Source organism: Haplochromis burtoni, unplaced genomic scaffold (genome assembly GCF_018398535.1).
Source record: "Haplochromis burtoni strain Fernald_Lab_line unplaced genomic scaffold, NCSU_Asbu1 Contig_722, whole genome shotgun sequence".
Classification (NCBI taxonomy): Eukaryota; Metazoa; Chordata; class Actinopteri; order Cichliformes; family Cichlidae; genus Haplochromis; species Haplochromis burtoni.
Window position 1 is genome coordinate 27734 of NW_024583083.1, and position 72089 is coordinate 99822.

At 38.8% G+C, this 72089-nt stretch overlaps 1 protein-coding gene across 2 annotated transcripts; it reads right to left on the bottom strand.

The window, feature by feature from the left end:
* Window positions 1-24855: 24855 nt before the first annotated feature.
* LOC102288877 (SLIT and NTRK-like protein 5) lies at window positions 24856-40435 on the bottom strand. 2 transcript variants are annotated; one of them, XM_005950161.3, is made up of 2 exons: window positions 39477-40435; window positions 24856-37566 (listed from the first exon to the last, which is right to left on the bottom strand). In XM_005950161.3, exon 2 carries the CDS (start codon window positions 37506-37508, stop codon window positions 34881-34883), a length of 2628 nt encoding a protein of 875 aa, XP_005950223.1. In that variant the 5' UTR covers window positions 37509-37566; window positions 39477-40435; the 3' UTR covers window positions 24856-34880. The 2 variants fall into 2 exon arrangements, with proteins under 2 accessions (XP_005950223.1, XP_005950224.1); XM_005950162.3 differs by lacking the exon at window positions 39477-40435 and adding an exon at window positions 38252-38891.
* Window positions 40436-72089: the final 31654 nt, after the last annotated feature.

The following is a 72089-nucleotide window of genomic DNA, read 5'->3' on the forward strand; positions in this document are numbered from 1 at the left end:
ACATGACAGAGGATTCTGGAGGCTTGCTTGGGGGCATAAACAAAAGCAATTCAAAAGAGGTTACTTCACATTTCCAGGTAACTTAGCAACTTAGAAACTAGTATTCATATTGTACATATACAGTACATATAGTGTAGTATGAAAGGATAGGAAGATGTTGCAATATTCATTCCATATGTATCCTTTCATGCTTCTAAACATCACAGCCTAGACAGTGCAGATCTGTTTATGGAGAAGCAAACAAGTGCTGCAAATGTCACATTGAACTTATACTTGCATGTGTAGAGAAAACCCATTTTTACAAATATAAGTCTGGCTACAGTAGTGGGTGTTAGTCTGAGGAGCAACATGACGGGGACAGAGGTGGATACAAATGGTCAGATACGTAGTCCGAAGGAGACAAGCAAGCACGGCACGCGTCTATTGGCAGCAGATCAAACGTGGGAGGACTGTAATCCCGCATAGAGTCACCAAGAAGAAAAAGCAGCAGAATCTCTTGACAGCAGAGGAAAAGCAAAAAAAACAAAAAAACAAAAAACAAAGAGAAGGATGGAGCACTGGCGGAAAACAAGCGCTGCCAGTAACTAGAGCTTCAAGGCTTATGCCTTCAGATAGAGGAAAAGAAAAAAAAAGTAGAAATCGGACTCAATACAGAGGGAATTATTTAAAGGATAATACAGATGGAAAGGGAAAAAAGGAAGCTGAGAGGGAGAAAAAGGGGCAGGGAATAGTGGAGAAGGGGAAAGATGTGAGCAAAAAGTGGGAGGAAAGAAAAGATGTTGATGAAGAGTGGCAGATAAAATGTAAAGAAAGAGGTTGCGGAGTAAAAAATGGAAAAATGTAGGGCAGTACAGGGAGGGCTGAATTGCTCCTCTCCCTTGCTAGATAATTAGCATGGTGTTGCCCTTAAACAAGGCACTCTGGTGCTGTGCACTATCCAACAGCTCAAGGCTGTGGTTGTGCTGGGCAGTACCCATGTGAGTGGATGCCTCCCCCTGCAGCAGCTTCCCCTCCAGGCTTTATGGCTGTAAATAACGATATACTCTTATAGCTGCAGTATGCAACTCCAGTGGCAATGGTGCTTTATCAATGTGTGTGTATGTGTCTGTGTTTATTTGGTGGATTTCAAGGTTTATTAAGGAGCTTTTATATGGGTGCAGCAAGCTGCTTTGTAACATCAAGGTTAGGCCAGAGACAACAATGTAAGCATGTTGCAGCAAACAAAGAAGTGGTGCATAAAAGCTGTACCAACAGGCAGAGTGGAAAGATGTATGCTTTTCAGCAACTGTGGACACATTTGTTAAGTGAGCTTATACTTGGATTTCAATAACAGATTTTGTTAGCTTTTAATTACAGCTTTTACTCAGATTCATTACCATAAATCTGTAGAATAACGATAAGATTACGTCTTGTGTAATTCCATTCAGAGCTGATAAATTACTATTGCTTTTTTTCTTCTTCTCAAGGCAAGAAAAAAAAGATCAACTCTCACACACGTTTAGATTTAGGGGTGTAGTAAAAGTCCATTCTGCCCCTACTATTATAAACTACATGAATGTACCCTCTAGGGCTAATTAAGGGGCCTTAAAGTAACTATATGCACCTTTGAGTGCCAGAAAGGTACATGGAAATCAAACCAGGCAGTACAAAGGCACATATTAAGTATACTTCCAGGTTTTCAGATGCACTGTTGTGTTCAATCAAATTCACAATAAAATTCAGTAAAATATTAATTTTCCTCTTGGATTTTTTCTAAAGGTTTTTTTTTTGACCATTTCCTTATTTAAATTCAATGAAAAGCTTTTAACACATTGTGACAAGTTTCAGTTGTGCATTAGCACAGCTGTTGCCTCACAGCAAGGAAGTCCAGAGTCTGAATTTTCTGATTCCTTATTGTAGCCTGCGGCTGATGAATTTTGCTCTAGTTTCCTCATAGAGTCCTGGCACATCCATGAATGATTGTGCAGCATTTTTCAAATTCTATTAACACTAAAACTTTATCTATGTTACATCTGCATATAACTCATCGGTGCATTTTCAGAGTTCGAATGATAAAATGGACTAATATATTTTAACATTTTAAAATCTAAACTCTGAAATGATTGCCAGAAAATTCCTTTTTTTAATTAATATTTTTAAAACTTCTAACAAGACTGAATTTTTTTTATCATATTTGCTGGGAGAAAAATCCCACTGATAACGTAGAAGTCTAAAACATTTACAAAAACTATTGTATCAAATATGATCAATGGGCGTCAGTTCTATTTTTCTTTCTTTAACATTCAGGTACAAAATTGTGAACAAATGTCCAAGAATGTAAGGTAGGCTACAAATCAAGGGTTTAGTATTTTGAAGGAATTACCCCCTTAAAAACTGTTCAGTACAATAAAGTACTTCATTTTTTGAGCACGTCTTTTTATTTTTTGGGTATACATCATATACTGCATCATTATTTAGCTGAAAGAAAATACTGTGTTATGCCACAGTCACACAGGCCTAAAGTCTGATTAAGATAAGACTGACCTCCTGACAACCATTAGTCGTTCAAGATAAAATTGTATTTCCTTTATTAGTTAAGTGGTTACTGTGAAATCAATTGTTAAAGTCCTACCCACACAGGCCGGGAGACCAATTGGCAACCACAGATTGCTAGTGAAAAATATGTGTTTCTTGACCAGTTGCTGAGTGGTTGCAAGGTCTTGTTTGCGGTCACTAGGTGAAAGTGGGGGTTATATGTTGCTGTACTAAGACCCTATCCCATATCAAAGATGAACACGGTTACTTTCAGTTTGCATCCCACTTTTTCAAATTTCACTTGGTTAGTTTGCAAGCGTTTGAAGTCAGAGATCAAAAGTAAGATTTTGCTTTACTTTCTTTGTGACCAATGGAAGGATTTGCAATTTTTTACTTATCACTACAGTCCTTCTAAGAAAAGAATTGTTAGGTTTCCTATTTGCTGTAAAACTAAGTGGTGGTGATACTGAAGTCATGTGTGCGTGGATTTATTTATAGCCAAATGTTAAGTGACGTCAACGTGAAAAGATTACCTTGCTGAACAAAACAAATGTATAACATTTAATTTTAGAAGAGAAAGTCCTGTTGGTTTTTGGTTAAGTGAACCACAGCAATGCTGAATTCCAGGTTGGCCTATAGAACACCTGCAGAACTCTAGACCACGTCAACTTCATTTGTATGTGCATTAACAAAGATGTCGTGTTCACTTTGGTGTTGGTGTTGAAAGGTAGGAAGGAGATGATGAGATGCATTCTTTAACATCAAATTCAATTTCAGTCTCTTTTGATGTCTGTTGAGTACTTTTTTTTTTTAATTCCCTCTCGGGCTGTGATTTATCATCAGGGAGCATATCATTTCTAAAATGAAATTTATTTTTGGATCAGCAGATCTATATCATGTCAGAGCGGATCAAAGGGAAATTTGGTCGGAATTCCTTCAAAATAGAATCTTTGGGTTGTGTAGCATCAGTAGTCTTATCTGATCAGGAAAGAGTTAAGTGTGTTTTTGAGTGAGTGGGTGGAAAGGGGATAGAGGCAGAACATAATGGCACTGAAAGGTTGTGTGGGCATAACGTGCTTGGCTGTGTGCGGGTAATGTGTTCCTTAGACAATCGTGATGAAAAGTACGTCTTTGCACAAGGTGCTTGATGGTGTTTGTTATAATTCTGAAAGGAACACATTAAATACGAGAGTGAAAAGATAAAATCAATCTCCTTGTCTTTGTACTGTGAGTAAACCTAAAGGAATCTATTGTGGTCCTTTCAAATTCCACATTTTTATTCTTCTTCCCTGTAGGAGTAGCTCTCCACAATTCACAGATCAAAATAATCCTTATTTTTTCTCATACTGAGCTTTTGTGCAATCTTCAGCACATCCACTGCCTGATACAATCTGTTTTAGCTTCCTTCTCCTGTGGTTTAAGGCAACTTTTTTTGATTGGCTGCTCCTCATAAGTGGGTGTGGCATCTTAGCCACACAGCACCATATTGGGGATATCCACTCTTACTGGCATTATAAAGGCCAATTAGTAGAAAGAAATAAGCCGAAAACTATGCACGTAGAGCAGTCTGAATCAGGATCTTTTTCCTCATTGTGTTAAATGTATCCAAGTTTAATACAACCTACCTTTATTCATTGTAGTAGTCACTGGCAATTGCTATTGTGTCACTCAGAGTCACAATTTCACATATATTTAATTGTAGCCTTCCACCCACATAAAGTAACCAATCCCTTATTGGCTTCTCACACACACGTCAACAATTCAAAAACCAACAAAAACCAACAAACACTCACTCTCTGAGCAGTATTTAATTTTCAGGGAATCGTATTGAATTTTGTATATATTCATTTGGTTTTACTGGTTCTTTTTAAACATACTTTAAGAAGTTTGTAGAGCAATAAAAATCAGGGCAGCATGACAGATTTTTACTTAGACTCTGACATACACAAACATTAAGTAGTAGTAGGTAATGGATGATGGGTATTGATTTGTAAATACTGGACACGAATAACTTGAGCTTGTTATATGATATTATGCAGATGGAATAGAGATAGAACACATTTTTGGCTCATCTTGAAAAGACGTAAAAGATCGGAGGTCAAATGTGACATATATGCGAATGCAAACTATAATGTGATATTTTAAATCCCCATATATCAGTGTTATATCAAATAAAGGCAGTAGAATGTTTAGCATAGTAGTTTTAAAGATATAAGACATTTCATGAAGCATGATCTAGTGATAGTTTGACCTTATTTGACTTGAATAAGAGGTCAGAGGACCAAAGTAACAGAATATTTAGAATCTATATATATATTATTTCTTAAGTGTGTTGTCAATACATGCAATGGCAGACACTCTGACCTTCAGAGTAATGTCTTGACTTTGAAAGAGAGGTCAGATGTCAAATGTGACATGTTATTTTAAGTCTTTAAACAGGACTTTCTATATGTTGACACCAAACTTGTAACAAGTTCTAAGGTTTTTTTGTCACTTTTAGACCAATAAATCATTAAGTTGGCCTTGAAGACCTTGGTGTGTGTGAGCCAGATTTTAATGGATTGTTATATGACCCCCACTACGCAGCTACAAAATGTTCAAAATCCATTCAAAACAGTTCGAGCCTTTGTGTTTACAGACTGACAAAATGGCACGCAGAACACCAAAAACCTGGGTGATAACTAATTGTAGAATGAGAATTTTAGAAACTTACAACTTACTTACTTTTAAAGGCAGTTACAGTGCCCCTTTTCAGCCAGTTCCCTCAACTGATTTGCTCCATCTTTCCATCTATATATAAGGGTTCTCAATGAAATTAGACTTAAGAGTTAAACTTGGCCATATCCTTCAAATTTAGTCCCAAATGATAGCTTTTGTCAGGCGGTATCTTCTAAGTTTCTGGTGCAATCAGTTGCCTCCTCTTGGAAACGTACAGCTTGGTTCAAAGATGATTGGCTTCCACGTTTGGAGAGATATTTTGAGATTACTTTGATCCAGACTTAGAGTAGAGAGCAACTTACCAAAAGGCGAACATTTTAAACAGATACTAAAAATAGGCAAAATTAGGTTAAAAATTCATAATATGTCCTTTTTAATGAATTAATGTAGTATTTTAGAAGTAGTTTCAGAGAGACACTTCAGTTATATTTTAATGCCACAGATGTACATGTATACATTTTTTCCACTCAGTCCAGATAGATGTGTTTCAATGATATATGTGACATTTCCCCAAGGAGACCGCTTTTAAAAGAGTAATCCATTTTTTTTCTCACAAACCACAGAGACCAAACACAATGAAAAGCACTCACTCATTGTCTTTCACCTTAATTAAGCCATCCATCACTGGCTGTCTGATGCAAGGGAATAGTCCTGGGCAGAGGCAAGAGGAGACAGTGACGGTAAACTCCCACCAAGCTCTCTAATATGGGCATCATTAAAAGTAAAGACCAAATCCTCAGCGATTCTGTTTTTCAGGCGAAATTCTTTGGCCGTGTTTGTTGTTTTGTGTGCTCGGAGGCGTTTGCGAGAATGACAAACAGTCCAGCAGGGATCTGAACCAACAAGCAGACAATCAAATGGAAAGGAAGGAGATAATGGAAGCTGGATTTGACTGCCGTGGTAGATGATTGTGGCATCACATGTTTGCACCAACCTGTTTTTTTCCCTGTCAGTCATCTGCTGTAGAAACTGCTCATATTTACAAGTATGTACTCTTACTATAGATATGCCTTCTTGTGGACAAAGTGGCACCATGTCAAGCGCGCAGATAATCAAACATATATGGACAGACATTTGTCAAAAGGGACAAGTATGTACACACACACACACACCACACAACACACACACACACACAACACACACACACACACAAAGCAGCACAGCACACACACACACACACACACACACACACACACAGAAAATGTCTAGTGAAACTCCCCAGAGATTTTATCTTGTTTTCCCATGAGAGTCACTCCTCACTGTCTGCCACTGATCTGATCAAAGTAAACCAGAATAAAATTTGCTGAATTTAGCCCTCAAATTTGTCAAATCACTATTTCCAACTGCCGCTTGTATCTCTCTTACCCCACTGAAACTTGTCACTCACTATCAGTGAGCGATGAACCCAGATAAAAACTCAGCAGGTGTGAGTGTAGAAGGAAACTGGCACTGAAGGTGAAGAATGTATGTCAGTATTAGGGGAGCTGTTTTTTATTTTCCTTAAAGACTCATTCTGTCAAGGTCTGAGTATTATATCCAACCCTCCCAACATGTGTCGCCTGTCACTCACTATCATTGTTGCAGCCATTGAAGATCACTGGTGACTTGAGTCATAATACATATTGAAAACGGGCTGTGTATGCAGGTCACAACAATGTTTGTTGAATGCTTTTTCAGTCTCTCTGTTGTGTTTTCTGCCATTTTGCATATTACTGCTGTGACCCAGTTTGGAAGTTGATTTAAAAGGAGGTCATATTAAGTTTATGTGAAATGTAAGGAGATTAAATTTAAAACAAATGCTTATGGGAGAAAGACAAGTTAGCATTTAGCATTTCACTAAAGGTGACACGTGGAGGTAAACACAGACGACACGAGAGCTCTCGATAAACACTGCTCGTTTATTACTCATCACCACAGAACTGAACACTTTCCCTCCAAAACACAGCAACAACACTTCCTGAGAACTGGGTGTGAGTGGAGCCCTCCAGTGGTCCACCACACATGCCCCCCCCGAACACCCAGTAGGGTCATCCCCTAGTCCAGAACCCTTGCTTTAATTAAACGTCCAGAACGGCTGAACCGGGGAGGTGGAGAGCTGGCGGAGGGGAAACGAGCCTGAGGGCCAGGCTGGCACGGGCGGTCAGGAAAAACTGAAGATAGCTCGGGCGCTCCCAGAGGAAGAAGCAGGGTTGTCCAGTCCAGTGGAAGGCGGGCGGCCACGGCGGGGGGCCTGAGCCGGCACCACCTGGTCATCCAGAAGCACATGTGCTGGTTTAAGTCTGTCAATAGAAACAGCCTCCTGCCGACCCCCAAAATCCAAAAGCGCATCTGTAACCAGAAGGTCGCCGGTTCGATCCCCGGGCTCTCTGTCCTGGTCGTTGTGTCCTTGGGCAAGACACTTTACCCTCACCACCTACTGGTGTTGGCCAGAGGGGCCGATGGCGCGATATGGCAGCCTCGCTTCTGTCAGTCTGCCCCAGGGCAGCTGTAGCTACAACTGTAGCTGCCTCCACCAGTGTGTGAATGTGAGAGTGAATGAATAGTGGCATTGTAAAGCGCTTTGGGTGCCTTGAAAAGCGCTATATAAATCCAATCCATTATTATTATTATTACAGTGGAGGATTTCATCTAACATCAGGATTAACCATGCCATAATCCTTGAACTTCTGTGCACAGTAGGTTTTTCAATAGCATCAACGCTGTTTTCTTTATTATCTAATGATTTGCATTTCCCTGATGAGCAGTGAGAAATATAAATTCTTTACTGGTTTCAAATGATCAGTAAAGTACAGAAATTTGCATATAGTACGTCTTGTCCCATGTTACTTAACTATGAGCAACTCATTGTTGCTCATAGTTAAGTTGGTTCATTGGTTCTGTTACTAGTTAGCTAACATAAACTCATTTAAGTCTATTGATCATAACCAACCAACCAACCAACCCAGTGACATAACGTTCAGTAGTGACACAAGATGGCACTAAACATGTTCTAAAAACTTTGACTTTAAGCATTTATTTCTGAAATCGTTCTTCACAGACAGTATTACATCTATGTCAGTTTTTGAGAGCAGGGCAGAGTGGTGTAAATTAGCCTTTGTATCCATAGTGTTTCATGTCCCCTTTAATCTAAGCTTTAATTGTACGACTATTAATATGTGTTATTAAGCCCCATAGCAATTAAGCCATAACGAGTTTTTTAACTGTAACAGATGTCTTATTATTTTTGAAATGCATTTAGAATATGTAGTGAGTGTGATCACAAAGGCTAGATTTGGTGAAGGAAGGAAAGATCTAACTGAAAAGATAATGAACGCCTGAAGCCCTTAGTTGCAATCTAGTTGACCTGTAGAAACTTATAAGGCCATACTACAATTCCACCATGGTGTTTGTTTGGCCTAACATCTTTGAATTTGCTGTAGCAAACAGTCCTGACTCTCTGCCTTGCTAGTTCTATAGTAGCCTAATATTTCCTGCAGAGTCGTGCCTTATTGGAGTGCAGTGCTATGAGCATGAAGCCATATGTGCACCTATGACCATATTAACCTATCCAAATGTTCAGCAGCCACTAGAGTGAGATTATACCACCCAGCCCTTTCACTTTTAAAACACAGCACTTATGGGATGATCTGAAACTGCAGACCCATATACGCACTGATCCAAAGACAGTAGGGAGGTAGGGAGGAAGCAGATGTAAAGGGTAAAGGTCAGTCGTTATTCAGGTGTTTTGGGGTTTTTTTATGCTGTAAGTAATGTTACTGGAGTGTCTTCATGCATATAGCAGCATGCCTTCCTCCTCTATCTTCCTGCTTGTCTCTCTGTCTTATATGCTCCCACACATGGAGATACACGTGGGTGTTCACAAGTGGAAAAAAAGCAGCAAACTTCACAAGTAATCACAATCACTGGGTATTTAGGGATTCTGAGCATTGATTTACCTAAATTACACAGTGCAATAAGAGATCTGCGTCTTTCCACAGGCCTCTGAGGGGGATTCAGCTAGGAGATGTATTTTTTACCATACTTAGGGCTTCAATCTGTTCAAGCAAACAATTATATGTTCAGCAATGAAAAACCTTATAAAGACTGTGTTATATTACGCTGTAATCTGTCACGCTGGGACACATGAACCTGCCATTCCAATCAATGACTCAGTGTTTTGATAAACTTTTGTTTTAGTGTACACTGTTTTGTGCACATTTATTATACAAGCAGCTGTTTCTGCTAGCTAAATCACTGGCATGGTAACTCAAAGCAGTCATTCAAAGCAGCCAGCATAGCAGTAGAGAAGAAAGAAAGTGTTCAAATTAAATTCAGCAATTTGGAAAAAGCTTTAAAGCTAAGCTGGAAAAAATGTACTAACTTGAAATGAAATTTCAGCTCTGGACCTGTCTCCATAGGAGACAGAAATCAGCTTTAGAAAGCTGATACTGGAAATATTCAGTTAGATTCAGGTGAAGGGGAATATTTGCAGAGAACAGGGAGGAATCAAGAAACACAATGCCAGTGCACTGGCATGTGAATTTCTATTATGTTCTAGGCCCAATCAGGCCCAATCAGATGCCACAAAGACTGCATAGAAAAGAGCCATGACTGTGCATTTGCATTCTGATCTCTTTTGGATAAAGTCTAGAAAAGTTCAGGGCCACCAAGCAGTTTGAAAAAAGCTTGTTAGCATATTGTTCGTGACCACAAAAGAGACTAAAATATCTCCTATAGTGAGATTTGACTTATAATTGATAGAAAAATTTAAATGACTAGTGATTTGCTTGACAGATTTCCACAGGAGGCAGTGAAGATTAGTCTGAAACACTGCTACATGGGGAGGTTACCTTGTTTCTCTTAGTGTGTTGAAAGTCACGTCTTTATTATCAAGTGTCCAAAGTATTTTGCAAAATATTCAAATCAGGGTTGATATATTCCCAAGCTTTTGCTGTGCATTTACCACTTCAGCAGTGCATCTCGCTGAAGCTACTACTTGCTTTCACCACCATTCAGGTTTGTTTGCTTGTAGAGCTGTAAGGCCAAAGTCGAGCCCAATAAAGTCGTGCCCAATAAATTACCTTAATACAGTGAATTCAGATGTCCTAAACTCTTGAAGGATTTGCATGAATTTACTCAACCAACGAGCACAGGATTGTCTCTAACAAAAAGGGCTATTCGACCAATGCTTCTAAGAAGATATTTGATAATCTTCGCTGGCTACATCACCAAGGGAATACAAGAGTGAGAATGAGTGAACACGTTCATTTCTGGAAGGCCATATCCACAGATAGAGCAAAAGGAGATTACTTTTTTAAAAACAGACGTAATTAGAAATAACCCTTATGGAGCAGGGCAAGTGTGGTAACTTGTTAAAATTAATGATGGGAACAGCACTAGCTGAATTGGTGGATTTTCTTGTTGTTATTTTCTGTTCACTATTAATATTAAATTGTGCAATTTGTTTTTTTTATGTTTCTCTTCTTTTGAAGCATACTTTGTAGTCCAGGTTCAGATGTACTAGTGCACTACAGTGGCATTTTGTGTCTGTATCGCTGCATTTCCTTGTGAGTTGCCATGCCATTTCAATAATCATGCTTGACTTGGTACAAATGGGAAAAGAATGTTAGAAGAGTCTCAAAGTATTTTGCCTGTAGCTACTTCCCTCAACAGGCTGTTCAGGAGTAATGGTGTGTTACGTAAAAGAGGTGACACATGATCCCGGGATATACCTGCAGAGGTAACATCAGGGAAAGTAACCATGGGGAATGTCGAATCCTTTGACACTGATGTCATCTCCGATGAAAGTCTACCAAATGACTTGGATTCTGTGGTTCTTTCTGTGTATTCCGATGCCGACTTAGTGGTGGACACAATGAATACTGAGTTGAATGATGCCTAGTGTGATTAAATTTGACTTAATCACATTTGCATATGTTAATGGAAGCACAGACTTATAGTATATTCTACTCAAGAGCACTCTAAGTCCTTAATCGACCAAAGAGATGACACTGATACGGTAACCTGGGGAGCATTTTATTATTGCACAACTGCAGAGCCTTTGATTTTGTGTTGTAATTTTTTGTAATTAGAGCTGATTGATAAAACATAATTGCATTGTAATAAAGCAGTGCATGCTACATCCATATGAATAAGCTACTCAGGTAAAATGGGGACCTGACTAATCTGAGTTTACACATCAAAGTCTGTTTAAAGTCCTTTTATAGTACTACTGCGTATGTGAACAAAGTTGTGTAAAGCCTTCTAAAGCTCCAGAGGGATGTCACTGGAAGACTACAAGTTTGAAAATGAAAATGAAAATCTAGGGGTATGGAGCTAGAAGAAAGATGCTATACCAGACCTCTCTACCAGCTCCTCATCACTGCTTGAGGGCCGGCCGCTCTAGGCTGTGTTAGCCGCTGATTGCATGGCATATTGGAATCTCCAACTGAACTGATGATCAGGAAGAGTGTCAGAATAGTGATTTTAGGTCTGCTGTATCAATTTTAAACTCTTTTGTCGGTCTATTGTCAGTGCTATGTTCAAGTGAAATGATTATGCTTTAGTTTCCATGTTTAAATTGGCAAAGTAGACTGGGGCTGAAGGTGATCTGGAAAACAATCCAAACAGTAAACTACAGGATATGTTGTAGCCACTTATTTACTGACTCACCAGTTTATCATTTATGAAGGTGGTTATATCACAATGCCATGATGCATCAGGCTGTGAAAACACTGCTTTCAGTCCCAACACATCACATGTGCATGTTTGTAGAGGTAACCTCTGTTGTCTCTTTAAAGCTACATTTTTCACTAAACCTAACCAATGAATTGACAGCAAAGCTAATCAAAGAGTAGGGCATTGTTGACTGATAAACTATTCTACCTTACTTTACCCTCCAAGTCCAGACTTATATGATTTGATTGCACCTGTGATTTTTAGTTTTCAAGTTTCAAATTGATTGAATTGGAATTGATCTACAAAAGTTTATAATCCCCACACTTAGTAATCCAGAAATTTGAAATCACAGTTGTGTTGTATGTAAAAGGACCTTTAGGCTGTGTACAGACCATAGCCTGTAAAAAGAATTCCATTGGTTTTGGCATTTTAAAACCCAAACATCAGCATTTCAGCCAGGTTAGGTACACTTTGGACTAGAGCAGGGGTGTCAAACTCAAATACACAGTGGGCCAAAATTCAAAACTGGAACAAGGTCGCAGGCTAACATTAATATTTATTGAAAAAAAAATCTTCCTCCAGATTTAAGAATGAATCTTTTCTTATGGACTCAAACAAGTTTTGCTGAAAAACTGAATATGGAACAAGCAAAGCTTAATACTAAACAATATATATATTAGCTGTGTAATACCAGTAGGCCAGCTCTAATAATAATTTGGTATGGCATCCAGAGTTTGACACCTATGGACTAGAGGGTGGAAGGTCCAAGTTACCAGCTAATGCTAGCAAGCTGCTTCTAAGAACTCTTCAGGTGCAAAGCATAGAGACACATCCCTTTTAATTAGTGTACAGGACACTAAACTAAAGGAACTTTATGAATTGTCTAAATAACACAAACAAAACTACATTATTTGTCAGAGAAAGTTAGCAGAGGTGAGAACTAGGTAATTGGCTGATTGACTAGAGCTGCTTGTGTCAAGACACCCATCGTTCAAAGCACCCACACCCCAAGCTGTAAAGATGTGCATTTTAAAATGTGATTCTGTGTGGATTGATTAACTTTCGGAATTGGCCTCAGGTAGCCATTGTAGGAACTGCAGTTTTGGCACTTTGACAGCAGCTTCGTTTTCCAACCCCAGATGCTGTCACTTTCACTAGATAATTTATTAGCTGCCATATTCCCTTATCATTCCCACCAAGATACCTATTTGTTAGAATCTTCTTTTGAAGGTAGGGTTATTTATTTTATCTTGTTTCTGTTTTTTCAAACACATAGTGAGTTCCCCATAGGTACATCACTGGCCACTGTGAAAATTCTGTGAATTTATCAAATCTGCTAAATGTGCGATATCAGCATCCACCTATTCTCCCTCAGTCCCCAGAGATTCCACTCATCGTTTCCCCCTGAGGATTTAATCTATGTTCTGTACTCTTTCTAGCACAAAAAGCATCAAAACATTTTAATTCTTATGAACGTGCGTCCCGATCCACCACTTTAAAGGTGCTATTTATTCCACAGGCCAGGTGTTCAGTTAAATAACCCCTCTTCAATAATAATTTAGGAAGTTGTGCATAAAGAGGATGGAGTGTGTATGATTTGGATCTTGTGCAACATGCTCTTAGGACGTGGCGGCAGCCATCTTAATGAGTTTGCAGCTTATCATCAGTCACAAGAGAAAGCAAATCAATCACTTCCCTTGCATAGCATTGGCTGGGTGGGAGGAGGCAAGGAGAGAGAGAAACTGAGGGAAGTAGAGATGTGACATGAGAGAAAGCTCGTCAGTCTTCGGGTGTTGTTTACCACAACAACCCTCTGCCAAGGATTTTCCTGAGGGACACTTGTTTTAATAAAAACAGGCCCCATATTAAATTCTAATCCATTAGTGTGGCTGGCGAGCTCTGGCTATGCTTTATCAAACTATTGGAATAGATGAATGTTCCTTCATTATCACGGCTGGACTTTCAATAAACAGCGTCCAGTCCACTCTCGTGCCAGGGTCACGTCGGAATTCACAGCGCACCTTTTCCGTGAATAATGCAGCTGTTTGTTATGAAAGCTCTTGCCAATTTATTGCTAAAAAGGTTGTGTCAAGGACGCTTTGACCATATGTGCCTTTATAGCTGTGAGGTTATTTGACATCCTGAATCAATCATGCCATTGTCTCTCCTCAATGACATTGCACTATGTTCAGCCTATTTTTTTTTTTTCAAAAGCAGGATATAAATATATTTAAGAATGATCAAAAAGCGCACGTCATGATGAATGTGACAGCCGCTGGCTCTCTTTTCATTAATTGCAGGTCAGAACCCCCATTTTAAGACACAGACTCTATAACTGCAGGCCTGGCTGCTCATTACTCACCAGATTTGTCAGCATGCATTTTCACATCAATATTAAGCATGATATTACGTTATACGAGACGTAAACAGAGGCAATGGCTGCAGTGCGGAAATGGCTGAAGAGCCTTCTTCTTTCCTCTGGGCAGCTGACCATCAGAAGTGTTTTTTTAAGAGTTAGCCCTCAGTGTGATGAACAGGGATGAAGAGCAGGACATCGATAACAGGAACTGGCGGTGGAGTGGATAATTAGCCTTAAAAAGGAACAAAGGATCAATACCTTCTTCCCTTTGCCAAGAGTTTGTTCATGGGGAAAACAGGTTCAGGCATCCAGTGCAGGACCATCATCTTGTAGGGGTGACACGAGGACAACAGGGAGATCTATCATGTCGACCGAAAGAATGGATATACAGTAATGGAAGCTCAGATTTTTTTTTTTCCGACCTCCTTTTTAAATTAAGCAGCCCTGCTGATGCAGCGACGCTCGAGCCCGCAGAAAAGTTACACTCGGAGTCATGTGGCACAAATGAAGGACAGCTGTGGTTAAAGCTTTCTATTCACTCTGCTATTATAACCATAAATCATACGGTGAATGCATAAAATTTAAAAACCACTTTTGATAAAATACACTGATGAGATGGAAAAAGCCACTGTTCCTTTACATTTTCCTTTATTAAATCTATATATCAAAAGCCAAAGATGTACTGGAGAGAATATTAATATACGGTTATTCATTGCTATCTTATCTCTCATTTTTTTTCTTTCTTTAGGAAATTATATTCAGCTGAAATCCTGATATAAACCTCTTTTGATTTGCTTTCTGTGTTGTGAAGGCTTCACCACACACAGTGCTGTATATTTAAGGGGAAGCATTTGGCAGCTACTTTTGTACATGCATGTGATTGACACCATACCTGACATGATCTGACAAGGTAAATCCCAGCCATCTGGTTCTCTAGGCAGGTTAAAACAAATGCCATGAATGATTTAGGCACACTCTGCTGCCCAGGTCTGACCATGATACTGTAACTAACTTCTTCACAGAACAATTATTTCAAAGTTAGAGAGTACCAAATGGTTTTTGGGTTTTTTTGTTGTTTTTTGTTCAGCACAACTTTTCTTTAAACACATGTGAGCATCAGGATCATGGGATTTATCACATGTGCTGATTTATCACAACACCTCAACATGCAGCTCAAAGTGTATTGTAAGGTACAATAATACAGAGAAACCCACCTACGAGCAAGCACTTGGTGAAAGTGAGAAGAATAAACTCCTTTTGACAGGAAGAACCTCGACCAGAACCGTAGTCAGGAAGGGGCAGCCATCTGCCATGACCGGGCAGGGGTGAGGGGAGGAAGACAGGACAAAAGACATGTTTTTTTTTTTCTTATTTAAAGGCATTAATTTAAGCAACTTCCATTTTTCAAAGGTTAATGGAATAACTTTGCAGCCAGATCAGCTTAAAATACTTTGTAGGGTCATCCCATTAGATAGACAGAATGATCACAGTAGTTGTTTGATCACATGGTTTTAAGAGCACAGAACTTTTCCTTATTAAGGGCAAAGTTTTGACGACTGACCCAACAGCTGATACAAGATAGAAAATAACAGCCAGGTGGTGAAAATAAAAGCACTTTGATACAGGAGGCAACAAAATCCAGTAAAGAACCAAAAGGGGGAACCAACTAAGGCAGACCATGAAAATACACAGAAATAGAAGGCAGGTTAGATGGCAGAGAACAAGGGAGAACACAGACTAAATATACACCCAAGGGAGATGAATAGTAAGTCAGAGGTGAACTCAATCAAGACAGTAATGAGGATGGGAGAAGGGAGAAAAAAGAAAGTAAAGAAAAAAAAGCCATATAAAGATCTAACCTACTAAATTAAACAGGAACTATGTGGGAAAAGGACAAAGAAAAACTTGCAGGAAAACACACATGAAGTAAGGGTCAGATACAAAGACGGAAACAATTCTGGACTGTGGATTATAACAGAAAATAAGAATTTATATTGAAGTGGTATTATAGCCATAGTCTGCTGCATGTATATCTGATTGTCTTGACTAGGGCTTAAGTAGGGCTTAAAGGTCATAATTTAAGCAGTGACTGACTTTGGCCTATGTTAAAATCCTCTTCAAAAATTCTTTGTTTTCTGTTTCTTTTTGCCACATTGTATATCCACATAGAGTGTTTGATTAAAACAGTGAACAGATTCATTGTTTTTCACTTTTTGTCTTTTACTCACCAGTATTCCACAAGGAGATCCTTTACAATGACTATAAATGATAAATCAGTGGTGGATTATGTTTCCCTAACCTTAGACGGACAAAGATGTAACAGATCTCTGCTAGACTCACTTACAGCTGAGCATGTTAAATTCCAGGCATTCCTTAAAATATCCCCTCTAAAGATAGCGTCTGTGATGGTAGACTGAGCAGGGAAGGCAAACAGAAAGGGCCTTTAAACTGTTTTTTTTTTTAACCTCTTAAGCCCCAAGGGGGTTTCTGAGCTTCCTGCTCGAAAATGTAATGCCCAAATTTAATTGATTATTTCTCTGCAATTACAAACTCTGTCCTTACAATCTTGGTATCAAAATAAAGCTAACACTTGTGAGAATTTCATCAGAGGTGTAAATATTGAAGCAGATATTACTGTGTCAAAGTTACTGAGACTGGAACACAGAAAAAGTAGATTTTATCCTCGCCTAATTTTTTTTAAAATTTTTTTAGCATATAACCCTTTTAAAAATATACCTCAGATCACATTTGGTTCCAGAAATTCAGTAACCAACATATAAACATCATCTGTGCAAAGATTTATGTTTCTAAAGTGAAACAGTGAAAAATTACAGCCCTGTCAATACATGAATATCCAGACATTGTACAAAAATGTTCAATTTTGGCACACAATTGGACACCACGCCAGTTGATTTTTTTCAGAAATTAAAAGAGCAGACATTAATAAATTTTATTAACAGGCCTAAAAATGCTTTTTTTAAAAATATTTTTTAGAAGACTTAACTACACATTTACATGGTAATGGCCCTTTCCTGCAGTGCGCATGGAGCATTTAATTGGTCTGGCCCTTCAAACTCCGAGGGGCTGTAACTTTGGTTTCTTTTGGTCAATTTGCGTAATTGACACCTCTTTTTAATTGTTTGAGCCAATAGATTCACAGTAACAAAGTGACGTGAACTATTGGTTGAAGTTCACGTCACTTCAACCAATAAGACATTGTAATGCCAAAACCCACGTGGGCCCAAATTTACTGCATGTGGCGTCTGTCCAGTCACGTGTCTGAAGGTGGGTCTAAAATGGAGGTTGTTGACGGAAAGCAGCTCTGATGCGGCGAGGTAGGCATGGTAACTACTGATAATCATGTGGTTACCGGCTACCGGCAAAAATAACGGAGGAAATCGGAACGGTAAGCCAATTTCTGTCTTAGCGCATTTGCGCCGCTGTGTTTTTGTGGTCTTCTTTTGCGGCTCATTCAGTGAATTTTGGTCTGATCGTGGTGAAACCTGGTGTGTGGAGTCAGTGATAGCTCTGGAAGCTAACCAGCCTGTCTTTAGCTAGTTACATGAAGTCTGAAGAATTTCTGGTTGGGTTTTGTTTGTTTAGCGGACTTCTGCGCATTTACGTAACTGCTCGTTTAATCACGGCTTGTTTTTGGTGTGTTTGGTGGTTATAGAAATGGTTTATATGACATTTTAGCTGAGAGTCTAAGGTTTCTGTGGATACCACACATATCTGGACTTATATTTCTCAACCCACGTTATAACCGATTAAACGTGATCTCCTCCTTTTTGCCGGGGGCATGGGGCTTAAGTTAAATTAGCTTTTTTTTTTTCAGCAGTGCAGCATTACTATAGTGAAGATATGTTTGTCCACAACTGAAGATAAACTAAATACAAAAAACAATGATAATAACAACAATAACAGTAGTAAAAGAATGAAAATAATAACAGGACCCCCCTCCCCCCCGGCAGTGTAGCTGGCCTGCTCACAGCTATTGTCTGGCAATATGACTGTTATTTGAACTCCTTCTTGCAGTATATAGACAGTAGTCCCGACAATCCTATTTAAACATGTCATCAACTTCTACCAGGGGTCTATACATATTACCCAAAACACTGTGGCAAGAACTTAACTCATTCACTGCCAGCCATTGGCAGTGAATGAGTTAAACCCATTGACTCATTCACTGCAATTGACGGCTATAGACGTCAATGGCAGTGAATGAGTTAAGTGGGGAGAACCTCAATCCAACCTGCTTTAAATCAACATGTCTCCCAAATGTTATTGGTCAAATGTCCATGTACTGAACAGTTCAGCAAATCCTGGGTCCAAATCATTGTTTATATAAAAGTTATGTTGCGTAATTTAGATGTTATGGACTAAGCATGACCTAAGCATCACTACCTAGCCAAATAGTGCAGCACAGTGTATTCACGTGGTTTTGATAAGTGTTCCTAATCAACATACTCTACAGGCTAAAGATCACTAGTCTTGAAAACAGATTTTCCATCTTCACCGCGTACATACAGAGATTTCTCTGATGACTAAATCTTTTAGTGATGCTATAGATGAGAAATTCCCAATTGAGGAAGATTATTATTAAATTCATTCAGAGTTTTGGGGAAAATTTCTGTCTTTCTGTAGATCCAGCCTTAACTCTATACTCAGGAGTGTTAAAGCATACCCCTGATCAAATAGTATTTGAGTGTGTAAAACTCCAGGAATTTGTCAAACCATATCCTTACAAATAATTTTCTTGGGATCACTGATTAGCTACATGCTGGAAGTTCACTTGGAGCATGAGCCTTTGCAATTATTTCCATTAGTGAATCAAGTCTGAATATGGAGACTTCTCCACATTCCATTGATTATTCCATAGATCATGTGAAAAAACCCAATGTCTCTACAGTTCTTTAAAATGAAAGAAATGCTATTCTTATTGTAGTTATTCTCTTTTTTTGTTATTAAAAATATATTTACAGACTTTCACAAAGTACCCCTACACTCACCCAATGTTACTTTGAAAATACTCAGAATTGGTAATCAAAAAGACATTTCAAGTCTCTTGAGGCAAAAATACTTTTTCTATCTTATCTAGTTTTTGCTACTGGATTGTTTTAAATCTCTAACGTATGTTCCAACAATCTGCAAGTGTAAGGTTTAGACAGCTATAATGTGGTTTTCAGAAGGTTTTTATCACCATTTGGAGAAAATTCTTACTAACATGTATGCATGAACATGAATTTGAATATTTAAAATTCTCAAAGCATTTTTACCATCATGAAATATCACCTTGTGACAGGAAAACACTCCCTGTGTTGTTTGTTTTTCTTGTTATATTACCCCAACATTGGCAACAATGTTGGGGTAATATAAATAGAGTCAGCCTTTTGCCTTCTTTTGTATGATTGCAGCGAGTGCACAGGCATGCCAACGGGGGCGGATATGTGGAAGTAGTTATAGATTCATCAGATCTGGTTTAACAATTTTTGGCGATGGATGCTGCTGATGTGATGCCCTTGAGCAAGATGGTACCGACAATTTGCTTTAAGTGGGGAACTGTGAATGCAAAGCAGGATTTTGCTCAAAAAAAAGACGAGATGAATTTTCACCTGTGCATTCCACAAAATAACATTATTCCCAACATGATCAGACTTCAGGTAAAATAGTGTTCAAGGAAAACCACCAACATGCCAATTGTGATTGAAAGAAATCAAAGATGAAACCACAAACTTCTTTTTTGTGTGTGCATGTTCCTTCACTTATTCCTTATAAATCAGCACCTACCAGTCCAGACACTAGTATTCCTCTCTGTTTTTCCAAATGAAAAAGCCTTTTGCGGAATTAACTTCTTCTCCAAGACATGAAGAGTGATGACACTCTTTGATGAGTGGCTTCAAAACAAGAAAATCTCATAACGAGATGGAGAGAAAAAAAAAAGAGCTACATATTAAGACCTGAGATCAAAAACTAGGTCTCCGAGATAACGCTCTAGCTATGGCGGGTCTTGTGTTTATAATAGCCTTCTTGGCTTTAATTATTACCACATAAGTAATCTCAGAGGCACAAATTGATTATATGAATTTTTCACATTAAGTTGGAACCTACAGGGACCCCAATTTCCACAGCATTTGAACATTATCCTCTTTTGAAATCAAGTTTTCATTTAAAAGCTATTAACGGGTTTGGAAACACACAAATGAATGTTTAAGGCACAGTAGTATGTAATTATCTTGATATGAATTATTAATTTCATCACGCTGTAAAATGAATAAATGCAGTAGCTTCAGTTAAAGGACTGCGAGGCGACAGTAGGAGGAAGATGATGGTGCTGATGTTTGACATTTGGATCAAATCTATGTATTATTCATCAACAGTTGTGTCCATATTTAGAAATTTATACTCCAATGACAAGCAATGCACACAAATGTGGCAATGAAGTGCCATTTTTTTCCTAACAGTTGTTTACCTCATTTTTATCATCATTATTATTAGAATTATTTTTGCTTAAGTGTACTTTAACTGAAATATTGCCCATGCTCCATTTTAAATTGGATCCTTTACAGAGCACAGAGGTTATAGGCTGGAATCATCACATTAAAAACTGGCCAGCTGCAAACTGGCCAATTGTGGAGCCATTAGCAGTTAACATTTTGTCAGCAGAAAGAAGAAGAAGCGTAACAGGCTTTGATTTACTTATAGAATTCATTTTTTGCAAGTTTTTTGTGCATTTAAGCAATTTCTGTGGGTTCTCTTCTTGCAAATGTGAGCAATAAAGCCCAGATTCAAGCATAATGAAAACCTATAGATATTATCTTATCATTCATGATCCATATGGTCCTTATCTCTAGTTAGAGACTGGTGCACTTATGCTGACAGAGTCATATTCACAGCCTTTAACATTTGCTAGCAGCAAAGGCAGTGTAAAAATGAGAATGTCAACCCCAAGAGCAAAAATGGACAGACCTTTTACTGCTGGCCAATTAAACCCCTCTTTATTTTCTACAGCGAGGAAGGATTTTTTTTTTTTTATGTGGAAAAAGTCCTCACTGAGGTTATATCTACAGAGGAGGAAATTGTTTGCACCCATGGAATGCATTTTTACCACAGGTCACTGTGTAAACCAATTTATATTGCTTTTTGAGTCATTTTTCATAAAATACTGTTGCAAAGTGTCAGCACAAAAAGCGATAGAGACTTTACAATGTCCTTCAAAATGTCAGTGAAAAATAAACTATTCTTTCTTGCTGAGAAGAGTCATCACGCTGTTTCTAGTCAGATTGATTCCTCCCTGCTAATGGTTTAATTTTGGCATAATTCAATAACCAGATCCTCCCATGACACCTTACACATTTATATGGAGTCTATAATAATATCTTGACAGTGAGATGAGCTGGGAATCTCTGGTGGATTAATTTGGTTCTAATTCCTCCTGTTAACACACTTAAACATGGCAAATGAGATCGGATACACAGCAATGATTTCTTCCTACTGTTTGCATGGCGCCTTGTTGTGAACCAGTTGTTGAACTCGTCTAGTGGCCACAAGGTAGAAATTGAACATTTTAACATAGGGTTTAAATCCCTGGAGTTTTGGGGTAAAACTGAAAGTCGGCTGCTTTGATGGGTGGCATAGGGCAGAAAAACAGTTAAAATAGGTTTTCCTAAAGAATGTACATGTGAATAAATAGTTCTGATGAGCAAACCCTCAGTAGTAGAGGTGCTGTAGATCAGATAACCTCAATACTAAAATATCTCAGCTGATGGCTCAGCTTCTAATCTATATGCATCCAGTTAGCATACCTAAATAAAGCTGCTTTTGCACTACTCCTGAGGCCGGAACCTTTTCGATTCAGCTGGTCTTCTTAATTTCATTCTTTATTTGTTCAGATTACTGCTTCACACTAACACATTACAAACATTACACGCTAATTCAACAACGGTTTCCACACTGTTCTACACAGCCAGTATTAATATTCCATAAATTCCATACACTCTGTCCCACTTTCTCCTGGATCAACATCTCATCTGTGACCCGTTCATCTCACTACAGTCAGGTATATATTTGTCTACCAATCACATTTAGCTAGCTCTGGCTCACATTATAGCAGCCTTCATCACTATGTGCTCCGAGCAACCAGGGATACTGTGAATGTTAAGGGGAGCACTTCACATTGATTTCTGTAGGGGTCAGAATTGATTCATTAATGGTTCTAGCTATAAGTCGTTGTATTTTTTTGTCCTCCATACCCCAGAATTCACTATATGAAGAAGAAACCATTTTAGGAGAAATCATGAAATATGAGATGATGGGGTTTTCATTTAACAGAGTCTACAGTTGCTGTGCAATGCAAGCCACTTTGCAGCCCACCACAGGTCCTTCTTGTCATTCTGTTCTGACTAATCCAATATCTATTGTCATTGTTATCTGTTTGAGGGTTCTTGCTGCTGCTCTTCCTACATCAGCCAATTTGCATTGTTTTAGCCTCACCACTGGTGCTGCATATCTGCAAGCTGATTTGCAACCCCCATAATTCTTTTCATGTTGTATCTAACTTAAATAAAGCCTTTTTTCACTCATACTCATATGTCTTCTGCTCTATGTATTGCTGCTTGCTCTTTGCTATCTTTGATGTAAATATGCTAGAATAAGAGGATAAAACACATTAATTCAGTCCAAAAACAGGTAAAATAGATTAACTAGCAAGGATAGAGTTGGGCTTCACAGCGGCAACAGGCCAAACCAAAATGTCACCATCTGCATGAAAATGCTCAAATTGCAATTAAAAGTGAAATGCTACAATTAATACGTGAAGCAATGTGAAATGAAGATAAAACTACCAAGCCCAAAGCATCTCAGTAAAAAAGCCTCACCATTGCAGTTATTTGTATTTGTGGTCCTGTTCATTCTTTCTGTGAGTGGCAGGCTGATTCCTCCTATAAAACCTAGCTGTTATTTGGATTTTTTTTCCCCTTTGGCACAGTGTCTGGATCAATGCCAATGATGATGCATAGTGGACAATATTTGAGCAAAATAACAAGGAGGCATGTGCAGCTTTGAAGATACAATATTTCCTTACATGTACACGTCAAGCTGGATGACAAACAGTTATTCACCAGTCAGCTCGCAATTCTTCTTACAAATTTAAAACGGCTGCACACTGCATCATTCGTCACCTCTATTTGCTATTTATTCTTCACCATTCAGCCTTTGTGAATTTCATTAAACTACTCTAACTCCCTGCTCTTCATGCATGTAGCCTACACACACACACACATATTCGCAGGTACAGCAGAGAGAACATCACAAGTAGCTGACGTCAATAGTGTTGTAAGAGCTCTCAGAGCCCTTCCACGGGAGCCATTTTTTAACAAGCACACCCACACTCTGCCAACTTCAGCCTCGCTATTGTCTAAATACAAGCAAACTGTCACTCCCTGCGATCTGGGAGGAGGACACAGTTGGAAAACAATAGTTTTCCCATCATGACAATTCCATTTTAGATAGTTAAACCAGTGCCAAACTTTATCCTTTAAGCAGGTCCATATCTCATGAGCTGAAATCAAATAACACTGTTGGATTTTGGAATTGTCTCGTTCTTTCTTGCCAGTACTATTCAGTGCTATTTTCAATAGCCACATTAGTATGTCTCTCTCTCACAAGTGAGAAAATGAGTTTTTCTACCTCCCACCATTTCATTATCTGAGCAATCTCCCAGCGCGCAGTCTAATTCCTTTAGTAAGGCCCCGGTTTCTGCCGACTCCTCGCTGCACTTCCAAAGCCACAGAGATAGAAACAAAATGGGGACAGGAGAGAAAGGGAGCAAAAGATATAGAGAGAAAGAAGAAAAGAAAGAGCTAATTTTACAGTAAATCAGAAACCTGGTAAAGTGTGTGCTGCAGAGACCGACCCACAAAGACGCAAGCCACCCACATGCGGTGCTTATTTCACCCTTTCAAACTATTAGAAGCATACCTCCAGAGAGCCCAGTTTTACCAATAACAATAAAATATAATTGTGACCCAAACTCATACTAAGTAAATACATTTTCTGTTTGAAGAAAATTAAGTGAACCCGTAGGGCAAATAATCTTATACAGTGCTTTAAAATGCTGTCGGATAGCAGGTCTTTCAAAGAAAACAAATCACCCAGGTGGAGGAAGTGCACTTGTTTAAGACGGGCATTAAAAGGAGCTTTAAAGAAAGTGATTTCACAGCAGAAAATATAGGATACAAAGCATATATGAGACAATATATTTCCCTTTGATTTTTAGACCTAGACAAAACAAAATGTACAGCAGGGCTGTTGAACAATGCAGTTAATTTCCAGTGTAAGGAGTATTTGGTGTCAGAGTGTATCACATTATTGAATAAAGTACTGAAAAGGTGCATTGGTGCGGACTAACTAACTAACTAGCTAATGTGAAATGCCAAATAATATCACTTTGCCCTGTGCCTTAATGCAATGACGTATCAACAGTTTGTGGTGGGCCTGATTGAAGCATTGTAGTGGGCTGCTCTGTTTAAGCTGTTAAAAACTGGTTCTTCATATATCACTGACATTCTGCTTATGCTACTTTACGGAAGCAATTTTTTAGCCTTATTAGCGCTCTATGCCCCGTCCCAGTGAAGGATAGCCAGCAGGTTTCTGCTACTGTCTGTGTATTAAAACATTTTTGTACACATTACATTCTGACATATTTAACTAATATCAAAACCTAACACTAAATCTGGAATAAAAAAAAATCTGATGCATGTCAGTAAAATATGCAGTATTTTATGTTCCTACTCCTGAGTCACCTCAAATGCTTTGGCTAGTGTTCGTATATATTAAATGTAGTCTGTCAGCCCGCTGTTTACCTCAGCTGTCAAAATAGTGGGTGTAAAGTCTTCACATCTATTTAGTGTTAAGCAGACAGTAAAACTTTGTGAAAGGAGTCTGATACAGGATGGTGAGTCAATAAAACTCACTGCGGAACCGAGGTGAGCTATTGAGGACGTTTAGCCTGTGTTAGTTACACAAACTTTCTTTGAAATGCTGCTATCAGGCTTAGATAATGAGTGAATAAATGTAATCAAACTGTTTTTCACAAGGAAACTATTTTTTTCAAGACACTCAAATCTAAAATTAGCTGCCCTAATGCTAGCTTAGCTGTTGTTGTTTTTGCCAGCCTGTTGCTATTTTTGCCAGCTAGTCATCAGTTATTTGTGATCTTTAAATTAAAACTAACTTGCATTTTTTAAAAGTATTTTTAGCCAAATTTAGGTGATTCAAATGTTCATCAGAGTTCCCCTTTCTTTTGGAATTGTCAGGAATCTGCGAAATGCTAATATAATTATCTTCTGGTATAGAGGGCGATACTGACTTAAAAAATACATAAAGTAAGAGCCACACTTCAGTCAACTCAACTCAAACTTGGCTACAAGTCACCTAAATTCTATATGTACAGTTATTTAAACAAGCCTACAGTTTTTCTTATGATACAAGCTACTAAATAGGGTTACTGATTAAATGCACTGGGATGGAGTAAAAGCAGTACAGTCTCATAATGTGGTCTGTTATTGATTTTTTTGGAGGATTGATTTGTGTTCCCTTTTAGGATGTTGCAGGCCTGATTGAGAAAGTTCACATCCATCCTTCAGGCTCTGTTTCACCCATGTATGGTGTACTCAATTAGGAATTTTTTTTAACGTCCTTTGTCTTTGTTGGTCCTCTGGCGTTATACTAATAGTAGTTACTCATTTGATTAGCCAGTTGCAACCAAACCCCCTGCACCCACCTAGTTCCCATTTCTTGTTAGTCAAACATTTTGATCCACAAATCTCTGCAAGAAATAAATCTAATACCTAAATAGCTAACAACTATCTAAGACTGGCTACTACAAGAGTATTGTTGAGAAATTAATTCTTTTTGAGATAATAATTCTGCAATGAATATCTGCTTTTGTGAGCTTTTTGGTTTCTGTGGAGCTTTACCCATGAGTCCTAAAATTCATGCTCAATTTTGACAGATTTCTTTTTTAAATCTTTCTCACAAGTCTTCACGGAAAACTTTAAAGTCACTTGAGTAACCCTTTCATCCTCTCAAACATCTCAAGCAATTCCAAACCGGATGGAAAAACAAGTCTAGATCATAACAGTGATGTCCCCTGGCTCGACCTTGTTTCCCGCTGCTGTCAACTTGCATGACAAAATTCCCTAACAATAACCTGACAAACATGCATTTCTCATGCTTTGTTGATCACAGATAGACTTTCTTTTTTTTTGTTTGTCAGTAAATTTTCAAGCTGATGACACACATGAGCCAGACCAGGACAGGGCAAGATTCCAAGGTGTTCACCCACAGACACAGATGTATATAGAAGCACAGTACCTGGACTGACTCTACTTAAATGACTTGACACTCTGAAGGAAGCCATACATCAACCTGTTGTTTTTTTGGCCAGGCATCACCAGGCTCGGCTGGGGAGTCAGTAATGCTATGGTTGCCATTTATCAAACAACAGGGTTACTGCAGCTCTGGATCAACGGGTGCAGCCGCCATAAACAAACAAACAAAACGGGAGGCCTGATGAATACAACCAGGCTGCCCGGTGGGAACTGAAAAGGAGGATAGGGTAAACGACGGAAGGAAGGGGGAGGCAGGCGTATTATGGAAAGAAAATGAAACCATGAGAAAAAAAAGGGTGCAAAAAATGACTAAATAAAACATGAAACAACATCTTCGTATCTCTTCAAATACACATAGTCAGTGATATAAAGGCAGCTCTTTAAAAGCTTTGATCACACATATCTGTTGGTAAGTATCAAACTCCATTTATGTCAGCTTATCCCTCGATTTTTCTTTTTTTTCCCCTCACAGCATGGGAACAATATATGGTACTCTATTTAGAGTATTGTACATATGCCACACTGGCTCTCAGCATAATTGCAAGCCACTCTGTATTCAGGATTACCTTTCACATTGAATTGAGAGGGGTGGGGGTGCCTCTAATGGTAACAGCAGAATAAGAATGACTTCCATTATGTTGTTTTTTAAGCAAAAGAGGGATTTACTCCTATGTCATGCCATGTCACATGACGACATTAATGCATGTGCACACACACAGACATACATGCACACACAGGATTACAATAGTAAAGTATTCTATATAAATAAACTATGCATGCATAAATACAGACCTAATTCCAAAACACATGAAATCAAACTTGAATGCTTGGCCTAAAATCTGACTACAGGGAATGAAAGTCAGACTATCCTGATGGAATTTTGACATGATTGAATGAACTCGTAGAAATCTGCGCTCTGTAGTTTCATCCCTGTCATTATAGCCTTTAGGTTATAGCCTTGGGATCTTATTTCCTTTAGTGGGATGTTATTTGTGCTCATGAGTAATCATGTTCAAACAAAACATTGCAGAGAGGATATTATGCATTATTCCTTAGGGACATGTTGGTGGAAATAACATTCAGGCAGAACCTGAAGCACATGATGTGTGCACAGATTTTAATCTTCCAAAGAAAAACAGAGGCCTGTCAGTATATTCTGACTGTGATTCCACGAATTCAAGCTTCATTTCCTATATTTTTACTTTATATAGACTTGATTAGTCACACATGTTCAACTGTTTGTTAATGCATATATCTAATCAGTCAATGACATTGCAGCTAGTTGATGTTGACCCTATTTCTAGGGTTTACAGAAAATGGTCAGAAAAAGAGAAAATATCCAGTGAGCAGCTGTTTACCGGTAAAATGTCTTGTCGAGATCAGAGGACAACAGCCAAACTGCTTGAGCGTATAGGAAGGCTACAGTAACCCAAATAACCACTTTTTACATCCAAGGTATGCAGAGGAGCATTTCTGAATGCGCAACGCATCGAGACTTGAAGCAGATGGGACGCTACTCCTGACAGCTAAAAACAGGACACCGATGTTACTGTTCAACCAGCTCACCAAAACTGGACAACAGTAGATTGAGAAGACTTAGAATTTCTTTTTTTGCTGTGACTTTCAAATGCTAGTCTCAGAATTTGGCATAAATAACATCAGTGAAACAGCCTACCTGAGTAGGCTTGCTGACCATGTTCATCACTTTATGACCATCTTCTCGCGGCTGCTTCCAGCATTAGAATGCACCAAATGGTAACAAAACTCAAATCATCACAAATCGGTTTGTTGAACACAACAATGAGTTGATTTTTCTCAAATGGCCTCCGCAGAACACCGTTGGGATGTGGTGAAATTGCAGATTCACAAATCAGCAGATGACAAATCTGCAGCAACTGTGTGGTGCTATGTGTTATCATATGATAATGGACCAAAATCTCAGAGGAACATTAACACCTTGTCAAAGCTGTGCCATGAAGAATTATGGAAGTTTTAAAGGCAAAATGAGCCTAATCTGGGAGTAATAAGTGTATGTATATGTAGTAACATCCTAAATTGAATATCATAATCTTTTGGATGGAAAATTATGTAAGGTGAAGTTCTGCTAATTAGTACAGCTGCTTGCTTTGCTAGTAAACACAACATAAAACAAGTTAACACATTGTTCAAGTGACAGTTGGTATAATATTTCTGGCCTTTCATGTCGTTAGCTATTTTAAAAAGAAAGCGTGCAAGGAAAACATTGTGATTTTACCATGCCCCAAAGGAAAATCATTGTTCATTTCTTACAAACATTACATAGCCAGACAGTTTGCAGATGGACACAAGAACCAACAAATCAATTCAAAATTATACAAATATATCTGTCACATTTTGCCAGCATGCATATCACAAAAGGGTGAAAAAATGTTCTCAAACCAATTATATAAACAGAATTTAAACAACAAGTAGCCTGGTTTGTTTGGCAGATGGCATCGGAGTCTGGATCCAGACTGTGCAATGGATCGTTTCTTAAAGTTTATTCAGCACAGGCTAGACAGTAAGGCTGTTAACTTAGAGGCTGATTAGCCCTGAAAGTTGGTAAAGTGTTCATGGAACAGAACAATTATTTTATTTGGATAATAAGACATAAACGTCTCATTTTGAGCAGTCATTATACACAAGCCTAAAGTGCTCTGTATTTTTATGAGCACACGCTTGTCTGTATACAGATTTCACTGTGTTTGGGTGCTTGACTGACCCTTTTAATGTTAACACATTTACCAATGTTAGAAACACTTCATCCATAATGCATTCTGACCATAAAGCATCCCAGTGACTTCCATTGTGGATTCACACAAGACCACAGGAACAAACACCTCATCACCTGCTGAGTGTTAAACAGAAACTAAAGGCATAAAGAGGAAAGAAAACTGATCAGTAATTATAGCAATGTGAGGTAGAAGAGGAGGTGTAGTAGTGGGGGTAAAAATCGGTTCAATGCTGATGAACATTTGAGCATTTCTACATGCCTGAAGGAATTCCATTAACCACTCTGATTAAAGTAATCATTGGAGCCATCGGTGCCTGTCAGATGCCATCCCTGCCCTCTCAATTACCCAGATCTCCTTGAACTCAATTGCTCACATCATCAGGGAGACCGAGTGGCAGGAATGCAGCGAGGCAGCGCTGAGGATGAGGTATCTTCAGCAGGGGGTAGGCGAGGCCTCGCCCGAGCATATGGAAAATGTCCACCCTCTCTATTTGTCTCCGTATAGAGCGGGCAGCCGCGCATTGGCCTAATTATCATTTAAACATGTTGTTGCAGCGTTAGGTGGTAAACTAAAAGAGAGACAATGCATACAAGCTTAAAATAATGAAGCACTTGCAGGGGTATCAAACACATGGCTTTGGCGACATATGTGGCCTTCCAGGGGGGCCAATTCAGCCAACTGGATGGCCTTCAGATCTAGTGACTGTTTAAATAATAAAAGCAAATAATACTACTGTTTATTTGTGAAAATGTTACATTTTATAAAGGCACAAAACCTTTAAATGTAATGTACCTGTAATGACAGGTACATTACATTAATTACATTAATGTGAAAAAAGAGACGTAATGATTGATTAACTGAATTATTTTTTTGCTAATTTTGTTTAAAAAAAGCTTATTAAATGTGGACATGAGTTTGAAACCCCCATTTCATATGATAAGAAACAAAAATAATAATTTCATCAAAATAACACTTATTTTTAATCACTTTTGTCAATGTTTTTTTTTTCATCAGGCCAGCAATTCAATAATACAATCCTTCAAATTAAAAGCCTTACGAAAAAAATGTTAAAGAAAGAAGGAAATCATCAAATGGATCATCAAAAAAGTTGATGGGAATTTGTGTTGTTTGAGCTCTCAGGATTTGAAACAAAATGATTCAGCATTAGCCATTCAAATATTAAATATTTTTAAAACACCATTTGCTACATATTCATTTAAATTTTCTACACCGTTTTGGCCTAACAAAAAAATAAAAAATAAAAAAAGCAAATACATCTTTTTTTGCTTTTTTTTAACACAACACATTTTGACAAGCCATTCATTTGCATAAGAGCTCATTAACACATAAGCAAGACAGTCTCTATAACTTTTCACAATTACTTTGTGGTAAATTTAATTCAAAATTAAAGTATACGACAGGTAAAAGGACTGAAACCTAATATTTCTACTGAACACTGTTTTTGTTATGTATGTGAATCTACACACATTGCTTATGTATAAGCAATTATGTATAATCAAGACTGTCTTCATTGTTTTTGACAATTGCTTTGTTGTAAATTTGATTCATTTCAAATAAAAAAATGACTTAAAAACAATAAAAAGTACGAGGGCTTAAGGTCAATGCTTTCATTTCTACTTTGTATTAAATCCTGAATTTGTGGAATGCTTTGAATTTTTTGTTGCTTACATGTAAATATATAAAACATCTTGAAAAATTATTCTTATGCATAACAACTAATAATGCATAATCAAAGTTTTTACTGTTTATTGAAGTCCTGGCTTTAATGTACTTGAATACTTTAATTTCTGTTTATATGATTTAGTCAATAAAATTGTTCAGAAGCAAACTAAACAGTACATATTTTGCATTATGGACACTTAAAAGGCAACATGATACATGTGCAGTACACAAAGAGGAACTGGAACTGAAGGGGGCCTTGAGCTTTCTTTTGCCCCTGGGCTCTGTAGTAGGTAAACGTGGCCCTGTGTATGTGTAGCATCAAGCTGATTTTATTTACCATAAACACAAAACTCTGCCAGTGCCATCTGATCAGCTATGAAATATAATCTTAGCATAAGTCTGCTAAATCAAATCCAGAAAATGTTTAATTAGCTGGGTATTTTCATACACTGTTAGAAAATAATTGCCTCCAACTTAAAGTCCATGTACCGAAAATAGCAGAATGATGAGCCAACAACTTCACGCAGCTTGGACGGGTTTCACGCGCTGTCCCACTCTGATTCAACATTGATTAACTCTCAAATGGTGTGAAAGCAGAAGGAGAGTGTCTCTCCCTCTGCTTTTAGTTTTCTGAGGAAAAAAAAAATCTTTTAAACAAACTTAACCAGCATCTTCTGAACTTTCCTTGCTGCAAGCAAAGCAAAAGAGTGAGGCCTCTGTGACAGCTACATCTGCACCTACATCACGCCTTGTGTTGCATCAGCCCTGCATCAGATTCCACACAGTGAGTTTTAGCCATAAATCATGGGGGCTCGTGTGTAGCATGAAGCAACACATTTGGAGATATTTCACCTTAGAGCTTCTTTCCTCATCTGAATACAAATATTGACCACTGCAGAAATCGTACTGTTTGTGTGAGGGATTATTGCTGAAAAACTTCCACAGCCGCTGAATGCACTATATAGAAGCTTGATAGAAGGCTATAGACTAAATAATCCGGGAAAGGATAATAATGATAAACTCTTTGTCCTTCCTTGATGCATCCATTTGTGTACCTAGAGGCCATTGGCTGGTTAAAAGCATTATTTCAACTGGAAGTAGTCCCCCCCGCCAATCCCCTCTATCAGTACGCACACACACGTGCACATTATAGCCTCCTGCAGTGGGATTCTCAGTGCATCCATCCCCCAATTACACCAGGACAGAGTGATGAATGTCCACACTGGGAGTTTGGGCTAGAGAGATGTGCATATGCACGCATATGGTATTAACAAGCCCATTTGGAATACATGATTCAGTGATTATGTAATTGTGCTAAAGCGGGTTTTTTTTTTTTGGTTTTTTTTCTTTTTTCTCTTGAACGTAGCCAAATGATCCTGAAAAATACAATACTATGAGTATTATAATAATAATAAAACAGATAAAAAGAAAAAGAGCCATCTGCCCGCATTTTAAACAATTTGTCAACGCACTGCTCAGATCCTTGTTGAACCTCAGTAAACTATTAATGATTTCCTCTTTCAACATTGGCATCAGAAAAATAAATAATGTCAAAAATTGTCAGTACTGCGACATCCCATAGGCCACTAATACTGGGCAACTGCACGCACTTCTTGGCTATGATTCACATCCCCTGCTACATGTATGACACATCCACAGTTACACTCAGTTCCAGGACTCCTCATCTCCCAAATGGTGCCTTCTGTTCTCATTCTGGGCTTCTATGAAAAGCTCCAACAAAAGAAGAGGACCCAGAGCATTGGATTTTTTCCCTTTTTTGTCATTGAGAAAAGGCAGCTGGCACCGCATAGAAAACTCAGTACAGTTAAATACCGTAAAATAGACGTTTTCTAGAGGGAAAAAGTCGATTAAAATAATATAAATTCATAGTTATTCCTTTTGAGGTCAGAATTAAGTGTCGCATTAAGGTGTCTGATGTGGCACAGCCACCCCCCCGCCACCCCCGCCACACACACACACAGACAGACACACACACACTTCTTCCATTCTTTTGATTCCTCTCCAGAAAGATCCGTGCCCATCTCAGTTCTGGAACACTGAATTCCTAAATGGTGACGCTTGCTGCACACTGAAAATGGTGGCACAGTGCATCCTCTGCATTTTTATAGATCTACTTTGCATATTGAATTTAAGTGGGTCAAGTGAAAAGTCAATTAACAAACAAGCACTTGAAAGACCGGAGAAAAAAAGCAGATTTTGAACATGTTTTCTTATATTTTTAAACTTCTTGACTTACAAAACCGTTTGCATATCAAACAAAACCTATTACGTTTCGACACCAAAAACATAATCCAGCACATCTTTATGTTTCATACCCGCTGACTTTGCGAAGATGTTAAATGATGTTTATATAAAACACCTGCTCATCCATTGACCGACGACAATCTGGATTATGTTGTCGCGGTATAATTGCAGAAGGCCAGCCTTACATAATGGTCATTGATTAATACCCATTGATTTCAATTCTCACTGACGACGCAACCTCCACTTTAAGTGGAGCACGTATACACTGTCTTTATCTTCTTTAACTGAGTGCACACCATAGTCTGATCTTGTCAGCCGATATATTGTTAACTGATTATGGCATAAAACAACTTTTAGCTGTGGGAAAACTCTCTTGATTTCACATCTAAAACCCACATGCTGAACCAAAAACCCAAATGGCCTCATTCCACCTTCAGTTTCCGCATAAGCACATTATATGAACCTGACATCATGTTTATTTGATGACAATAACATAGTTTGGTCAATATAGTGCAATAAGTGCAAAGCAATCAAAACAAAAGAAACCCATAATCGATAGAGAATTTGCCAATGCTCGTATAAAAATAGGTGTTACATTGATTAAAATGCCAGTATTACACAACATAATTAATACTTCAAATATCATTTATGAATTTTTGTTTTGATAACATATCAATCCTACATATTAAGAATGAATAGCCATATTCATTTTTAATATAATAATCTCCTTTATGAGAGCTCATTGAAGGCTAACTTGCCTTCCATTTCCAAAAAGTGCAGAAAGCATACAAAGACACTTCTTTTTTCTTTTTTTCTTTTTTTCTTTTTTTTCATCTTCTTCAAATGACGCAGTCTGTTTTGGACATTGGGGTGTGCCACTTTCCGAGAAACAAAAGAAAAGAAAAACAAAAAAGGAAAAAGAAAAGCCACTTTTACAATGCAGAGCTACAGTAAATGAAACTAGAAACATAAGCCTTTTTCCGGAGGATGATGGAGTATGATGACACAGGTAATACTGATGAAGAATCAAAAGTTTTGAAAAGACATGGCAGATTATATCAATAAATACTTACTTACAGACTACAGCAGAAAATAGTCCTACACAGTTTTGATGATCTGCTGTACAATGTGTTGGGTTTTTTTGTTGTTTGTTTGTTTTTTCTTGTATGTCCAGGTGTGATTTTTATAAACATTTCTTTTTCTGATTCACAATATATCGTATGTATGGTTATATTCCTGAAAATGAAGTTGGGTAAGATTTACCTGTACACTTACATTTTTGTGTGTTATTCAATCTTCACCATAGAAAAATAGATTTTGCATCATCAGTTAAGCAATTTTGTTCATCCATGTCTCGAGAAAGCTGTATCCATTCCTGTAATGTCATGTTTCTGAAATAAGAATAAGATTGTTCGGCACACCCCGTTTCAACTCTTTCTCTTTTGCTTGTTTGTATTTGTGCCAAGGCACCCTAGAAACTGAGCCACTGTTTCAAGGAGGGTCGAGAGAGAAAATGCTTCATTATGCTCACGACTCTGTTGCTCAGAACTGGCTAAAGGTGGTCTGTTTCTCAAGAACTTCGAGGTAATCAGGCTCAGACTGCAGTTTAGCTTTTAGCTCCAAATACTCATTCCTGTTGGGCTCGACATAAACAGTACTGGGTGCTGTGCCATAGAGCACTGTTTCTCTTATTCTCTCCGGGTGCAAGAACTGACGTCTGACATCAAAATTTGGGTTGTACGTGTACGACACGGGACCCGTATACTTGTACTCTAAATTGGCCCCTGCTGGGATTGACGGGATGGACTGGTGGGGTGACTGCTTATCGGGTTCAAGGATCCCTCTGAAGAAATGGTCTGCATCCTGCACAGGGGAAGGGTTTTCACGTGGCTCGATGGTGCTAACACTGTATGAAGGGCTCCTCATCGTACTACTGTCCCTCTCATCATCTGGGGTACTCCTGTATGTGACCTTGAGCTCATGGAGGTCACGGTAATCCTCCACTGTGTTCCCCTCCCTTGACCTGTAAATGGGATTTTTGCACATATGGCCCATTGGATGGGGGATATATTCATATACATGACCAGCCGGGGCCTTAACTTTAGGTCCAGAGCGGTTGCTGTAGAGGCTGTACTGCAGGTTAAAAGAGCTGACGTCAGAGTTGTTAGTGCTAGTACGGTCACTCTGAGACTTTTTACGCTTTTTCATGACCACAACAAAGAGCCCCGCAGCCACAAAGACAGACATGATGAAAACAAGCAGGAGGCTGAGGATAAGGACGGAGAGGGGGACGGTGCTGCCAGGGGGTTCCAACCTCCGAGTAGCACCTGTGGTGACAACGTGTTCATCCATGGGCTCCTCTGTAGGTGGAGTTGGCGAGACATAGGCTTCGGAGTAATCTGGGCAGAGCTGCTCTGACGGGACAGAACGCAGGTCCATTCCTGTGTGGCGTTTTGGCGTCTTGCACACGACCTCATTAACCACAGTGCCTGCACTGAGCTGCTCGAGCCATATCTTCATCCCCACTATGTCGCAGGAGCATTCCCAGGGGTTCTCAAACAGATCTATCTGCAACAGCAGCTTGAGCTGATCCAAAACACCACTCACGGGGAGGTTTTGGAAATGGTTGTTACGCAGATTAAGCCTAGACAGGGAGAGGCTGGAAAAGATGCCCACAGGTAAAGTTTTCAGGAGGTTGTTGTTCAGAAAAAGCAGCTGCAGATTAGGGAGATAGCGGAAAGTGCCCGCATCGACCTCCTTGATTTTGTTGTACTCTAAATAAAGATATTGTAAGTTCTGCAAACCAAAAAACATTTCTCCTGTGAGCCTGTCCATGAGATTACCATTCAAATACAGTCTACGCAGGTTGGTTAAATCCCCAAAAGCCCGGTCGTGGATCAGAGTTATCCTGTTGTTTCCCAGGTGAAGCAAATCCAATCCAGTGGCGTCGACAAAATCGGATCTCCGCACCACAGGGATGTAATTTCCAGTGAGATACATTTTTTTAGGATTGTATGGCTTGGGTTTTAGGTCAGAAATGCTTTCAATCTTTCTCTCTTGGCAGTTGACATTTAACCCAATTTCAGATATCTGCAGATTACATGTGCAAGCAGTGGGGCAGTCCAAAGGCACAGGAGATTTGGTCTGAAAAGCAATGATGGGGCCATAGTTGTATGGATTGCCGCCTGGTATTCGGGAGGTGGGCTTTAACCTGGTTCTGTTCAATTGCCGTGTGCCCTTGGTAGGCCTGGAAGAAGACCTTAAAACAGCCGAGGAGGTGGCAGAGGCTGTGACAGCGGCTGGTGTGGTCTGATAGTATCCATTAGTGCTGCTAGGCGGCGCAGGCCTGACTGTGTCTTCTAGGGGTCTTCGCGGGCAGAGTTCCTGCTTTGACACCTCATCCAGGTCTCTTCCATGGAGCCTGAATGGCGTCTCGCACACCACTTCTCCCACCAGAGCTGTGTAAGCTATACTCTCCAGCCAAGCCTTCAGAGCAATGAGCTCGCAGGAGCAATTCCACGGATTCTCCTCCAGTTGTAATTCCACAACTTTGTCCATGTGCTCTAGGAGGCCAATATAGGGGAACATTTTTAAGCGGTTCCCTCTCAGATCCAAGTGCGTAAGGGGGACATTCCGGAAGATGTTGGGAGGAAGGGCAGAGAGCAGGTTGTCGTTCAGAATCATCACTGTTAGTTGGTGTAGTTTGCTCAGGGCGTTGGACTCTATGTTTGTGATGAAATTATAATCAATCTGTAGGTATTCCAAGCTCTCAAGTCCTTTAAAGGTTTCATCTCTCAGAACTTCTATCTTGTTGTTATTCAGGTGCAACCTTTTTAATCCCTGGAGTCCATTGAAGGCACCCGACTCTATCTCAGAGATATCATTGTTCCCCAAGTGCAGGATGGTCACCCCGGTGTAATTGATGAAATCATCGATCGACAGCTTCTTCAGGAGGTTCCCCGTGAGCAGGAGGTGGTACATGGAGTACTGAACAGGGCTGATCTCCGTCAGCCTGATGATCCCCCGGTTCTCGCAGCTCACCGTCAGGATCCCTTCCTTCTCCTCGCACGTGCACAGGTTTCGGCAGATCTCCCCATAATTGTCATACATCTCAACCAGCCTCAGAGATGATGCAATCAGAAGTATTATTTTTAGGATCCAGATATGCATTTTTCCTGGGAGAGGATGCCCCAGCTCACTCAAGTGCAGTACCAGTATGAGGTGTCATCTAAGGAGGGGAGAGAAAAGGACGAGTTGTGTTTTACACATCATGGGCACAGGTGCATTATTTACAGAAATGCAAATTTGCTCACTCAGAAGAGCCTAAACGAGCAAACATTAGATGTATTCAAACACACACACACACACACACACACACACACACACACACACACGCACGCACACATATTTTTCCAATATGCAAATGTGTTATGTCGGCATCATTTTGATTTTGAAAGTGACAGAAAACAAGTTGCGTGTTTAACAAACTGCATGCATAAAGAATGTTGTATTTAAAGTAACACAAGTATCCGCTATTGGACGGCCACTGCGCATTTTTTGATAGCTCGCCTGAATTCCAATCCATCTTGTTAGAATAAGAAGAAGAAAAAGAAGAAGCTATCGCCATCCACCGTTTGCAGACTCGGAGATTCGAGTATTTGTTAACAGATGACAGTGGAAAAACGACAAACGACACTTCTTGTCAGGTAATCTCGAGTCTCATTCCTTGTGAGATGGGTGATTGTTGCATTTACGGTCTCTGTTATTATTATTATTATTATTATTATTATTATTATTATTATTATTATTTGTATGTGTAAATGTTTGTTTGTCTTTTCCTTTGACGATTCAAACTCACATTAAAACCTCGAGGATGAACTCCTATCTCCGAACTACAAAGATACCTCACTCACCCCTCATACCCGACGACTTGGGGAAACTGTCGGATCCCCTCTCTCCACCTCCACAACATGAGGATGAAAGACGGGGGGGTGAGGGGGGGGGGGTGTTTATTCCTGTGCTATGATTAAAAACCGTCCTCGGTGCGAATAAAAATAAAATGCCGGTTCCCTGATACCAATCGACAGGGAGAAGCAGACAGTCCTCATCTCTGTAGAAAAATGGATACACATATATATATCCGGCCTGCCATAGAAAATGTGAATATGAGCCTACAAGGCGACAGTCGCAGCCCTTCTTCTTCTTCTTCTTCTCTTTCTTCTGCTGCTGCTGCCCACGGGCGGAAAAAAGAGGGAAAAAAAGAAAAGAAAGATTGAAAAGAAAGAAAGGAGAGGAGTTGATCAAAGGCAAATCTCGCGGAGGATCTCTGATCCAAACTACATTTTGACGTGGAGTAAATAATTCTATAATCAAGTATTATGTACGGCATCTGCTATATAGAAGGTTACAGATCTCTCTCTCTCTCTCTCTCTTTCTCTCTCCCTCTCTCTCTCCGCCTCAGACGCGCGCGTGCACACACACGCGCGTGCACAGCAGACGCACACATTTGGGTCTGTGTGCGTTCCTTAAAAGAGCACAAAAAGCCCACACATCGCTCCATAAATCCCCCCCCCCACCCCCCCAAAATCAAAATAAAATAAATAAGCGCAATTTTAACGCACGCACACAGGTAGCCTACTCCACCACTGAGGTGTCAATCAAAATGTTTGAAATGTTTCAGTCTAACACCATTTCAAATAAATAAATAAATAAATATTTGTTTCTAAAAGCCAGGCTCACGGAAATAATGGAGATATAACTTGGAACGCCAGTGCCTTGTCTTTGCAGAGCATCCGTGTGCGGATGCAGCAGGCTTTTTTAAAAAAACGGGATGCTCTAACTGGAGCGCAGAAATGCGGGCTCTGTGCTCGTTACTGGCACAGCGGCCGCAGACACCTTTCTTAAAAGCACCTTTAAATCCGGGATCAACTTCAGTAATGTGACTGAGGGTGGAAGCAGGTTTCAGCACCACGGAGAGGTCCCCCCCCCATCCACACACACACACACACACATACACACTCACCCCTCCTCCTCCCAATAAAAAAAAGAACACGTTAAAAAGGCATAACGTCTCAGCTGAGACAAGCAGTTAAACCAAAAGAAAGGGGGGGGGAAGAAAATAAATCAGGGTTTTCTTACCGTGCTGATTCCGGTAAACGCCAAAACATGCCGACAATCACGGCTGTGTCCGGTCTTTTCCCCCCAGCCTCAGTGAAAACATGGATTTCGTGATTTCACTGTCCGCCCTTCAGCCGGATGGTTAAAAAAATAAAAGAAAAAGGAGGAAAAGAAAAGAAATGAAAAGAAAGAGGAAAGAAAAAAAAATCAAGTCAAGTCTCCGCGGTGTTTAGCTCCATAAACCAGGCATGGACGAGCGCGGGTAACGTTCTCATTCACGCCGATGATGTGACAGCCTGCGCGGCGAAACGGGCTCCGGTGCTCTCCCAGCGCCGACTGAAATTAGCAGTGTCATCTCGGAAAAAGAGCCAAAACCAAAGTTGGAACATGGTCGGGAGGCGAGGGGGGCGAATAAAAACGTGGTAATCCCACATCAGACAGGACTTGCCGCATGCATTTTAACTGTGACTTTCATCCATGCGCACTGACGAAGGAAGCGGCTCAGAGAGAGGCACGAATCCCCCCCACCCCTGTCTGCTGCCAGCGGTGCGGCTCCTACCAGTTTATGTATAGATCTGCCCAAGGTCTCTTTATTTCAATTGCCAGTGCGTCCAAATCGACCGGAGATCAATGTTCCTCCAGTTGCCTCCTCGGATGCGAGAATCCGATCCCCCCCTTTCCTCCTCTTCTCCTTCTTCTTCTTCTGTTTTCTGCAGTTCTGTTGCTCCTGCTCATAGGATATCCTATGTACGCGCGCGCTTCATCTTTCCACCCAGCGTTGTCAACTAGTGGAACTTGATCTCGGTTGGTTGGTGCAAACCAGCCCGTGCCCTGCAGCGAAGGACGTATTATGAAATAATTACCGTAGCATGGCAGTGAAAGTCACTCGTGAAAATGCATAAATCCCCCCCAATCTCAGAGACTGTCACAGCACGGAAATGAAAAGCAATTTAATGCGCGCAATAGTCTTTAAGGGGGGTGGTTTAGGAAGGGGAGGAGGCGGGCTGGTGGTGCTGGGGAGGGGTGATGATGATGATGATGTGTGTGTGTGTGTGTGTGTGTGTTGGGGATGGGGGGTGGAAAAAGAGGGAGGCTGGAGGAAGAAGACCCGTAGAGGGCAGCATAATGATGAAAAAGGTTTCTTGGCAGGACTTGCATTCTCAGGCTGCACTTTGTAACTCGCTGTCTTTTGATTTAGCTGCAACAACCATTTGATTTGTCACTCAGCAGCCATTTAGCTGTTATCCACCAAGCCTTCCTCCACGCTTTTGAAAGTCACAGCTGGACACAGTGGGAGCTCTTCATTTGTCATTAAATGGCCACAGTACCCCCCTTGATTTCCTGTTTTTGAGAAGTTGGGAGAAGATGGCTGACACCCATCCTGAACTGCTGAAAAGAACATTCTTTGAGGCGCCATCAATATGAATTCTTGGCACTTCAGGAATATATTAGCTGCACATTTTATCCCCTTGCCTCCTTGTACTGGACTTGATCAACCAGCCAGTTATAGTGAACTCAAAGCAGAAAAGTCCAAAACTGCAGTACCACAAATGCCACTTGAGGCTTGCTTAAAAAGTGAGTCAACCCCCATAGACCCCCATGTTAAAAAGGCCCAACTTTAACATCTTTACAGCCTTCTAAAATTTTTTGTAAGAGGGCAGCTGTAAGTGTTTATGTATACATGAACAATTATAAATCAAATCAAATCAAATCAAAATTTATTTATATAGCACATATTAAAACAACAGTGTTGACCATAGTGCTTCACAGTCAATAAAAACATGAGACAGATAAAACAAACAATAAAAGAGGACAAGAGACAATAGGTAACAACGCAACAAGCTAAAACAGCCAACTAGACAGAATCAAAAGCCAAAGTAAAAAAATAAGTTTTAAGACGTAATTTAAAAGACTGGATAGACTCGGCAGTGCGAATATGAACGGGGAGGTTATTCCAGAGTCTGGGTGCCACGGATGCAAGGCCCGGTCGCCTCTCGACTTCATTCGAGTCCTAGGTTGTGCTAGGAGCCTGTGGTTGGACGATCTAAGTGCTCTGTTGGGATTGTATGAATGGAGTAAATCAGAAAGATAACTGGGCGCTAAATTATTCAAAATATTAAAAGTGAACAAAATAATTTTAAAATCTATACGATATTTAACAGGGAGCCAATGTAATTTGGCTAAAATTGGAGTTATGTGTTCATGAATTCTCGTACCTGTTAAAAGACGCGCAGCTGCATTTTGAATTAACTGGAGCCGGCAAAGAGAGGAGTGTTGGAGGCCCGAGTAGAGGGAGTTACAGTAGTCCAATCTGGATGTAATAAATGCGTGGATAAGCTTTTCAAGGTCCTTTAAAGGAAGGAACGGCTTTGCTTTGGAAATCTGACGCAACTGGTAAAAGCTGTTTTTTACCACAGTGGACACCTGTTTCTCGAGTTTAAAAGAGCCATCCAGGAACACTCCGAGGTTTCTTACAGTGGAATTATAGTCTCTAAAGGTAAATTTACGGTGGGTCAGAGAGGTCAAATGAACTGCAACTCGTGAAAATTCCAGCAAGTAGAAAAACACAGCAAAAGCACACTAAATACAACAAAAGTTGAATAAAACAGAACAGAAATCACAAAAAATTGAAAATAAATGCTGTAAAAGTCATAATTAAAAACTCAAAACAAAAAAGAAGTGTTTTTGGGGACACAATAACATGATGGACCAGCTGCAGAAGTGACAGAAACCAAAGCTAAAGAAGGACTGCTGTGAGACAGACACGTTTAAGAGAAGCAGTGTTCATCAGTGAGGCGGAAAACAATGCCTAGTAACATGGTTTGTTACATATAATACTGAAAATACACATTTAGGCTACGTCCACACTAGATAGATTTGAAAACAGCGTTTTTGTCTGAAAACGCTCCACGTCCACACTAGCGTTTTCAGTGGTTGTCACAGAGTTGTGCGTCCACATTGAAATGGCCGAAAATGCTTACATTCCAGTATTGCGCATGCGTGAAATGCAAGAAGATTCCGCCTGCCTCATTTCTGTCTGCCGTTTATTTACTTTCCAGCTCTTTGAAACATCACGGCAAAATGTTGAGGAGAAGCACCAAGTTTTTTAAATGGACTAACAATGAGGTGGAGTTGTTGCTGCGAGTAACACAAAAGTACAAAGTTGCAAAAGTGAGTGAGAGTTAAAGAATTTGAAGAAAAGTTATCTGGAGCATGTACAGACTGATGTTAATCTTTAATAGGGCTGTCAAAATTGAGAGCAAACAAAACAACTGCTGTATAATGCCCTCCGCTATCTTAGTTTAATTGGTCACATGACTGCATCATATGAGTAACATGCGTCCTCGTTTTAGAAAGTCTCCGTTTTCGCTGTCCACACTGCGACGCAAAAGCACCGTTTTCAAATGTACGCGTTTTCAAAACGCTGCGTTTTTCATGAGCGAAAACGCCGTCTCAGTGTGGACGGGAGGCCAAAATGGAACGAAAACGCATTAGAGTGGACGTAGCCTTACTGTTACTGTTAGCTTGTCACTTCTGTGTCCCCAAAAACACTTCACTTTTGTTTTGTTTGTTTTTTTGATGCCTTTTACAGTATTTTTTTGTTATTTCTGTTATGTTTTATTCAACTTATGCTGTATTTTGTGTGCTTTTGCAATGGTTTTCTGTCTGCTAGTCTTTTCTTAAGCTTGAGTGAATTTGACCTCTTAAGGCCACCATACAAATTCCAGACAGCTAGGCTTTACCAGCACCCATTGGAAGGCCGATGCAGAAATACCTTAATTATATTTTTATTTCCTTTTAGTTAAAGGTAGAGTAACATGTCTGGCTTGAAAAGGACATTTTTAATGCTGAATACAACTAAATGTTAATTTTTTAAGTAAAGTTGCCCCTCAGACTCAAGAACAAGGTTAAAGCAGGTTATGCTTTTTCATATTAGAGGTACAGCCCATCAAAAGCATTCAGAGTAAAAGGAAAAAATATTGATATTTATCTGCCTGTCATCAGTGTTTGTGCCCTGCACCCATTTTGCTAACAACCTATAGCATGCCATCCTGTGCTCTAAATACAGTGACCTCTTGCTCCTCAAACAATAACATGGAAGCAGTAATAATGCAAACACTGAGACTTAAAAACCCAAATCCACTGGGTGACATCAAGCTGACCGTGTTTCTCTTTTATATAAAGTGTTTATGAACTACCTGCATTTTTAAAAGCCATCACCATAACATCTTATAACATCTATTGGTATGGCAGGGCAAATTCCTCATTAAGACAACCTTTAACCTTAGATTAAGTGGGTATTAAAAATGTAGCAGACAATTCAGCTAAAGCAAACACATCACATCTCTTTATGGACCCTTCTTTGGATTAAGCTCCTAGTCCTAGAAACCACACATTTGCAAGAGATCTGCATTGAAAGAAATGAATTTACTCTAGGATTAGGTTTAATCCAGTTTTGCACCCAATACGCTAATGCTGCTGTGTCGCTATAAGTGTTCTGTATTTTAGCAAACTCGTGGCTTATTTGCCCTTTCTTGAAGAACCAATTCAAGTCAAAGCCACAGCTGCCCTCTTACCCTCTTGCTGTGGAACAAGAAACTTTAGAAGCACTTAACTAAAGCCTAAAAAGAAAATCAAATTAAATCTAGCATATGGTGGGTCGCCATGTCCAAAGAGATTTCCCACTTAGTCAGTATTGTGTGGTAATAAGTCAACTCTTATGCTCTCTTTAGCATGCAGGGAACGACAATAAGCGGATGTGGCATCCATGCCGCCTTCTCAGAATTAACCGTGGAGATGCTTTGAATTATCTTAAAGTCTCTAGCTCTGTAATCGTATTAAGAGTGGTCTATCCTGTGGGGATAGACAAATCAGTATCTATGGAACCCCAGCTGGAATACAGCGATGGAAAAAAAACTAATGCGGCACGGTTTTTGCTTCCTCCCTCTGGAAAGGACTATGACAGGCTCCCCTGAGAGGCATCATGGCATCATAGCAAGGGGGTGTAGCTGTCCTAAATTATTTTTTGCCTTAAATGACTTTGTGTATCGCTGATGGGAGAGCTAGATAGAGGGAGAGTGCTAGATAGCTTCAATAAAGTATGGTGGTCACAGTATGTGTGTGGACGTATCTTTAAATATGATCACATTTTCATCAGCACACACCGGCGTGTGTCAGGGAACATTTCTGTGGGCAAACACATATGTTACCATCTGTGTGTGTGGCTGTTAATCGCTGCTTGACACAGGCTAATGGGGTTCATACAAACATAAAAGTTATTACCATAGATCTGCAGCATAAAGCACATTGTACTGTAATATAGGTTTGGAATAAATAGGCAAGATATCAAATGCAAATTAAAGTTCACGCTATTGTGTATAGTCAGCATGCTGTAAATAGTTATAGAAACACATTTAATATATTTAATATCTATTTGAAAATGGTACAGAAAAATGCAAAAAAAAAAAATCAACATAATTTTGCTCATTAGATGCCCACAAATGCTTGAAATATTGATTCACAAGGAATAAATAATGAATAATGTTTAAGAAAAGATGCCATATCATAATTTTTTCATGTGTTTACATTATTTTCATCAGTGGGTTTACATGGAACAAAGATTTGGAAACTTAAATCTTAGCACAGCATTGGATATCATCTTGTGTTGCTGCTGCCCATATTTAGACTGTGAATGCACACCTCAGACTAATGAACTACATCTGGTTAATAAGAACATTTGTAACTCCTAGTAGATACAGATTAAAACACTTTGGTAATATTGTAGGTCAGGGCATAATGATGGCTTTGATTCTTGGAATCAAAGCTGTGCTGACATAATTCTTTATAGTTAAAATGATAAAAATCAAACAATTTGATCAGTTTAATAATGTAAGCAACATGTTCCAGTTACGTGGTGTCATTTCATTTCTTCTTTCTTATGTAAACATTTGATAACTAAGAAGCTCAATTTGACATCAAAAATTTGCCATTGTTAGTAGATGTAGTTTTAATTTAATTTTTTTTTATTTTCACAATGTGCCAGAATAAATTCAATGGCTAACAAGTCCAGACTACATGTATGGCAGTTTAGATCCTGTTATCCATGCTGAAGTAAAGAACAGAATAGGGTTTAGCATTGTATTGCCTTTCCTCTCTATAGATTGCTTAAACACTTGTATACATATCTTTCAGCATTAATGGTGCCTTCACAGTTATGCAGGTTACTCATGCTGGTGTTGTCACCACATAATGCTTGATAGTGTTGAACTATGTGCTGAAAACAGGCTGGGTTCTCAGTCTTCTCTTTAGCTGGAGTATGCAGCAGTCATCATTTCCAAAAATAGTTTAATGATATTCTTAATCTTATGAGGTCAAAGCACAAGCTAGTCCTAGAGAACTATCCATAACTCTATATGATAGAGGAAAGTAAGAATAAAAATATTTCTTGGTTTTGTATTTATGTTGCTGTTTTGGGACCCTGATTGACAGGACTTTGGAGAGAACTTTTCAAAAGCCAAAGATATCATGTTGTTGGGAGGGACATAATCATCTTTAATCTTAGATGAGAATTTAAACCTTTGAGGCATAAATTATTAAAACATTTGCCAGGCAGAATGTCTTTTACAGAGAGGTGAAACCCCCCTATCTTTACTTTTGAAATATTGGTCTTTTTTTTTTTATAACAAATCATACTAGTAATTAATCCAAATGGATATTAGACTTTTTTCTAATGTGTTTCACAACACTGAATGTCCACAACCTTCAAAATGAATGTTTATTTCTAACAAAAACAGAAAAAGATCTCAGTTTGAATGTTGAAATGCCATCTTTGACACGGTGTGGCAATCTTTCAGGAAAATGGGAAGAAATGTTGCTACCTTATATTTAATTTGACATAGATTTATAACGAATGAGCTTTGCATATTTCTTTCCAGGAAACAAGACTGAACTTTTTGTTTCATTGGACCAAAAAAAGAGGGGGTTATTCAAAGAAGTGCTGATCACAATAATCATAAATTTATTGTGTTTTTATGCACTTCACACACTTCAGTCTTACTGTGTTCTGGACTTGGCTGTCTGTGATATCAGAGAAAAAGCCTTCTGGTAGTCAGGCTATGAGCCAAAAGCAGTGGGTAGAGGAAATAATGAAATGTGCCTAAAAGAAAACATCTCTTTGGGGATATACACCATTGGTTGTTCTTTCCAATTTGACATTTTACATTTTATCCCCTTCCATTTAAAGAAAAAGATTTCAGTCAGTGTTTTAATGTGCTGACTTGTTTGTCAGTGTATACAAGTGGATGTTAACTCTGAATAATTTCCTTTTCTGGGTCTGGAGATTTGTTAATGCAGTACATGACATCAGACAAACACTAAGTAATAAAATACTGCATTTATGTGCAATATAGCTGTAAATTAAACGAGTGAGATGCTTAACATTAAAGCAACCTCATCATTTAGGCTTACATTATTTTAAGGCAATTCTGACTGTTTCCCTTAATAGAAATCAAATTATTTTGTCAGCAGAGAGCCTGATATGGATTGTGGTATGATTAACTTATGAAGTCTCATCTGGCTTGCATGTCCAGAGGCCAATTGGTGCTGCTAGCAATTTCCGTTATAACCCAGTAGGTCTAGAACAGGTCTTCGGGGCCAGGATCCATTCAAAAACCTGATAATGTGAAATTAAAAAACAATTTCACTTTGACAGTACAATCCAACTGGCACATCTCCTCTGCTGATAACAAGATGCAGTCCAGAAATTGCTTTACATAAACAACCTTGGATGTAGTTTTTGGCCCTGTAATGGAACGAAGGCTAATGAGACAAGCTTGGATGGATAGGATGTGGAAGCAAAAGCGTTTTGTTGCTTTCTGCTAGTGTCACTCCACCAATCACACCACTAAATGGTTTCAGTCCTTGCTGTGCCACATTTAACGCAACTGCCATCAAAGCTACAGTACAAGCCCATTTTCTGCTTTTTGGAAGCTATATTTAACATATACAAAAAACATATTAACATTAATAATGTGTGGCTAGCCCACAAAATGCCTCTTGATGTTTCTTACTGAAATATATTAATTGAAGACATTTTAGAAGCTGTCCTTGAACAGTTTTACAGCTGATAAACTTTATATTGATGCTTTTGATGTGATGGCGGCAAGAACTGCCGTTTGCATGCAATAAATAAGAGTGAAAATTACATAGCAGTACTATCAGAAATAGTACTGGCTTTAAAAACTCAAGGATAACTCTTAATTCTCAGGTAGCCAGTTATTTTAAATAGTTACATTTTATCTCCAAGAAAAAAATCATGCTAATTTGTCACGACCACTACATTTTTTTTTTCTATAGCACAGTTTGAACTCTTTTTTCTATTAATTCTAATCCCCAACATCGCCTTCAAAGTACAAGACACCACCTCCGCCATGGTTTACTGATTGCTGTAGACTCTTGTACCTCTGAGCTGAGCTGACGTTCTCCTACTGATGTTTTGAACCGCAAATTTGCACAGTACTGTAAAGGAATCCAAACTTTTCATAGTTCCAGACAGAACTGATCTCTAATATGAGAGTACTGTGTCTAGGTTCAGTGATGTGGTCTAGGCAATATAAAACGCCATAGCTGTTCTGCTGTTTGAGAATATCCACCTGATATCACAGAATACCTCCAACCACAAGGGTGAGGAAATTCTGTTTCATGAGTCAGGTCACTAAACAAACAAACTGCTTGAGAAGTTGATAATTCAGAAAGTCGATTCAATAGCCGACAGACCTCCTCTCTCCAGAAACATGCATCTGGAGATATGGCTTCCACGTAACAGTGTAGGGCTCACACTGAAGCACAAGATTCAATAATGGACCTCAGAAAAAACAGGTTACAACTGTGTGTGTTTTCTTTTACTGAGTGGTAATGAACGTTGCCTCACACATCCTTTTCTGTAAGTTCACCTTGGCAAAATAATGGGTTAGAGTACCGAACCACTTCAAGTCTCAGAAACTTAAAAACACTGTTTTGCTTCTAAAAGTAGCAAATATGGTCTCAGTACATATTGTTAAATTATATGATATTAAATAGGCATGTTCAGATGGATTTTCTGAGGACAAAAAAATGTTTTTCTAAGAAAAAAAGGGGGACTCCTGAACCCGCTGTAATCTACAGTAATTTCCTTTTATGCTCACATTCATATATCAGACTTTCACCTTTGTGTCTTGAGCATGTTTTTTTCGTCATGGGGTCAAACTAGATTTATAAATTCTACAAGAAAGAATGAGAAAAAAACTGGAAAACTCCACAAAACAGATTTTCTTATTGGTCATTTTCAAACTGATGTAACATAACTTCAGGCATTACTTTTCAGAAGCTGATGTAATTTTTTTTATCCTTATATATCTGTGGGCCTTCTTCTCCTAACAAGGTGGGGAAAGTATTAGAAAATTGTTAAATGTCATGTAGTGATAGTTTTTTCCTCTTATAGTGGTAATAACTGCATTAAAATTGGCTTCAGTCAAATGAAATATTTTCAGTGCCATTATGACAGTTGATATCATTTGCACTTATTCTGTGGCAACGTTACCTGTCGATGGCACGGTCTCTAATGAAAGGCATTGGAGCTAAAGCCTGAGCATTCATCACAGCTCCGGATGATGTAGAGCTCTGGTGTGAGTTCCCACCAAAGAGCGGGAGCACAGCTGCTCTGACAGCCATGATTGATGGCCAAAGCAGCATGGTAGGGTTGCACAGGGAGCCCTTTCCTTTGTTTTTCCCCGTGACTTGGCACGAGCCGGCCTTAGCAAGGTAATTTAAAAATGTTGAATCGGTAACATGCAAACTTAACCAGAGGCTTTAATGAAATGAGCTGCTGACAATGCGATAAGTGCATCCTCCATGTATCAGGGAGTGGATGGGATTGACTTATTAGCTCCCCGCACAGAGGAACAAAAGCAGTGAACCATAACCAAGTCTAGTCCATTCATTTGACTGGAGTCAGCAAGCATGAAGGCATTTAAGGTTATGGGAGCACTTTAGGGTTTGATGCACAGGCAACAAACTATGCCTTTGTAAGTTTAACTGTCTAGTCAGTCAGTTAATCATTCTGTCAAGAAATCAGTCATTAGCAAGCTAAATCCACGTCTGTGCTTTTAAGATGCTTGGATCATTATTATTTCACTCTGAAAGGGTAGCTACGAGGAGCAGTATTTCCAGTTCAGCAAATACACTATATAAACTCTAAGTCTGCACAGCGGTGTGTTAAAAAACTCCCTGGGAGCTGGTCATTTTTAGCAGGTACAGACAAGTTAAAAGGGAAATTATCAGAGCCACTACCAGTAAGGGTAAGATATGGTTGGAATTTGCAAAGCAAATATATCTTAGTAAAGTAAATATTTCACGCTGTGCAGGGAGAATGTTCTTCCTTCTTTTCTTTTTTTTTTTTTTACCGCAGATAAAAACATATTCAGATTGTGGCTCCATATTTTTTTTTAAACGTATACTACACACATCTACCTGTCCAACTAAAAAGCAATGCACTCGTATGCATACCATGCATATATGTGTTGTCTTCACTCACATTTATAGTTGCTTCACTTGCTAGAATGGTTTAAGATCTGTCTGATCATTAGATACAGCCCTCATTACTTGGCTGTTACAGTGAAGCTGATGGAAAGGCAGTTGTCATTTCATCCGGATGTCACAATGTTCACATTTGGAACCAGTGGACTTACATCTTATATGTGGAACACAGGAATAATACACAAGGAGCTAGCAGGACACAGGGCAACACACGAGGGCAGGATATAAGAAAGTAAAACTAACTGAAATGAATGAAGACTAAGTGACTAAAAAAGTCCAACAATAAAAGAGAGACATGAACAAGTGACACTGAAGAGTGGCAATAAGATGAGGCATCACACTGTAGAGCTAGTCATTTAAATAAATCTGCCTTTGCTGTTTAAACCCAGAGATAAACTTTGTTTTTATGTTACAATGTTTCATTTTTATTTTAAATTGAAATTCAACACTGCGTTATTTGAATTTTCCACTATTATGTGAAGACCCGGAGGGATCAGGTTAGGTGAGGCCTTTTTTGGAACATGACGACCTTTTTCTGTTTGGCATCTTCTCTTCTGCTTCTTTGGATTCCTCAAGGACAGCCTGGCTGCTTGTTGATAGTAAAGCAACACACTCTGTTCCTTTATCTGGAGGGTAGAAGTAGGAGGGGGTACAAGACAACTTGCTATCAAAGGGTAAAACCTTAGTGTAGGGAAAGGCATACCTTCCGCGCCATGCACCAATTTCTCTTCTTCATGATTTTAAACATTCCAGTATGATTTACAGTTTTTACATTTAGCTGAATCTGGTGTCATGATAATTTCTACAGCAAATTCCCAGAAACAGAAAGAGACAATCTGCCTAGGGTTAGAACTATTTATTTATGAAGGAAAAATATACATAAATAAATGCTTAAATATAATTAAACTGTGATTCTTTGGACTTTGGTCAGCTTTAGTCCACCTACTAGCAACAGCAAACTACCACCTGTCTCATTCTGGTATTGCTTAGATTCAAGTCAGTTAGGCCTAGAGACTGAAACTGGTCAGCAACCATCAACTACCAGTTGCCAAACAAAATATGTATTCCCTGAGTGGTTAGCAAGTGGTTGCTGGAGGGTGCTAGCAGTCAAGATAAAATCCATCACTAAAGCTTCATTCACTTAGCCATTGAAACTGTACACTCCCATATTGAAATAAATAGTAAAAACTTATATGATTTACTCATGAAAGTGGCCACTTTCTCATTACTTTCATATATTGTTTTAGTAAGTATCCAAAACATACAAGTTTCATTTATATAATTTTTCAAGGGATCTTATATCTGTTTTCACTCTTGTATGCTTTTCATACAAGTTTCACACAAGACAGATAAAAACTTTATAAGATTTATATGTATCTTTTCTGTATGGGCTGACCCTGTGGATACTGCTATTCACTAGGGGAAAGTGTGTGGTGGTTGTTGAAGGTTGCTGTCAGTCACTAGTGTAAAATTGGTGACAAAGAGGTACATGGTACTACATCAAAAAGCTTCTTTCGATTGCAGTGGTTGCTAACATATTGCTACAATCGTCAGTAGCTTGCATGGAGGACACTAGCAAACTCCTGCATGGGGAGGACAAAATATTAAGAACACTTTTAAACATTATTATAAGGGTAACAATATCTATCGACTTTACCCTGAGTAATAGAGAATGTAGGATCAATTTTTGAACACCTGAAGAAAAAGAACTGGTGAAAGAGGTAGATGCAAAGCCAAGTGGGGCTTTAAAAAGCTGGCAGCATCTATTTTTATTCTTCATTATCAAAACAGCCATTGACTGAGCATTTTTTTCCCACATGCTCCATCTTTGCTCACTTGCAAATACTTTACAAATGATTAATAAAGACTGCAAAATTTCAGGTTTTTTGAATGTTACGCTGTGATGTGTGCAATTATTTCACAAATAACAAAGTGAGAAACAAAGTAAAAAATTATAAATTGTGGTTCTTAAGAAATAAATAATTGGTGCCATGCTGCTAATTCAGGGGCCACATTCATTGGTGCGCAGCATATGAGGTGTATTACCTAAAACAAGGCTGTCTTTTTTTTAAGTTGTGGCTAATCATCTTGACTGCACTTTCTTCCATTTCAAATTAAAAATCACTGCTGGATTTTAATCTTTGAGTGAACAGGCGAGGGAAAGAGGGGGCAAGGCTTGCCAAGCCAATTAGGCAGGCAATAATGGATCTGCAAGTCACTAGAGGAACCATTTGCCCTCTATTCAAATAGTCAAGATAATTACAGTTTATTCAAAAAATACGAATGAGAATATCAGCATGTACAAATCAATTCAGTTAGCCTCCTTCTTTCATATGCGTCGAATCAGAAGTCAGACGAAGTGACACAGGCGTCTTTTGGTTTCCAGCTCTCTCTGCCTCAATATTTCAGCACCCTTGATGCTTTGACATTTCCCTCTAATAGGGAGACAGCACAAAAGGAAGCTGTTGTCTCCAACCTTTTGACATGAACTCAAAAACAGTACTTCCTAACAATTAGCAGTGTTTCAGTGCTCCACTATTCAAGCTAGACTAACAACAAAAGCAACTGTGTTGTTGAATCCAGAGACGATTCAGGTGCCAAACTACTTTTTTCCATATGCTTTAATGATTAACCAGCTTGATGTTCCATCAGATCTGTCTGTTCCAAGTATTCCACCTTAAATCTCTCAAGTAACGTTAAAGGTTTTGCGTGCATCACAGCACTTCCTTCTTTCTCTTTTTATCCCTTTGTTTTTTCACCCCAGTGCTGTCTTTACTGACGCAGTGTGAAGTACCAGAGGCTCCGCAGCAGCTAGTGAAGGCTGAAAGATTGTGCGGTGGCTGGGCAGGGCCTGACAGTCTGGGCACTGGATCAGTCAGTGGATTTGGGCCTGGTGGCTGGTGGCTAAAGCTATCCCCTAGGTGCACTGACTTGCTGACTTGCTTCATACTGGAACCAAGCTACTATGTATGGTTGTGTGTATTTGTGTGCATCAGTATGCCTATGTATGTGGACTCTGGATTTGTTTGGCCCCTTGTGGACTCCCGGATGGCCTAGAAGGCAACTGCAAACAAAATAAAACTCCTATGTCCTAGAAAAAGAAATTTTGCACATTCAGTACATTAGTGGCTTTGTATCATACACTGTTTTCTTTAACAGACATGAGCCTTTGTCTATGGAAAACTGTGCAATTTTGTCCTATATGCATGTGGATCTCAAACTACTTTTTCATTTTTGCTAAGAACTAAACTCTTATTACCAGACTGTCAAATACAGCTGTTTTTTTTTAAAGCCAATGTTGTGCCGATGATAGAAACAATGTGACCTTTGAGAGCTTGCCTTGAACGTGACTCCAAGGTATCCTTTACAAGCAATGATATTTAATGACAAAGTGATTCGGTCAATGTAGTGAAAGAGGATATTATAACCTAAATCCCAACATTTTCCTAAAATTAACCAAGTAATTTCAGTTTTTCTGGGTTTATAAAACCAAATCCATATAAAAAAAATTGGAAGAAAGGATTTGTGATAGGATAGGTCAGGAAGAAAAAAATATGATTATTAGTTACTAAATAGAGGGAAAGTGGTGGAATTAAATAAGTTTATGTGTCTTCCTATTCCCTATTGAACATGTTATTTATTATGATTATCATTTTTTCCACGTGTCTTGTTTTTCAGCTTTAGTGGTTAATCCTTAACAAGTACTTTCAATGTCAAAACCTAACCAATGATTAAAATCAAAAGTTTAAAGAGTGTGAAAATGGATGAACCACAAACTGGCTTTACTCAGCCTCTCCATTCTCCATATGCAGACTTTGCTGGTCTTTAAAGCAGAACTAACATTTCTCTCATCTCTGTATTGTTGCAACAGTGGATGCTCACATCTAACATGGGTAAGGTTTTTTTTTTTTTTTTTTAGAGTGCAATCTTGTGAGCCTAAGGTTTCACGTTGCTCTAAACATTCATTTTTGAGCTGTTTCTTCTACTCTTGGCCCTTTTTGATGTAAACAAAAATAAAAAATTCTGGATTAAATATTAAAAACATCCAATGTTTAAGTCCCGACGACCTGCTGTACCAACCGGTCTTTTTGCAAGGAGCAGCCGAAATTTGATTTAAGGGGATGGTGGCCACAGAGATTAAACAGGAACAAAAAAGTCAACATATATCCTCATAATGGCCTTATCCTACTTTTTTCAGTCCATCATATCCGATATATACCTTTAATGTGTATTCATAGCTTTGCTAGCATTCGAAAAATGTGTTGGCCAGTGATCGCGCATAAATAACATTCAATTCCACATTTTGTCCATTGGTCTACCAATGTGGCATTTATATGCTGACTCAAAGTAACCTTAGATATTCATAGAGACTAACAATGACTAGTATCTATCTGTGTAGTTGTGTTCTAGTCAAGTCCATATCTTAGCACAGTGGTCTTGAAAACTCACAAACAGACAATCAGTGAACAGTGGAAAACCTATTAGGGGTGGCTTGATTCTCCATCCTTGGCTTTATGGTGGCTCAAATAGACATTCCATCAGCTTTAACTGGATTCCTGGTAGAAAACATCAATTCACATCTTCCCAAATGTTTCCATTTTTTGTCAAATACATGCAAGCGCATAAGTCTAGCAATAATAAGGAATCTTTAAGCCAGATAATACTTATATACAAGAATTCTCCGTTCTGCAGCAACAAACAGATTATCTGGCATGAATAATTTATACAGCTTTGTCAATATATATATATATATATATACAGCAGTGCATCCCCCAGACATACTTCAGCAAACAATGTCATATATATTTAGCCTAGTGTTTCAATGGTAACATCAATGACAAGCTTTGTTGAAGAAACAGTGTTGTCAGCTTTCATATTTTTATTTTTTTTAACATGTGTGTGTGTGAGTGTGTGCGTGTTTGTGTGCGTGCGTGCGTGCGTGTGTGCGTGTTTGTGTGCGTGCGTGCATGCGTGCGTGTGTGTGTGTGTGTGTGTGTGCGCGTCCTGTTTGTGTTGTGAGGTCGCCGTCAACCTGTTTTATTTTTTGTATTTGTTTTTTGCTTTTTTTTTGTTTTCGAATTCTATTAGCATATAATTACTTCGCCCTTTTCTTCCCCTGCTTCCACAGTGTTGTATAAGTAACAGAACGAAAAATTATGGCTAATAATTTATTCATAATAATTTATTTAGTTTATTTCTTTATAACTTAAAAAAAAATCATGCATGTATTTTATTTTATTTATTTAATTGATTAATTATTTTTATCTTAAACTACCTGTTACCTACCTGTGTTTCACTTTTTGTATACATTGTCTATTTTGGTACCTAACGTTCTGTTTATTTTAGCCTTTTGTGTATAGCGCTTTGTGACTGCTTGTCTATGAAAAGTGCTAAAAAAAGAAACTTTACTTACTTACCTACACAAAATAACCCACAGTAGCGTTGATCTGCTCAGCTTTGAATTTGAAATTAACGGCACACATTGCAAAAGGCATGCAGCAAAAGTGTCATCATCACATGACATTTGATGAATGTTTTGCATGTAGTCCACATTTTTTTCTTAACCATCAGGCATATGTAGTGCAGTACTTTGAAAGCCAGATCATGCACAGTTGTGGAACGTAACAGAGTACCCTGTTACCCCTTCAAACACTTTTGAGATCAAATGAATCCATATGTTGCACCAGGACTCAATTTATGCTTCTATAAGTGAAAGAGACCAGATTACTTTTGTCATCTTTTTAAAATCTTATCATATCAGTATATATATGTAATATCATATCAGTATATACCGCCTGATTTAGTGAAATTTGCTTTACTCTAAAGCCCTAGTCAACACTAATGACCTTGAAACTTTCATAAAGTGTTTTATTTTAAGAGACTACAATGGGCTTGATAATGTGTCTGTCTAACAGTTTGCAAACTGCAGAACTAATCAAAGAACATCAACCCCCCAGGGCAAAATCTGGTAAATCCAGGAGTATTATTCATATTATTAATATGGGATCTCCCAAAATCCATTCTTACTTTATTAAACTGGTAGAGCTACTCCATTTATGCTCCCTCATTTCTGCTCTCTCTCAGTGAAAGCAACAGTTAGTGAATGCACATTAAATGTCCACTGGGGAGAGCATAGTCTTGGACTCACTATAGACAAAGTATGTAGCTTTCGGTCCCTGTTGTCTGGACACAATCAGGCTGGAGCAGCTGTTTATTCTGGAAGCTAGGTGGAGGACAGGGCTGTCATGATGTTCCAAGACCAGTAGCTGGTTTGGCTATTTTATGTCACACACAATGTGTAGTCAGACAAAAACAGAAAAAATACAATGACCTCTGGACTGCTGTTTGGCCACATAAGGGTCAGACAAACTGCACTGCAGGAAGTATAACTGAAGTCACTGTGGGGTCGGCAGTGACCACTGGTTAGCCTTTCGAAGGCTGACACAAAGGGAGATGAAGTCTACATACTAACTTAATAGTGTGACAATATGAAAATAAAGACTAAAGATTAAATATAAAGTGGTGTATAAACACAGTGATAGAAACATGATTTAAAGACAAAGACAAATAAATTGGAGAAAAAGCTGCCCAATAAAAATATGGTACAATGTGTCATTTTAAAAGTAAGGATTTTTTAGCCACACAATGAATTTTACCATTTATAAAAATCCCAGTAAAGCTCCAATTTTTTGATACAGTAAGTTTTAAAAATGAGGAGATTTTAAAGCAGAACAGGGTCGTCCATTCGATATTTATGCCTAGCCTACGGTGTATTTTTGAGTGTGAAGACAAGCAAGGGGAAGAACATCGTGGGAAAACCTACAGGTAACCAAAGGGGAACCAACAATACCACTGCAGAGAACAGTCGAATAAGGTAACAACAAAACCATCACTGCTTAAAGTGGACCAGACAACAGACTCCCAGCCATCCAAACAAGATCAAGGTGTTCATGGTCATTCTACAGATTCACTTACAAAAACCTTTTTGGTCCACTTTTTCTCTTTTCATCATCTTGGCCTGATCTGAACTGTGAACAGTGATTTTGTGCTTGGTGGATTTATAATACAAAGCAAAGCAGGATCATCATTATGAATTTGCAAACAATACAGTATCTGTTTCATGTCGCTTTTCTTGATTTGTATTGTATGAACTCAAGCAAGACTTTGTTCTCAGTGAAAAGCAGCAACCTCAGTCATCTGAGTGAAACAAAGAATGCTTCTAGTCGAAGTTCTCAGAGATTAGGATGACAGCCTGCAAATTTCACTGACTCCTAAAAAAAGGGTTTGATGTCTGATAGTAAGTAATAAATGACAAAGCACCAATGACTAGGCTGTTAACCAATTGAATATCATGGCAAAGAATGACTTTTGTGGAACCAGCAAGGTCTTAAAAAAACAAACAAACAAACAAACAAACAAACAAACAAACAAACAAAACCCTACAGTTCTCAAAAATTCATTTGCTTGTTCAGGAAAGCTAAAATCAAGTATCTGTTGCTCACAGTAGGCTAATCTAGCATCATTGACATGTTTATGTTATGCCCCCAGCTCTTTGGGGGTAAAGGGAAGTAACATTAACAACTACATAATAATGGCTCAGTCTCCAGGCAGTAAAAAGGATGCCTCATTAGTCAAACCCTTCAGTCCAAATGGCTAAAAAAAATACACAGACAGCATGTAACCACTAGCTAGCAGATACAGAAAACACAAGCCTGTTAGCAAGTGTTGTATAAAATGCAAAGCAAATGAGAGGTTGAGAGCACTGAATGATTTTGCCAAACACTTTTAAATCACAGTTCTGTCTAGTCCATCATAAAATATCCTCCATTCCATAATTTGTTGTTTGGTCAAATACTTTCAACTTAACAGCTCAGTGAAAAACAGCTTTTTAGCATTTAAATAAAATACATTGTTACAAAGTTTTTTTTATTGTTGTTTTTCAGAGGGAGATTAGCAGAGAACATCAAAAACATTAATAAAAACAAAAATCATGCTTACTAAGCCATATAAAGCATGAAAACGGGGAGCTGGAGTGGAAGTGGGTTGCACAGCAGCTTGCAGATCCATGGGAACTAAGTGCGTGCTAAAGTAGCTTAAACAGTGTTCCTTGTGTAAGACATTTGGAGACAGGATCGAAATCAGGCGATCTGCTGCTGCTAAGCCTATGCTTGATTAAATGCTTTTTCTCATTTAGATGATGAAACATATATTCCAGAGAGGATAATATTTCTTGTTACCACCAAATTTATAACATATAGTCTGCAAATGCATATTTAGAAGATAGGATTTACTGTGACCAAATTATCTGTCTTTGATGGTAATTTGAAAGATGCAGAAACACATTTTAGGACATGTCAGTGAAAAAATTCATGATTGTCCTGTGGAATTCACTTAAATTCATTCTTAAAGCAATAACTCTACCACTATAGTAGTACCAGTTTGTCTCCTTGAATGGGAGCTGTTGGTCTGCGGATAAGGGATGTGCCGCAGGGCAAGGGCTGTTGTTACTAAGAGTGAGTGGAGTGCATGTCCCTCCACCTCCACCTCTATCTGTTCCTTAAACTACGACAAGTGACACCACCCCCCACCCCCCCTTACTATACACGCTTCATTTTTCAATCTCGCCTGCAGGCAACCACTTTTATCCACCTGAGTTATCACAGGGAAACGAAAAGTATCACCAATAAGAACAGATAAATATATTGTTCTTTAGACTATTCGAATTCTTAATTGAAATAGAAAAAAGAAAAGACGCATGTGTGTTGTGCAGTTTGGACACAATGACAGTCACTATCGCTGCTGTTTTGTTTCCTTCCATGGGAATAAAGAGGGGTTAAAGAGAGAGTAAAAAGATGTGAGGGAGAAGGTGTTTCTTCCTCCCAGAGGTAATTACATATTGATCCAAGTCACTGAAGATCTAAACTGTGACAGTACATTTAGTTTTATCTTAAAGGGAGCTTGTTGTTGTTGTTTTCTTTTTTCCTTTATTTGTCCCTCTTAAATTCTGCAGTGGTTGATAGCAAGGAGAAATGATATTCAGCTAATTACATTTTCATGGAGCAGTCCCGCTTCCCTTGTCTCCTGCTTTCAGCTCTCTGTTGTTATGCACTTTACAATTACTTGATAATTAAATGGTGGAGGTCTTTGGATTCTACTGCTTGCAGAGTCCTTTATTCGTGCTACAAGGAAGACTTTTTAAATTACCAAGTCACTCCTTTTCTCCGCCTCTCGCTCCTCACTCTCCCTCTCTGCCTTTCAAACTTCAGACGCTGTCTGTCCAATGATCCAGAACAGCCTTCAGTGTACCCCACCCCCACTCCAGCACCCCTACCACCACCCCACTGATGAATTAAAAGTGTTCCTTTGGCATTCAAAGCCTTGGTGGCAAATTCAAAGGCAAAAAATAAAAATAAATTACAAAAAAAAAAAAATTCTTTGAGAGAGTGAGAAAGGACGCACTCCATGCTTAAAGAGTGCAATTTTCATTCCTTAAGTGAGTGTGTGTGTGTGTGGGGGGGGGTTCAGTGATGGACAATTATTACAGAATGTTAACGGCAATTGCGTCTCAAGGCCGCCTGGGAGGAATGTGCTTTAAAAGCTTAAGTGGGGCAAATAAATAAATAAAAAAAACATTAAAATCATTAAGGAGGCATGTCACGTATAAACCTTTGTGGGCTTTATTTTTCCGTATTAAAGAGCTGCTGACAGATTTCATTCAGTCATATCAGCCAAGGAGGAGACAGACAAAATGAAAGGGAGGTCCCTTTCAAATTCAGATGTTCTTTCTTCTTTTTTTTCATTCTGCCAACAAAGCATGCCCTGCTTGACCCTCAGTTATTGTAAAACTTCTATTCTGTGTTTTATCTCACACGCTTATTTCGCAACACTCTCCAGGGTCTGGTTCACAGTCTGCGCACATGTCTGACTCACTCACAGTTTTCCATTGAGCCGGATGAGGTGTTGCATCACAAAGCCAGGAGAGTGTGGATAAGTACAAAACCATGTATCCCTGCAATCCTGGGTCTGTGTTCTTGTCTTACCACTAGGAGTCCTACTAAATGGCACTAAGTGTTTTCTGGGGGGGGGGGGGGGGGGGTTTTATTTCGTGCTGTTGGTCTTTTAAAGCTTTTCACCAAGTCTTCTTGATGATAAATAAATAAAATTAGATCCAAGTATAAACACAGAAACAAGGCAGATACCAATCAGAGTACTGATAATTTTACCCTATAAAGGCAGCTTTGTAGGGCAGAGCAGTGTGCCTTGATTTGCACCATTAATCATCATCAATCTGTAAACTCCGAACACATTTTAATGACCACTACACTACTGAGATTTTTATTTTCCAATGAAACACAGCTTTCAGTTTTTCAAGTTTGAAGTTTTTTGGAGAGATAAAAGTATTTGTACCTGTCCGTAAAGCACTTTCTGTCAAACAGACCCCCAAAAATAGCAAAAGTAAAATAGACATGACAGTCAACACACAAAGGTACATTTCTATTAGTTCATGTTTGAGGTATATTTTTGATACATATATTTTGTTATTTAATGCAATTCAGTGGGCTATATAGTTAACTTGGAAGTTAGGAACAAAGTATTAATCCTATCACACTAGTATCAATCCAGAACCAGCATCAACACTACTAATATTTTTTTTACTATTATTATTAGACAGATACAGAGAAGACTGACAGGGAGGCGGAGAGAAAGAGAGAGGGAGACATCCAGTAAAGAGCCACGGGTCAGGCTTGAACCTGGCCCGGCCGCTCTCAGCCATGCGGCATATGGTCGCCTATTCATCTAACTGAGCTAAACCAGCAACCCATCAGTACTACTAATATTTGGATCGATCTGCCCACCTCAATATAGGTATTTTTTCATAGACTTGACATAAAAGATAGATGTAGTTTTAGGGCTGGCAAAGCAAAGCTAGTGTGCTTCATTCCTATATCCTTTTTAGTGTCCAGCTGTGGAAAACTGCTCTGCTTGGGAAACAAAATCAGGTTTATTGCTAGTTAAAAGTGTATTTAACAAGATATTCTTTTGGTAAATGGTCTGTATTTGTATAGCGCTTTACTAAATTACTAAATTATGGTGGCAGTTAGAGTTAATAAGGACAATAAAGCAGAGGAAGCTTTAGACAGCACCTTTCCATCAATCAGTGCTTGCATTGTGAAATGTGAAAACATTTCACAATGCATTAACATGTACATGTACTAAAGTAAAGCTATCTCTGTCTTTTAATCTCAAATGTCATAAATGTCTGTCACTTCTCACTTGTTTGCTACCATTCTTTACATTATTGTCATCTTCTAGCCAAAACTTTCAAATGTTGCTTACTTGGTTTGGATAGTGTTGGAAACTGTAGTGTGTTTCCATTTCATGGGCATGAGTGTTTCCTGTTAATAATGGCTGGAGGTTATCGAGGTGAGAGGCCAGCAGCTTTTCCTGGTTGTTTTGCCCATGGACATTGTGAATATAACCCCAGTCTTTGATGAGAGACCAATGGGAAATTGACATACTGCCACTGGCTCAGCACCTGGTCTATCATTTCAAGACTTGAGAGCAAGAATGAACAATAGCACTTATATTATATATACTGTAATCTTCTGGCATAAATTGCAGGAATTATGACTATATTGCTCATTGCTCTTTGATTAAGATATTAAAGGTTATATTCATTGACAAACCAGTAGTTTGGACATCTTTATCTATTTGGCAGCCTCTGTTTATGGTAGGTTCTATTAAATCATGAGTTTGGATTAGTATTTTGCGCAGGTGTTGCTCAGTCCTAATGGGATAGCTAATGTCTGCTAACGCTTGGTTTGGATGAGACTTGGCAATTTATTGGACTATACTCTTAATTGTATTGCCTAATCATGCAATAGGAAATGCACTGTGCATTCACAACTTTTCAATCTTCAAGTTTATATCTGTCAAGAGAAAATTGAAGCATGACAGCCTTTTATTTGTAAGGCCCTTGGATGCTTGGCAGTAAGGAGGTCTAATCCAACTTTGCATCTTCACAGTCTAATTCTCACACAAAGACCAGATGGAGGATTCTTGGCCAGGGCCAATGCAAGAATATAATCAAAAGCACTTTTCATTTATTTGAAAGTGAAGACTAAATGACAATCAAACACCGCCAAGAGCGTCTTGTTAGGGGGTGAATGTTTTGAGGGAAGCCAGTAGCATAACCCTAATAGTGAACAACAACCGTTTGAAATTGACCAAAGAAATGTGTTGGCAGATACTCACTTGACTCAATTCCAATGGCATAGCTGCATTAAGTCACACTACTGCTCTCATATAACCAACTGCTCACCCTCATGTAACAGTTATAACGCGAAAGTAAATGAGGTGAGAAGAAATGTTATTCTTTTTTTCTACTTCACTGACATATACATGAATAATCTCCAAGCCCCACAGTAAGTAGTAGATTTGATGTAAATGTCATTTCCACCTCTGAGGTGTCAGGATTCAGCAGATGTACTTTGTGCACCTCAGAAAAGCAACAGAGGATGAACGTCTTCCTTTGAGTCTGAATTATGGCGCAGCTGAACAACTGCTAAGAAGTACCGTAATTTAGCCTTTGAGGACAAAGATGACAATCTGACAAGTTAGCATATGTTTTTATTTTTTAATTAAGTTTCTGGTGATTAAAAAAGATTTCTACAAGGAGGAAAACTACAATGATTTATAGTGAGCAATAAAGTACAAATGACTAAAAGATGATGTGTCCCCATATCAAAAACAGAGGCTCTTTTGGAAAAAGTTATATAACTCAATAATGCTTGACTCATAGTAAAAGAGCTGAACATTTTCTAATACTCTGATCACTTAAATTTGGCCTTTCATTTTTGCTGCATACTCAGCACAAGCAGCTCCTTCACCTCCTTAGCAGAGATGAATAAGAAAAGAGTCAAGTAAGCCATCTCTGAGCCAGAATGGCCCATTGGGCAGTAGGAGAAGTGTTCTGTTGTTTCTGAACCATGAGCCATTTTGGCTTACCAGACAAAACCTGCAAAGAGTCGAGTAAGTAAGAGAACCACTGACAGATTCATGAGATAATGGGCAGGTTGAACGTTTCATCAGTGCTCCTTGAAACCATGAAAAGGTTAAAAGAATTTCAGAGATTATGTGCCATTTAGGATAGCTGAGGAGGGACGGTGCTGAACTGGCCTTTGCCAGGCAGATCAGCACACAGCCAGAATATGGAGATCTACAGTATGTTCAGTTCCACTGAGCAGTGATTTGCACTCATGTGCCTAACCTCCCTTGTCTTTGCTGTGATGAATGAGAATAAAATGTGTTCGTAATATATTGGAATTTATGATTTTACTACTCCACCCTTCTTAGTAAAGCGCAAAACTACATGTGAGGTGTACAAAATATAAGACTGGAGTTTTTGTAATGCACATATATTTAATTAGCTCCTTGCTCCCCTTTCAGGTATGGTACCAATGTTAAATAATTCAGCACTTATTGGTTTTGTGCATTTTTGGAAAGCTTTAGATTCTCTAGGGGGCATCAGGGAATTCTTTTTTTACTCAGCAATATTAATCTCATTTGTTTTATGTGTGTTTGGTCTGACTTTTAAGTACATTTGAACTTGATTCACCTCCTCTGTGAGGGAAAAAAGAAAGAAAAAAAAAAACCCTTGTGCTCATTTTGTTTATTTTTGTCCCACCTGGTCAGATGCCAAGATCTAATTTTTAAACCAGCAGTTCCCAGTCTGGGCTACAAGTAGCACAAGCAGGGGTGAACAGCATAGCTCAACTAATGTTTTCTTTGAAGTAATTAATGCTAGAAAGAAAGAAAGCAAAGGTACATAACTAACAAGGATCTCAATATGTTTGAGCGGAAGTGCTCAAAGTTAACTAAAAGTGTTAAGACATACATATATATAATTACATTATAGTAACATTGTCATCAATTTTTTAAAAACAAAAAGGATGGAAGATGGATAGATAAAAACAGAATTATAGCTAAAAACAGAATTTGTTATCCAGTATGCTAAACGGCTTTGCTAAAAATATACATGACAGAGAAATGACTAACTCAAAATATGACTAGCTACTGAAATGCAAAATAAAAGTCTGAATTAACTTGTAAAAGTTTAAATTACAGATTATTTTGACATATTGAAATTATTAGACAGTATGATTAGCAGTTTAAATGTTAGCTAAAAGCATGAATTAACAGCTAAAATAGCTAAAGATGAAACTAAAGTGTTTGTGAAAACATGTTAAATTGTAAAAGCAGCTAATTTAACAGTTTCAAGGAGATAGTTGAAATAATCAGTAAGCAACTATGGAAAAATGATCGACATAGATCGCTGACTAGTTTGTGCTATGGCTCAGTCATGCTAGAGTGAAATAGAACAACAACCTTGCAATTATTAAAAAAAAAAAAAAAATCAGTAGATGCCCAGCGATTGCATTGCATTTTTTTTCAGGTTGTAACCTTGCTTTGTGGAAGAATTTGGAATTTTCCACTTCAAATCTACAATGATATTGCTAAACTCAGAATGTAAGTAGTTACTGTGAACTACATGTTGATGGCAACAGATTTGCAATAGATTAGTAGTTTTTACTGATTGATCAAAGTTAATCACAAACTGATAGCAGGCTGACTAAGTGGTTTCAGACCTGGTTCCCATCTTCAAAGCAACCATTTCAAATTCAATGAGATTGCAAGTTTATTGCACACACGTGCATTAATTTTGATCATGCTGCAATCTCCAACCACTGTTTTCACTATAGTGACTGTAGCATTAATAAGCCAAAAGTCATCTGGTTTCAAAATAACGGTAACGCAAATGAACACATTTGAAATGAGACGTGGTTTTGATAAAGGCATTCTTGAGTCCATCTGAATGGGCTTTGTCAGATATCATATCATGATCGTGTTCAGCTGTTGACTGTTGTTTACCTTTACTTTCACTCATTTTCTCTTTAAAGTGGTTCACAGATTTAGCTCTATTCACAATAGCATCCAAATCTGAGTTTTCCATATGGAAAACATAGTGAGCCAATGAGGATAAGGTCTTATGAGATTTTCAGCCTTCTTTGACCTCCCAACCAAAGCTGCAGCGCAATGCCATGTTAAGCTGCATCATAACAAATTTAAATACTGGTCTGCAATGTGACAAAGCAGGCTGCAGGGAGTCAGCCAGTGGGGAAAACCCTCCCAGCCAACTGAGACATGTATGTTCACAAACTTTGGGGAAGGGTCACTCTGGTACATACAGATAAGGAAAAATGAGGAAATTATGTGAAGTAATGGGCATGAGACGCTCTAATCCTTCTCAAATGCTATAGGCATTTATGCTATAAAATTTTTCCCAGTATCCTGTCAAGATCCTCAAATGCAGTTAATTATGCTCACTGTGAAACACTGATTCACTTTAAATCCTTCATGTTCTCAGTACAGCTCTTGCAAGCTGACCAGAAAGGAGGGGAAAAAAGATATTACTCTGCAAGTCTCGCATACAGCCTAAATCTGTCAAGAAAGGTTTGATAAGGGCCTCCTTGTATTTTGTCTTCTTTTTTTCCCCTTCTTCATGTCTTTCTCCCCACCAGCCCTTGTCTGTGGAGGGCTCTAAAATAAGAAATCCCTTTCTGCAGATATAATTAATCACTCTGGGAGAACAGGCCGTGTAATTATTTAGGTTACCACAGAACTCTACGAACCTCCTCCACCTCGTTCCCCTCCTTCACTCTACATGGAAGTGAGGCTTTTAGGAGACGCGTAACCAAAATCAGCAGAAAGCATTTTGCTCAGCAGTTTTGCTTGAGAGTTACTATGTATACATGCTACCTATAGGATGTAAATTTCATGGGCCTTTTCACCAGGAAATGTAACGCACAAAAACATCAAGTTGATCCTGTTTTCTTATCAGGTAGCAGGCAAACAAAGAGCTAGATATTGCTCATTAAAACTTGATATGTTAGTGATCACGATGAAGGTCGTGATGATGATAGCTGATGTCAGATGTTGCATATGACAAGTAGCTGTCCAGTGAACATTATTTTTCTCTCTCACACTGTCAAAAAAAGAAGATGTTGGCAAACAGCAGCAGGATATTTGTTGAGCATAAGCGAGACATTCAAAGAGGGAGGTGGGATCGCCTCGCCTCTCCTTTTCTCCCCATCTCCTCTCGAAGGCAATTATACACCCTCCTCCCCTAGCTGATAAAGAGTTCAGCATCAGTTCACCCAAAGATTAATACAGCACAATGAACGCACCCTTTGGAATGGCCAGGGTGATTCAGAATTAGCCCGATTAGAGGGAGCCTCAGCTAAAAATCCCCCTGTAGACAAGTCCTGCAGCCCACAGAAAGTTGCTATTGTGTGGCGGCAGCAGGTTCACGTCAAGCAGTCAGAGAAAGGAGTAGGCACGCCTGTAATGTGAGCACTGCCAGTTGGATAACATGGGTGTCCAAATGAGAGATGGCTGCACTTGTCAGGAGGGTGATTGAGCCATGCTCTGTAAAGGGAGGAAATATTGATAGTGTACTTTGTGCATGTTATGAGGCGCCACAGAGGGAGCATTACAGCTACAAACCGGGCCTTAACATGCATCTAATGCTAGCTCTCCTAATGTATTATAAAGTAGCTGTTGTGTTGCTAATGTGCTGCGAAACTAAAGTAATTTCTGTTCTGCTTCTAGAACAGCTGGATCAGATGACAATGCTGTCGAGACGACCAGTGCTTGTTAAAACAGATTTAGCTAGCAAAACTGGTAAAAATAAGTCTTGATGTTGCTTTAAGCTAATTGCTAGCATAATGCTCGTAAAACTATTTGCATTCCTTTGGCATCAAATACTGTTGTTTTGGAATGTGTGCAAGTTGCTCAGGACCTCTTGGAATCATATTTAATCACATTAGCAGTGTTGGTCAAGTTACTTGAAAAAAGTAATCAGTAACTAATTACTGATTACTTCCCCAAAAAAGTAATCCTGTTTCTTAACTGATTACTTATTTTCAAAAGTAATTAATTACTTAGTTACTTAGTTACTTTTTAAAAACACGATTTACAACCTGAAGAGGTGATAAAGCGATAGATCTTTCAGCCCAATTCTACTTTTTCTACATAATCCATCATACAAAATGTAATCAAATGGAAAAGTCTCTTTTTTTAACTTGTTTTATCAGTTTTAATCTTTTAACTTTATGCATCAAGCAAAAATTTAATTATATGCAACATTCTCTGACTTGAATAAATTAGTTTAACATTTAAACCTATTTTCTGCACATTCCAGCACATAAAATAAATTTTTTGTGTTTACACTCACGTCTTTCAAATAGATGCAAGTAAAACACAGCAGAAAATAAATAAAGTCAAAGACTCAGCGGTCCTGTTGCTCTATTTTCACCTGTAAAGCAGGAGGGGGTAGGCGGAGGTTTACCCTGGTGCAGGTGTGCCGCGGTCAGTGGAAGAATCCGCGAGTTTCTCTGTGATTTCCCATTACGTCGTAGCGCACTCGGTGCTTGCTTGGAAGTTTAGGGGTTTTTTTCGCTGTAAAAAGAAGTTTTCTTCCCACGCACAACGGACACTAATGTTTTTGTCACTTTTTATGGAATCAAACTCAAAGTAAGGTCAGTACTTCCACGCTTTAAACGCTGCACGCTCATACTCTCTCCCACTCGATATATGATCCATTGTTGATCTGCACACAGCTGTTGTCACAACGGTCGCACTCGCTTACGTCACTGTCATGAGACATTCTCGCAAAAAATCACGGTTTTAGTAAGCAGTAACGCAGCGTTCCTACGGGAAAGTAACGGTAATCTAATTACCGTTTTTGCAATAGTAATCCCTTACTTTACTCGTTACTTGAAAAAAGTAATCAGATTACAGTAACGCGTTACTTGTAACGCGTTACTGCCCATCTCTGCACATTAGTAGCAATAAAAGCCGAACCAAATACCCCTATTATTAATTATTTTAAGATTAATTTTTCAACATGCAGAGTAAGTAGTAAAATTAAGCCAGTACGGAAGTGGAAGTGTGGAACTGTCGTTATTTAGGGATCTGATTTGCTGCGTTATTTGCTGCATGGTACAGATCATTCAAGAAATATCTGCTCCAGATCTGGTAAATGCATTTCTAGTTTTTTATTAGACTTTTACTATAGCACTACTTACCGTATTCTGTGTCTTTCTTGCTAGCTAAGCTTCCACTCAACCCTCTTGTCCAAATATGCTAACGTCTGCCTCTTAATAACTAGCATAGCAGCAGGTAAAGCTTTAACTGGGAAGCTTCTAAATGTCCCCAGTTTACACTGCTATTACTATGTCAGTGTAAGTCAAAGTCAAAAGTCAAAGTCAACTTTATTGTCAATTCTGCCACATGTACAGGACATACAGAGAATAGAAACTACGTTACTCTCAATCCCTAGATAAAATAGCAAATGACATAATCTTTACACAAGTAAAGCTACACAAGTAGCTTTGGTGCCAAATAATTTCTGTTAACATAGGGTTAGAGCTACTTGTAATTATTGGTGATAATATACTATAGAGGGTTAAAGCAGAATTCTTGCTCCAATATCACAAAATATCAGTGCTAAAGTACTCCTCGTGACAATGTTCGCAAGCCTATGATAATGTCTTACGCGTTCACAATGGCAATGTTACGATGCTGATGTTTAGCAGGTGCAAACCACCATCAAATGTCAGCGGATCAACAAAGTCATCAGGATTCATTCTCTCAGGGACAATATATCCAGTTCTTGTCAAGATATGTCACTAAAAGCCAGACATGTCAACCTGTGGGTGGCATTAGATAAAAAGCCAGTGGATCAATGCAGTCACAGTTTACTCTCCTGGGAACGCATGGAAGTGTGTACAAAATGGCAGCTGGTGATTCATCTAGTACTTGCCGAGATATTTCAGTCAGAATCAAAGTGTAGACCAGGCCAGAGACAGTCGGAATAACACTGACAACCCTAGAGCCAGTGCTGTTAGCATGCTAAAAACAATACATCATTCAAATCTCAGAACAATAATGAGAGAATGAAAGTGGCAACCTCTCTCCAGCTTCTTATTGGGAAGTGTTGTGATAAATTTCACAGCACACTGCAATAAATCTAGGATTACTGGAGAGAAGGTCAAAATGAAAGAAACCCGAGCAGCTTATTTGAGTGACACTGACTCGAGTAGTGATTTTCTGAATTTGAATAGACCCAGCTTTGCTCACAAAGGGCAGCATTAAACTACCAGTACATAAGATAAAATGAATATCTATACACAGGCTGCCAGCAAAGGATTTTAAAATTTTTATCAGTGTGTGGGTGATTTTAATAAATGCTGTGTACATTTGGATATGTTCCTTTGGTGGTATCATGCCTATGTGTTATGGAAACATAGATGTAAGCCCATGCAGCCATCTCTCCCCCAGCACATCTTTGTCTTTCATTTCTCTCCCACACACTGTCTCTGCCACAGTGCCGACTCTGAAGTGACTAATGCTTTAAAAGTTCCTGTAGCCAGGGGAAAGACTGTCAAGCAAAATTATATGTTGGAAAGATCTTTCATCATCGTGGATGTTGTCATTTGCCTTTCCTCTGCAAATGACACAACTTTGAAATTGAAAGTAAACTGTAACATTAAGGAGGGAATAAAAACAGTACTCGTTTGTGATTTGTGCAAGTCTCCAATGTCAATTAATTTTTTGAATTTATTACTCTCATTATGTGACCATATATTTATGTGCACTTCTATGGCTTTGTATATGCACATACACAGTTTAACACAAAAACAGTCCCGTAGGTGCTCAATCAAAAAGTGTAATGTTGTGCAATCTCAGTAATTCACTGGAGTGATACAGCTAGTAAAAAAACATTGGATTGTCATGATATTGCACTTGTTGCGGCTATCACATTCTGCCTTGCATGAATTACGTTCCTCACTTCTAAAAGCTTATATTCTTTGCATTTAAGCATTTTTATTTTTTGGGGGGGGGGATGGCAGCAGCAGTTTTCTAGAGTTTTACTACTAAGTGGATAATGCAGCGTTCTTCTCTGTACAGAAAGATATCTGAAAATGTGTGGAACATTCAAAATATTCCCACACAGCAGGTATTGATGGCGATAATGCGTGCCAAGTGACTCACTGGGCAATAGAGGATGAGGGAGCAGACCTCATATTAGTGATAATTAAGATAAATTTAACGTTGGCAAAGGACAGCGCAGAAGCCATAAAGTTTGTATCAAAGAGCACTCACTTTATTTTGTTGGTCTTTATGCTGTGGTTGCACAAGTAGGAAAATGATTTACTAGCTTTCACTCTCACCCTTTTTTTCAATTAAATCTGCACTGGACTTAAGAATGCAAGCGTCCAGACTGTCATCAAGACTCTTCAGCGGACTAGATTTACTAACTGGATCAATACAATTTCATCAAGTCGGAGCCATATATTGCCCTTTTCGGTCATGTAAGCCATGCTAGAGTTAGCAGTGCTTAGTGAGATGACAAGCTCTTAGGGCAGAACAAGGAGATTAAGGGTCAGAAACAGATCTGAAGACAGAGCAAAAGAGTGTGTCCAAGGATATGAAGGAGAAAGAGCTGGGAAAGATAAGAAGGGGCCTTGACTGAGGGCAAATGGATGACACTCATACGAAGAGCGCTTTGTCTTACAGAAAATCTAAGGATGAGGACAAAGACAACAACAATAGGTCGTATCTTATTTTATGGGTTCTTGAGTATGGGAAACTGAGTGCCACATAAAGAGGCAAATGAACATTCAATACATCAGTGTTATTTTTAAAGTTTGGGCCTTGATATCTGTGGATTAATTTACAGGTGAACAAGCAGAGGTTGGAAAATAAGCTTTAAGGTCAGTAGAAAGAGTGTACACTCGTTCCGGTGATAAAGACTTGCTGCTTAAAATGAAACAAGATTGTTCACAGCTCTCTAGAGAGAGCTATAATATTACAATTGCAGATATGGAATGAGGAGAAGTTAGAGAAATGAATCTGTAAAGATCAGTGTTGCTGTTTCATTTCATTGACTTTTCTTGTTTCATCGACTTTGACTCAACTCTTTGATAAAACTTCCATAACCTGCTGTCTTAAAATAGGAACAGCTTTTCACTGTGTTGATGAAACCTGAACCTGCAGTCCAAAGATCGGCTTCCAGAGCCCGACTCAACTGTCTGCCATGGAAACTTCAAAAGGACTTCTCCCTCACTTAAATAGAAGCTCCTGCTAGTGGCTATTATCAACTTTTGGCAAGTCAGGCTTTTAATTATAAATTAATTTCAAAAGGGCTTAAGACGTCTAGCCAAAGCAGTTGGGATTCTTTTTAAGACATTTTTTATTTCTTTAAAGTTTTTCCCCAGCTCACTATTAGATTAAAACCTGCATAGTTCTCTTTTGTCGAGAATGTGAATTGCTGGCTGGTTGTGGTGGTCTAATCAAAAGCGCTGGGCAGGCTATGTGCTTTTTGGGCAGCCCCAGTCACTGTAACTGACAGGCTACCAAAGACTCTTTGGCAGGTCCACTCACCCATTCACAGCAGTTCTAAGACAGTCGACAGCCTGGGAAACAAAATTGCCGTCTTGCTTTCTGATGATAAGAAGCAAATCACATCAGACGGCATGGAAAGTCTGATTGTGCTTTTTTCAGTTTCTCAGAATAATTTTCTTCCTATACATTTACTTTGATGTCTCACATTCTGTGAGTTTCTTGGAAGTTTTTTCCCCGTCTACAAGAAAAGGAAGGTGCAGAAAGGGCACTTCCTGATTTCATGCTTCAACTCTTCTGCCACTCTATTCCCCCCCCCCCCCCAAAAAAGTTCATTAATAGACTATAAAAATGTTCTCACAATCTTTTAATAATGATGTTAATTCATCTTCATAAAGAGATTTAAAAAACTGCCAGAGCAATAAAAGCTTGTGGCAGAAAAGACTGAAGATGCGTTGGATACAATGGTAGAAAATTGATTTATCCAATGTCTCAGTGGGATTTCATTGAATTGTTCTATTTATAAAGAACAGAGGAAAAAAATGGAGCTTTATTGGAGAGGGGTTTCTGCTGAGATTTATCCCTCTCCTATAT

What these genes read in the sequence shown, in the direction of transcription:
- LOC102288877 (XM_005950161.3), bottom strand. Translation starts at nt 37,508, where the DNA reads ATGCATATCTGGATCCTAAAAATAATACTTCTGATTGCATCATCTCTG.